The 72,089-nt window shown below is 41.5% G+C and overlaps 2 protein-coding genes across 4 annotated transcripts; both read left to right on the top strand.

Moving 5' to 3' along the window:
• Nucleotides 1–43,153: 43,153 nt before the first annotated feature.
• LOC110509584 (torsin-1A) lies at nt 43,154–53,900 on the top strand. 3 transcript variants are annotated; one of them, XR_005040395.1, is made up of 5 exons: nt 43,154–43,728; nt 47,823–48,088; nt 50,002–50,177; nt 50,857–51,006; nt 52,373–52,565. XR_005040395.1 is itself a non-coding variant. In XM_021590559.2 (5 exons), exons 1-5 carry the CDS (start codon nt 43,539–43,541, stop codon nt 52,615–52,617), a joined length of 1,005 nt encoding a protein of 334 aa, XP_021446234.2. In that variant the 5' UTR covers nt 43,348–43,538; the 3' UTR covers nt 52,618–53,900. The 3 variants fall into 3 exon arrangements, 2 of the variants coding, with proteins under 2 accessions (XP_021446234.2, XP_021446235.1); XM_021590559.2 differs by having other exon boundaries at nt 43,348–43,728; nt 50,879–51,006; nt 52,373–53,900; XM_021590560.2 differs by lacking the exon at nt 43,154–43,728 and adding an exon at nt 44,318–44,617 and having other exon boundaries at nt 50,879–51,006; nt 52,373–53,900.
• Nucleotides 53,901–58,440: 4,540 nt separating this feature from the next.
• On the top strand, nt 58,441–71,855 carry LOC110509585 (torsin-1A). Its single transcript, XM_036967236.1, has 6 exons — nt 58,441–58,457; nt 60,747–60,913; nt 67,101–67,366; nt 67,768–67,943; nt 68,363–68,490; nt 70,023–71,855. The coding sequence occupies exons 1-6, from the start codon at nt 58,441–58,443 to the stop codon at nt 70,265–70,267; spliced, it is 999 nt and encodes a 332-aa protein (XP_036823131.1). The 3' UTR covers nt 70,268–71,855.
• The last annotated feature ends 234 nt before the right edge of the window (nt 71,856–72,089 follow it).

The following is a 72,089-nucleotide window of genomic DNA, read 5'->3' as shown; positions in this document are numbered from 1 at the left end:
TGGAATTCCAGACTCCTTATTGCTAACTGTCAGGAGTTTAAGAAATATGTAATAGATTTAGAGATCAAACTTGATGTGATATGTGTTCAAGAAACATCTAGATTTTTTTATTCCAGGTTATTGTTCAATCAGATCTGATAGATCAGCTAAACAGGGTGGTGGGTGTGCTACGTTCATAAGGGAAAGTCTTGTATATCGTAATATAACTGTCCCATCTGAATATGAATGCTCAATTGTGGAAATCTACAGTGCAGGTAGTAATATTAAGTTACACCATTTTTTACCACCCTTGTCGTCAACTATCATTAGAGGTGTTTGATGAAATATCAGGAGAGTTGGGCTCTAGAGAGGTATGTGCAGCGACTTTAATGCACATAGTAGTTTATGGGGAAGCACACATACAGATGCTAATAGTACTATTGCGGAAGATATGATGGAAACAAGAGCATTTGTATGTCTTAACGGTGGATGTGGTACAAGAGTTGATGTTGTTAGAGGGGTTGCATCCTGCCTGGACCTCATAACGGCTTCTAACTCTATTGCATCTTTGTGTGAATGTAATGTAATGAATTATTCTACTGTTGGAAGTGATCATTTCCAGATTTGGTTTTACCATGAACTTAGATGTTACTATTCCAGATACGGTACCATTCAGATGGGGCTTTCATGAAGCAGACTGGGAGAGGTTTGGAGATCATTGCTTAAAGTCTATTGGACAGTTGTCTTTAGAGAGGCTGGTTGATGTATGTGCTGCCTCTGTGACCTCCGATTTTGAGTGCTGCGAATGTATATGTACCAATGAGTGAAGTGGGTGAGAAAAGGAAGGTGATTCCTTGGTGGACTGAAGAGTCGAGAAAGAAATAGGGCTTAAAGAGTGTTGCGTAGGACTCCTGAGAATCTAGTCGATTTCTTCTAGTATGCAGGGTCATTAAGTCTGTCAAGAGAAATGCACGAAGACAGTTCTGCTTTACAATAGGCAGGGGTACTGAGCTGATATATTTATGGTCTATGTTGAATAAAATGATTGGAAGAAGCAAGTCCACCCGAATTCCATTTATGGTTGTGGGTCAAAAAATGTCCGTAACTGATAAAGAAAAAGCTGACTTGTTAGGCATTTGCTAGGGTACATACTGTAGTTGGGTTACTTTGGATGAAGTATTTAAGCAACGCAGGTGTGAGATTTTAAATGATCATGTTAATGTGTAGAAGAAAAGAGATACTGTTGACTTTGGATGCTGTTTTTACCATACATGAGGTGCGTTCAGCCTTAAAAGGCTGTGGATATATAGTGAGGCTAACAAGCATTTGATGCACTGCCGATTTTGCAGGTTTTCCTACTTACAAAGCATGTAGAGGTCTGTAATTTTTATCATAGGTAGTACACTTCAACTGTGAGAGACGAAATCTAAAACCAAAATCCAGAAAATCACATTGTATGATTTTTAAGTAATTAATTTGCATTTTATTCCATGACATAAGTATTTGATACATCAGAAAAGCAGAACTTAATATTTGGTACAGAAACCTTAGTTTGCAATTACAGAGATCATATGTTTCCTGTAGTTCTTGACCAGGTTTGCACACATTGCAGCAGGGATTTTGGCCCACTCCTCCATACAGACCTTCTCCAGATCCTTCAGGTTTCGGGGCTGTCCCTGGGCAATACGGACTTTCAGCTCCCTCCAAAGATTTTCTATTGGGTTCAGGTCTAGGCCACTCCAGGACCTTGAGATGCTTCTTACGGAGCAACTCCTTAGTTGCCCTGTCTGTGTGTTTCGGGTCATTGTCATGCTGGAAGACACTGCCACGACCCATCTTCAATGCTCTTACTGAGGAAAGGAGGTTGTTGGCCAAGATCTCGCGATACATGGCCCCATCCATCCTCCCCTCAATACGATGCAGTCGTCCTGTCTCCTTTGCAGAAAAGCATCCCCAAAGAATGATGTTTCCACCTCCATGCTTCACGGTTGAGATGGTGTTCTTGGGGTTGTACTCATCCTTCTTCTTCCTCCAAACACGGCGAGTGGAGTTTAGACCAAAAAGCTCTATTTTTGTCTCCTCAGACCACATGACCTTCTCCCATTCCTCCCCTGGATCATCCAGATGGTCATTGGCAAACTACAGACGGGCCTGGACATGCGCTGGCTTGAGCAGGGGGACCTTGCATGCGCTGCAGGATTTTAATCCAAGACGGCGTAATGTGTTACTAATTGTTTTCTTTGAGACTGTGGTCCCAACTCTCTTCAGGTCATTGACCAGGTCCTGCCATGTAGTTCTGGGCTGATCCCTCACCTTCCTAATGATCATTGATCCCCCACGAGGTGAGATCTTGCATGGAGCCCCAGACCAAGGGTGATTGACCGTCATCTTGAACTTCTTCCATTTTCTAATAATTGAGCCATCAGTTGTTGTCTTCTCACCAAGCTGCTTGCCTATTGTCCTGTAGCCCATCCCAGCCTTGTGCAGGTCTACAATTTTATCACTGATGTCCTTACACAGCTCTATGGTCTTGGCCACTGCGGAGAGGTTGGAGTCTGTTTGATTGAGTGTGTGGACAGGTGTATTTTATACAGGTAACGAGTTCAAACAGGTGCAGTTAATACAGGTAATGAGTGGAGAACAGGAGGGCTTCTTAAAGAAAAACTAACAGGTCTGTGAGAGACAGAATTTTTACTGGTTGGTAGGTGATCAAATACTTATGTCATGCAATAAAATGCAAATGAATTACTTAAAAATCATACAATGTGATTTTCTGGATTTTTGTTTTAGATTCCGTCTCTCACAGTTGAAGTGTACCTATGATAAAAATGACAGACCTCTACATGCTTTGTAAGTAGGAAAACCTGGGATTATTCTCCTGGTATTATTTAATACAATTTGGAGTGAGGGTGTTATACCTTCTGATTGGAAACGTGCAGAAATATTACCTTTTGTAAAGCCTGGTAAGGACCCTTCATGTGCTGATATTTATAGAACAATAGCACTGACCTCTAACTTGTGTAAACTGATGGAAAAGATGATAGTCAGTAGATTGTCATATTTCCTGGAACATAGAGGTTTATTGAGTCAATGTCAAAGTGGATTCCGTAAAGGTAGATCTACTTTGGATGCATTAGTAAAGGTGAGCAATGAATTTGAAAAAACTCTGGTCATGAAAGAAGTAATGGCTACTGTCTTTTTTTTACATTGAAAAGGTTTATGACACTATGTGGAGAAAAGGCCTACTGAATAAGATGGAAAGAATTGGTATTGGTGATATAACTGGGCTATGGCCTGTAACCGCTCTTTTCAAGTAAAAATAGGAGCATTTTTTTATGCCTATGGAGTTGACAATGGTATTCCTCAAGGCAGTGCTATCAGTCCTATTTTCTTCAACATTATGATTAACAATGTGTTTTCGAATGTAGGTAGAGGTATTGGGGCTTCCCTATATACTGATGTGGCTATTTGGAGGGGAAGGAATGTTTCTCATGTGATCAAATCTATTCAACAAGCTATAGTGGATGTTGAAAGATGGTTGATTGACTGGGGTTTTAAATTGTCAGTGGCGAAGTCTTTTATGTTCTTCTTGAATATGAAAGTTTCAGATAATATACAGTTGTTTCTGTATGGACAGCCTATAAGGATGGTTTCTAAGTACAAATATTTGGATCTATTGTTCAATGAGTGATATAAATGGAAAGATAATGTCAATGTTGAAACAAAGTGTAAGAAGGTGATGAATCTTATGCGCTCGGTCTCTGGTTATGAATGGGGTGCTGACAGACAATCGTTGATTGATATTTATAGAGCTCTGATCAGGACGACAATTGATTACTGGTGTATAGTTTATGGAACAGCGCTAAAGATTTTGCTTCAGAAGCTGGACAAAATCCAGTGTATAGCTTTAAGGATATTTATTGGTGCATTTAAATCAACATCTGTATGTGCCTTACTAGTGTAGGCAGGTGAGATGGCTTTGGATATACAGCATCAAAAATGGTCATTAGCTTATTGGCTTATATTGAGTGGCTGAGGTTGTGCATCCCATTGCTACTGTCCAAGATGATGGTTGGGAACATACTAGTAGACAAGGTAGTGGTTTTGGTTGGACAGTTGAAAAGCTTTTTTATTTAACTAGACAAGTCAGTTAAGAACAAATCTTATTTACAATGACGGCCTACCCCGGCCAAACCCTAACCCGGACGACACTGGGCCAATTATGCACCGCCCTTTGGGACTCCCAATCACGGCTGGGATGTGATACAGCTTGCTCATGAGAGTGGTTTGAGGGACTTAGAGGTTGGCCCTCCTGTTGTGATAGGGGATGTTCTTCCATAGTTACCGTAATTGCTGGACAATTAAGCGCACCTGAATATAAACCGCACCCACTGAATTATTAAAAAATATGTATTTTGTACATAAATAATCCGCACATGTCTATAAGCCGCAGGTGCCTACCGGTACATTGAAACAAATTAACTTTACACAGCCTTTAAACGAAACACGGCTTGTAACAAAAATAAATATGCTTTAACGAAACACGGCTTGTAACAAAAATTAAAACAGTAGCCTACCAAGAAAGTCATTTGTCACTATCTTCCTCCTCCTGTGCACTGAAACCACTGAAGTCATCTCCTTCGGTGTCGGAGTTGAATAGCCTCAGAATTGCTTCATCCGATGTTGGATCGTTTTCATTGTAGCTCTCGTCACTTTCATCCGGAGGCAAATACCCCGCTGAGCTCATGCTGCCCCTTCAACAAGCAGCAGTCCAGCCTTTCGAAACCCGTTGATGATAGTGGATTTTTTGACAATGCTCCACGCTGTCAGGATCCACTGGCAGACTTGACCATAAGTTGCTCTTCGCATGCGGCCCGTTTTAGTGAAGGATTTCTCCCCACTTGTCATCCAAGCCTCCCACTGAACACGGAGCGCCACCTTAAATGCACGATTTACACTGATGTCGAGTGGCTGCAAATACTTTGGGCCATCTGCTTTTCTTCCCTCTGAAAGGTTTGTTGTCTTTTTGCACTGAGTCAGTTCCTCACGCTGCTGTTTACAAAGTCTTATAATCGACTCATTAAGGCCAAGCTCCCATGCAGCAGCTCTATTTCTTTTTCCAACAGCCAGATCGATCGCCTTCAACTTGAAAGCTGCATCATATGCATTTCTCCGTGTCTTTGCCATGATGAGGGTGACAAAATTACTACCGTAATCAGAATGATGGGAAGTTTGAGCGCGCTCGATTTACGTCACATTATGTGACGGTGCTCAGTTTTTTGGCTGCATGAATCTTGTGAAAGCGGGAAAAATCCATAAATTAGCTGCGTCATTGTATAAACCGCGAGGTTCAAAATGTGGGAATAAAGTAGCGGTTTATAGTCCAGCAATTACGGTACTCCCAGATCCTGTTGTTGATCTAACCTTGGTAGAGAAGAGGAAAGATTGGTCAGAAGTCAGTGATATAGGGAAACTGGTTGACAATTACATTGGTAGAAGTTTCTAGACTTTTTTTAACCTCTTTTCACAGATGGATCCAAGGACCCAGATAGTGGGCGCACAGGAGCAGGCGTTTACATTCCTGAATTTGATGTGCAGATATGTAGAAGATTAAGAGATTAACTTTCGGTATACTCAGTTGAACTGTTGGCGATAATAGTTGCCCTCCAGTGTGTGGAGGATATGGGGGAGGGTATGCTAGTAGGGCTCTTTTGTATTTTCTCAAAAGTACTGATTTAGGAAGGAGGATTTAAAAATGTTGTATACACACTACAGCAGGTGGCGGCATACACGGACCGCCATTATATCATAGAAGAAGCTCAAACCACAGAGTTGTGGCTCACTCAGGTGGTGTTGTCTGTATTCTTTGATACCATTTTGTGTCTAATTTTACTTAACCTAGTCTGCAATCAAGTTTGTTTAGGTAAATATACACAGCCAGCTAGCTCGTAAACACTGTCAAAGATGCGACAGTTTTCTGCCGGGGTTTCTGTTGTTGAACATCACTGCGACGATTGAACCCATCAGTACCAGCATAGCGGTTGGTATGTGTTTTACTATTTTCACGAATGTTGTATACCAGAGTGGATCTCCTAAAAACAGCAGGTAATATGAACATTTAGTATCGGTGTGGTAAGGTTTATTTTGGGGGGTATTTCCTAGATGTATTAATGGCGTTGCAGCTTTAGTTTCTTTTAACATATCCTCGTTTGTAGTAAGTAAATGTATTGTGGTCCTTCCTTAGCTACTTGCATCTCTCTGGCTCAGCAGGAACACCTCTGGCCCTTAACATTGTGTGCTTTTGAATATAATTAGCTGTTTTAACTTTGAAATGACGAATGACATCCATGTGACAAACCATGGTCTAACGTAGCCGATGTTGAATGCGATCCCTTTTCTGGCTGTGGGGTAATGAGTGACAACCAGCAAAATGGGCTATATCGTAAAAATTCATAAATAAAATGTCTTCATTTCAGGTTAGTTATAGGGTTATCGGTGTGGAAATGGTATAAATAGGTGGGATTTAGCCATTTGTGGCTGTTTATTTATTATGCCATGCTCAAATGCTAGTAGGAACTAGTGAACTCGGAAATGCCCGACTTGTCTCATTGAAGCTGCACGCATATAACTAAACAAGTTAGCAATTCAAATAATCAGAATTTCTTAGTTACGACTAGTATTTATTTTATTTTATTTTATTTATTATTTATTTATTATTATTTTATTATTCATAATACAAAAATCAACATTGCTACATCAAACATGTCTAGCAAACCAAATACAAGTATTAACAATGCTCAAACATACAAAAAATATAAATAAAATACAAAAAAAGAAACAATTTAAGTGCAATTATATTCACTCTGAAAATATCTTATTATAATGATTCATGAAGATGTTATTCTTTTTGTTATTCACTAGGGTTAGTGTTTTAATAAGATAATTCAATTCAATCAGAAAAATTTGTAATTTTGGTATAGAATTTTGGAATTTTTGTTTGTGTATAAAGTATTTGGCAACAAGAATAAAAAAAATTAACAATAATTTCAGTGGTTTTGTTATCATTGCAATAGTAACATATTATATATTTTATGTTAAAATTATAGGCAGTGTTCATAATGGTAAATAAGTACTTTGCAAGGTTTTCCCAAAATTCGGACACAAATTTACGTTCAAAGAACAAGTGAGTCAGATTCTCACCTTTTTTTCCACAGAAAACGCAGATATCATCAATAGCCACAAATGTGGACATCATAGAATTACATGGATATATCTTCTGCAAAATGTTGAAGTGCACTTCCTTAACTTTGTTATACAGTATTTGTAAGTTCTTAACCATGCATTTTTCCAGACAATGTCAGGAATAAGCATGTTCCAGAAAAACGTTCCTCTCTGTCATGTACTGTCATGTTGTCTTGTCTCTGTCCTTTCCCTTCACCCTGTCTCCCTCTGCTGGTCGTGTTAGGTTACCTTTTCTCCCCCGCTTTCCCCCAGCTGTCCCTTGTCTCCTCTAACTACCCATTCACCCCGTTCCCCACCTGTTCCCTTTTTCCCTCTGATTAGGTCCCTATATCTCTCTCTGTTTCTGCTCCTGTCCTTGTCGGATTCTTGTTTGTTTGTGTCATTCATGCCTGAACCAGACTGCCGTCATGTTTTCTGTAACCTTGTCCTGTCCTGTCGGAATCTGCCGGTCCATCTGAGCCTACCTATGTTTGGTAATTAAAGAAGCTCTGTTTAAGTTGATTCGCTTTTGGGTCCTCATTCACGCACCGTAACAGAAGAATCCGACCAAGAATGGACCCAGCGACTTCGGATCCTCTCCACTCAGCCGTCGAGATCCAGGGAGCGATGCTAGGCAGACACAAGCAGGAATTGTCTGCTGCTCGACATGCCGTTGAGACCCTGGCCACCCAAGTCTCCAACCTCACAGAACAGGTTCACCATCTCCGCCTCGATCCACCGGCCACTTCCAGGGCTTTCGAATCTCCGGAGCCCAGAATCAATAACCCGCCGTGTTACTCTGGGGAGCCCACTGAATGCCGCTCGTTCCTCACCCAGTGTGATATTGTGTTTTCTCTCCAGCCCAACACTTACTCCAGGAGCACTGCTCGTGTCGCCTACGTCATATCTCTCCTTATTGGACGGGCTCGTGAGTGGGGCACGGCAATCTGGGAGGCAAGGGCTGAGTGTACTAACCAGTATCAAGACTTTAAGGAGGAGATGATACGGGTTTTTGATCGATCTGTTTTTGGGGAGGAGGCTTCCAGGGCCCTGTCTTCCCTATGTCAAGGCAATCGATCCATAACAGACTACTCTATTGAGTTTCGCACTCTTGCTGTCTCCAGTGGCTGGAACGAGCCGGCCTTGCTCGCTCGTCTTCTGGAGGGTTTCCGCGCAGAGGTAAAGGATGAGATTCTCTCCCGGGAGGTTCCTTCCAGCGTGGATTCCTTGATTGAACTCGCTATTCGCATTGAGCGACGGGTTGATCTTCGTCACCGAGCTCGTGGAAAGGAGCTCGCGCTCTCCGTCGCCTCCCTCTCCGCATCACTACCATCTTCCTCTGCCGGCTCGGGTGCTGAGCCCATGCAGCTGGGAGGTATCCGCATCTCGACTAAGGAGAGGGAACGGAGAATCACCAACCGCCTCTGTCTCTATTGCGGTTCCGCTGGTCATTTTGTCACTTCATGTCCAGTAAAAGGCCAGAGCTCGTCAGTAAGCGGAGGGCTACTGGTGAGCGCTACTACTCCTGTCTCTCCTTCAAGATCCTGCACTACCTTGTCGGTCCATCTACGCTGGACCGGTTCGTCAGCTTCCTGCAGTGCCTTAATAGACTCTGGGGCGGAGGGCTGTTTTATGGACGAGACCTGGGCTCGGGAACATGACATTCCTCTCAGACAGTTAAAGGAGCCCACGGCCTTGTTCGCCCTGGATGGTAGTCCTCTCCCCAGGATTCAGCGTGAGACGCTACCTTTAACCCTCACTGTTTCTGGTAATCATAGTGAAACCATTTCTTTTTTAATTTTTCGTTCACCTTTTACACCTGTTGTTTTGGGCCATCCCTGGCTAGTTTGTCATAATCCTTCCATTAATTGGTCTAGTAATTCTATCCTCTCCTGGAACGTCTCTTGTCATGTGAAATGTTTAATGTCTGCTATCCCTCCTGTTTCCTCTGTCTCTTCTTCACAGGAGGAGCCTGGTGATTTGACAGGGGTGCCGGAGGAATATCACGATCTGCGCACGGTGTTCAGTCGGTCCAGGGCCACCTCTCTTCCTCCACACCGGTCGTATGATTGTAGTATTGATCTCCTTCCGGGAACCACCCCCCCCCCGGGGTAGACTATACTCTCTGTCGGCTCCCGAACGTAAGGCTCTCGAAGATTATTTGTCTGTAGCTCTTGACGCCGGTACCATAGTCCCCTCCTCCTCTCCCGCCGGAGCGGGGTTTTTTTTTGTCAAGAAGAAGGACGGGTCTCTGCGCCCCTGCATAGATTATCGAGGGCTGAATGACATAACAGTGAAGAATCGTTATCCGCTTCCTCTTATGTCTTCAGCCTTCGAGATCCTGCAGGGAGCCAGGTTTTTCACTAAGTTGGACCTTCGTAACGCTTACCATCTCGTGCGCATCAGGGAGGGGGACGAGTGGAAGACGGCGTTTAACACTCCGTTAGGGCACTTTGAATACCGGGTTCTTCCTTTCGGCCTCGCTAACGCTCCAGCTGTCTTTCAGGCATTAGTCAATGATGTCCTGAGAGACATGCTGAACATCTTTGTTTTCGTTTACCTTGACGATATCCTGATTTTTTCACCGTCACTCCAGATTCATGTTCAGCACGTTCGACGTGTCCTCCAGCGCCTTTTAGAGAATTGTCTTTTTGTGAAGGCTGAGAAGTGCACTTTTCATGCCTCCTCCGTCACATTTCTCGGTTCTGTTATTTCCGCTGAAGGCATTAAGATGGATCCCGCTAAGGTCCAAGCTGTCATTGATTGGCCCGTCCCTAAGTCACGCGTCGAGCTGCAGCGCTTTCTCGGCTTCGCGAACTTCTATCGTCGTTTCATCCGTAATTTCGGTCAGGTGGCAGCTCCTCTCACAGCCCTTACTTCTGTCAAGACGTGCTTTAAGTGGTCCGTTTCCGCCCAGGGAGCTTTTGATCTCCTCAAGAATCATTTTACATCCGCTCCTATCCTTGTTACACCTGACGTCTCTAGACAGTTCGTTGTCGAGGTTGACGCGTCAGAGGTGGGAGTGGGAGCCATCCTTTCTCAGCGCTCCCTCTCTGACGACAAGGTCCACCCATGCGCGTATTTTTCTCATCGCCTGTCGCCGTCGGAACGTAACTATGATGTGGGTAACCGCGAACTGCTCGCCATCCGGTTAGCCCTAGGCGAATGGCGACAGTGGTTGGAGGGGGCGACCGTTCCTTTTGTCGTTTGGACTGACCATAGGAACCTTGAGTACATCCGTTCTGCCAAACGACTTAATGCGCGTCAGGCGCGTTGGGCGCTGTTTTTCGCTCGTTTCGAGTTCGTGATTTCTTATCGTCCGGGCTCTAAGAACACCAAGCCTGATGCTTTGTCTCGTCTCTTCAGTTCTTCAGTAGCCTCCACTGACCCCGAGGGGATTCTCCCTGAGGGGCGTGTTGTCGGGTTGACTGTCTGGGGAATTGAGAGGCAGGTAAAGCAAGCACTCACTCAAACTCCGTCGCCGCGCGCTTGTCCTAGGAACCTTCTTTTCGTTCCCGTTCCTACTCGTCTGGCCGTTCTTCAGTGGGCTCACTCTGCCAAGTTAGCCGGCCACCCTGGCGTTCGGGGTACGCTTGCTTCCATTCGCCAGCGTTTCTGGTGGCCCACCCGGGAGCATGACACGCGTCGTTTCGTGGCTGCTTGTTCGGTCTGCGCGCAGACTAAGTCCGGTAACTCTCCTCCTGCCGGCCGTCTCAGGCCGCTTCCTATTCCCTCTCGACCGTGGTCTCACATCGCCTTAGATTTTGTCACCGGACTGCCTTCGTCAGCGGGGAAGACTGTTATTCTTACGGTTGTCGATAGGTTCTCTAAGGCGGCTCATTTCATTCCCCTTGCTAAGCTTCCTTCTGCTAAAGAGACGGCACAAATCATCATCGAGAATGTTTTCAGAATTCATGGCCTTCCGTCAGACGTCGTTTCGGACAGAGGTCCGCAATTCACGTCTCAATTTTGGAGGGAGTTTTGCCGTTTGATTGGGGCTTCCGTCAGTCTCTCTTCCGGCTTTCACCCCCAGTCTAACGGTCAAGCAGAACGGGCCAATCAGACTATTGGTCGCATCTTACGCAGTCTTTCTTGTCGCAACCCTGCGTCTTGGTCAGAACAGCTCCCCTGGGCAGAATACGCCCACAACTCGCTTCCTTCGTCTGCGACCGGGCTATCTCCTTTTCAGAGTAGCCTCGGGTACCAGCCTCCGTTGTTCTCATCTCAGTTCGCCGAGTCCAGCGTCCCCTCCGCTCAGGCTTTTGTCCAACGTTGCGAGCGCACCTGGAAGAGGGTCAGGTCTGCACTTTGCCGTTATAGGGCGCAGACTGTGAGAGCTGCTAATAAGCGTAGAACGAAGAGCCCTAGATATTGTCGCGGTCAGAGAGTTTGGCTCTCCACTCAGAACCTTCCCCTTAAGACGGCTTCTCGCAAGTTGACCCCGCGGTTCATTGGTCCATTCCGTATCTCTCAGGTCATTAATCCTGTCGCAGTGCGACTTCTTCTTCCGCGATATCTTCGTCGCGTCCACCCGGTTTTCCATGTCTCCTGTGTTAAGCCCGTTCTTCGCGCCCCCGCTCGTCTTCCCCCCCCCCCCCCCCCATCCTTGTCGAGGGCGCACCTATCTACAGGGTCCGTAAAATCTTGGACATGCGTCCTCGGGGCCGTGGTCATCAGTACCTAGTTGACTGGGAGGGGTACGGTCCTGAGGAGAGGAGTTGGGTTCCCTCTCGGGACGTGCTGGACCGTGCGCTGATTGATGATTTCCTCCGTTGCCGCCAGGTTTCCTCCTCGAGTGCGCCAGGAGGCGCTCGGTGAGTGGGGGGGTACTGTCATGTACTGTCATGTTGTCTTGTCTCTGTCCTTTCCCTTCACCCTGTCTCCCTCTGCTGGTCGTGTTAGGTTACCTTTTCTCCCCCGCTTTCCCCCAGCTGTCCCTTGTCTCCTCTAACTACCCATTCACCCCGTTCCCCACCTGTTCCCTTTTTCCCTCTGATTAGGTCCCTATATCTCTCTCTGTTTCTGCTCCTGTCCTTGTCGGATTCTTGTTTGTTTGTGTCATTCATGCCTGAACCAGACTGCCGTCATGTTTTCTGTAACCTTGTCCTGTCCTGTCGGAATCTGCCGGTCCATCTGAGCCTACCTATGTTTGGTAATTAAAGAAGCTCTGTTTAAGTTGATTCGCTTTTGGGTCCTCATTCACGCACCGTAACACTCTCGGTGTAAGTTGGTTTTGTGAATGAAGAATTTGTCTTATATATTTATTACAAAAAGATTTCTCAAGTAAGCCCACGCCTTCCAATCTGAGTTCTGGATAAACTTTGTGATCATTCCCAAAATGAAGATGACTTTTCATAAGTGTAGTTAGACCACTGGGAACGGCTTTGATCACAGAAATAAACACTCTGAAAGGTATTGGAAACTCTTTCAATGTTATAAATTGTTCATATGTGAGAATATTACCCTTGTTGTCGAAAATATCAAGGACAAAGTCAATATTCCTCTCATGCCAGCTGGGGTAGAACAATGACTTATTCCTTACAGTTATGTCTGAATTATTCCACAAAAGAGCTTTATGAGGGGAAAAATTGTGCAGGAAACATATTTTCCAGGCCAGTAAAGCTTGTTGGTGAAACCTAGCCAATTTAGCAGGTAATTTTTCAGGAATATAATGACATTTCAGTAAAAATGTAAGACCTCCCAATTTATTAAACACATTATTTGGAATGAAATGCCATATTGAATCAGTATCGAGCAACATTTTTTCAACCAGTTTATCTTGAAAGTGTTATTTATGTCAACAAAGTCCAACACTTCTAGACCGCCTTCAGCTCTTCGGTTAGAAAGGACATATTTTTTTTGTTTGTGAGACTTATTTTTCCAGATGAAGTCAAGAAAGGTCTTATTGATCTCTTTGCAAGTAGCTGGATTTACACATAATGATAATGGGGGGTACACAAAACGAGACAGTCCCTCTGCCTTGGACAGAAGTACTCTCCCAAGTATAGAAAGATCTCTTTGTAGCAAATTATTAAATATATTTTTAGTTCTCTTAATTTTAGGAGAGAAATTCAAATGTTGTCTGACTAAGTGGTTTTTTGACAGATGTATTCCTAAATATTTAACACAGTCCTTTACATGAATATTTTCAATTTCTTTATCATCAGAGTCAAATAAACATACGATTTCACATTTAGAAACATTCAGTTTTAATCCTGATGCAATAGAAAATGCAGTTATAGCATTAAGGGCATGGGTGACCTGGGCTTTGTCTCTTAAGAAAAGAGTAGTATCATCAGCCAGTTGGGAAATTTTAATTTCTTTGTTAAAAATGGTTAAGCCATACAAATTTGCATCATTCAGAATATCTAGAGATAGAAGTTCCACAACCAAAACTAATAAAAATGGCGAAATTGGGCATCCCTGTCGTACACTTCTGTTGATACTAAATCTTTTGGAAGTATTAAGGTTTAGTAGCACAGAACTATTTATATCTTTGTAAAACATGTGAATTACTTTAATAAAATGTTCACCAAATCCAAAAAGTTTAAGAGACCTAAAGAGAAATTCATGTTCAATTGTGTCAAAGGCTTTACAGAAGTCCAGAAATAGGTCAACCGCATCTGAGTCAATTGCATCTGAATAATCTATAAGGTCCAAGACTAAACGAATGTTAGAGCTTATGTGACGGCCCTTCATAAATCCTGTTTGAGTCTCATTTATAATGGTATCTATTCCTTTCTTTAATCTTTTGGCATAAAGCAGAGCAATCAATTTGTAATCAGTATTTAATAAAGTAATTGGTCTCCAATTGTCAATGAGAGAAGGGTCTTTATCAGGCTTCAGAATCAGTGAAATAAGGCCCTGTTTCATAGTGGAGACCATTTCCCCTTTTTTAATGCAATCTTGAAACATTGAAAATCGGGTCTTCTAGTAACTCCCAAAACTGTCTATAGAATTCAACTGACAGGCCATCAGGGCCAGGTGATTTCCCTTTTTTCATTGAATTCAGAGCCTCTCTAATTTCTCCAATTGACAGGGGTGAATCGCAAACTGAGTGGAAATCATCCTCAATTACAGGGACACAATTCTGAATGTGGCAAATGTAACTTTCACAACCATCTTCCTGAGATTGAGAGTTGTAAAGGTTTTCATAAAATGAATTGACAAATGATGATATTGTAATGGGATCTTTGCATAAAACATTGTTAATTTTGAGTGCAGTTATAGATTTTCTTTTGTAGTTTCTCTTTTCAAGTGCAAAAAAGTAACTCGTGTTTTTTTCCCGCTCTTCAATCCATTTGGCTCTTGACCTTGTAAGTCTGTTCTAATTCTAGTTGTAAAGACCTGAACACAGACTCCTCTTCTTCAGATAGAATATATTTCTTTAGAAAACTGTCAAGCTTGCTCATCATCTCCTTTTCTCTATTGTTCTTTAATTGCATCAGCTCTTTGGCGCGTTTAAGTATTTTCTAGCAAAAATATCTTTAGCTAATGATTTGATGTTTTCAATGAGATCAGTATCTTTAAGAAGTGTATTGTTTAATTTCCATTATCCCTGAGTTGCTTTTGATTTTTTAGTAGCTTGTAAATTCAGGGAAATCAAGTGATGATCAGGAAAGGGAGCCAACTGATAATCTACATCTATAACAAATTGTAACAAAAAAGGGGAAATTAGGAATAAATCTATTCTAGATTTACGTGACATAGTTTTGTTGGTCCAGGTATAACCCTTAGCATCCGGATTGAAATAACGGCAGGCATCCTCAACACACAGATCCTTGCATAATGTTATGATAATGTTACTATTTTGAAAGTTTTGACTCGTTCTAGGAGGAAACAATCAGCAGATGCATCAGGTGTTTCATTAAAATCCCCTGAAATAATTAGAAAAGCCTCAGAGTATTTGTTGTTTAAATCCTGTACTTTCCTGGTAAATTGGGTAAAAAGCGTCTTATTAGGAGCATGTGAGTTATGTCCGTATACATTACAGATGATGAAAATAGCATTGTCAAGTTTAACAGTTACTATGACCCATTTGCCCTCTTGTGAAGATGTGGATTCTAGAATGTCACCTTTAAACTTGTGAATAAGTGTCAAAACACCAGCAGAATTATTTGATCCATGACTAGTATGCAAACGAAGGATTATACCTGGTGACGACAATTTTGCTACAGATTCGTTTTTGCTGTGTTGGTGTCACATAATGAATACGTAGGAGGAAATAGCTGTTTTGCATTCTTTCTAACGTCTTTGCACTCCTAAATTACAAACTTGGTAGCTAACTACATGTTTATTTGAAGTGAAAATGAGAGCAACATACAAAACCTTTTTCGTATTTTATGTCTTGATATCGAATGTTTTTGTGAACGCGTTCAAACCAATCTCAACCACATTTGTCGGTTTGGGATTTACAGCAGTGGGGCGGAAAACCATAGCCATAGAGGGGTCCTCTCTCAGAATGGTTTTGGGCATCTATAGCTCATTTACTGCATTTCTACTATAAACCAAGAGTAGTATTTTCTTTTGAGCAATCTATTAATCATTTTTTTAAATGTGTATTTTTCCATATATAGACACACCCTATGTGTTTTAATAAAATCAGCTGTAAGTACTGAACTAGTCAGCTGCTTTTAGCACACTGTTTGATTAAACAAAAGAAGACACACAAATGACTCAAAGGGAGCCGGAGACCAAGATAGCCTAACCAGAAGAAAAAAAACCTGTTCCTGACCCGCCTTCTCCTGCTGACTTTCACAGATTCTGCTGTTATGCTCCTGAAGTTGCCGGTAATAGACTACACCAGCGGTCGGCAACCGTCTCCATTTGGAGTGCCAATTTATCTTACAATTTCTACCAATTTCCGTGCCAGTTATGATTTTCATATGCAATTTTGTGGAACAGGTTCATTTAATTTATTATAGTCTTTGTATCTCAAAATCATTGTCTGTGGTTAATTTACATTCTATCTAAATATAAATGGAAATTATACAAATCTAAAAGTTACTTTTATTGCCATTTGCCAACTATGTAATAATAACATACATAAAGCCAACACATACAAACATTACAGCCGGCAGGTAGAAAATAAAAATAAATATCCTATAAATCACATTGGCTACACATGGCCTGTCTGCAACGATTTTGAAACGTTGTATCAACTGTCAACTGTGTCGCCCCAAAACTCGTGCTAGTGTAGCCGATGTGAAATGGCTAGCTAGTTAGCGCTAGTGGCGTTTCAATCGGTGACGTCACTTGCTCTGAGACCTTGAAGTAGTGGTTCCGGCTTTTGTGGAGCGATGGGTAACGATGCTTCGAGGGTGACTGTTGACGTGTGCAGAGCGTCCCTGGTTTGTGCCCCGGTCGGGGCGAGGGGACGGGTGTAAAGTCTATACTGTTACACTAGCAAACTTGAGACATTGTATAAAATAGTCTAGGCCCTCGGTTTCCAGTGCCAGTGATCTCGGGACAGACACAGCTGTAGGCTTTTTGTGCAAAGGATAAGAAGTAATCAGATATTTTATGACATTTCCACCGGATCAGAACATTACATTTTTCGCTTTGGTTATCGAAAGGGAGAGCTGAAAATATTGTTCAAATACAGTGCCTTGCGAAAGTATTCGGCCCCCTTGAACTTTGCGACCTTTTGCCACATTTCAGGCTTCAAACATAAAGATATAAAACTGTATTTTTTTGTGAAGAATCAACAACAAGTGGGACACAATCATGAAGTGGAACGACATTTATTGGATATTTCAAACTTTTTTAACAAATCAAAAACTGAAAAATTGGGCATGCAAAATTATTCAGCCCCCTTAAGTTAATCCTTTGTAGCGCCACCTTTTGCTGCGATTACAGCTGTAAGTCGCTTGGGGTATGTCTCTATCAGTTTTGCACATCGAGAGACTGACATTTTTTCCCATTCCTCCTTGCAAAACAGCTCGAGCTCAGTGAGGTTGGATGGAGAGCATTTGTGAACAGCAGTTTTCAGTTCTTTCCACAGATTCTCGATTGGATTCAGGTCTGGACTTTGACTTGGCCATTCTAACACCTGGATATGTTTATTTTTGAACCATTCCATTGTAGATTTTGCTTTATGTTTTGGATCATTGTCTTGTAGGAAGACAAATCTCCGTCCCAGTCTCAGGTCTTTTGCAGACTCCATCAGGTTTTCTTCCAGAATGGTCCTGTATTTGGCTCCATCCATCTTCCCAACAATTTTAACCATCTTCCCTGTCCCTGCAGAAGAAAAGCATGCCCAAACAATGATGCTGCCACCACCATGTTTGACAGTGGGGATGGTGTGTTCAGCTGTGTTGCTTTTACGCCAAACATAACGTTTTGCATTGTTGCCAAAAAGTTCAATTTTGGTTTCATCTGACCAGAGCACCTTCTTCCACATGTTTGGTGTGTCTCCCAGGTGGCTTGTGGCAAACTTTAAACTACACTTTTTATGGATATCTTTAAGAAATGGCTTTCTTCTTGCCACTCTTCCATAAAGGCCAGATTTGTGCAATATACGACTGATTGTTGTCCTATGGACAGAGTCTCCCACCTCAGCTGTAGATCTCTGCAGTTCATCCAGAGTGATCATGGGCCTCTTGGCTGCATCTCTGATCAGTCTTCTCCTTGTATGAGCTGAAAGTTTAGAGGGACGGCCAGGTCTTGGTCTTTGCAGTGATCTGATACTCCTTCCATTTCAATATTATCGCTTGCACAGTGCTCCTTGGGATGTTTAAAGCTTGGGAAATCTTTTTGTATCCAAATCCAGCTTTAAACTTCTTCACAACAGTATCTCGGACCTGCCTGGTGTGTTCCTTGTTCTTCATGATGCTCTCTGCGCTTTTAACGGACCTCTGAGACTATCACAGTGCAGGTGCATTTATACGGAGACTTGATTACACACAGGTGGATTGTATTTATCATCATTAGTCATTTAGGTCAACATTGGATCATTCAGAGATCCTCACTGAACTTCTGGAGAGAGTTTGCTGCACTGAAAGTAAAGGGGCTGAATAATTTTGCACGCCCAATTTTTCAGTTTTTGATTTGTTAAAAAAGTTTGAAATATCCAATAAATGTCGTTCCACTTCATGATTGTGTCCCACTTGTTGTTGATTCTTCACAAAAAAATACAGTTTTATATCTTTATGTTTGAAGCCTGAAATGTGGCAAAAGGTCGCAAAGTTCAAGGGGGCCGAATAATTTCGCAAGGCACTGTACTTTGAGAAGCTATTGTCATTCACTATTGATTGTAAAAACAGACTTGGTTTACTTGCTGTTTTGAGGTGAAATAAAATGACTCATTTGCTCATTTGTTGGGCTGAGTTAAGACATCAGAAATACTATCAGACATCCCCAAATGGGCACATTTATAGCCCTACATTTGCGTGCAGGCCAGGTAGACTAGTCCTACTTCTATATGTGTAATTAGGTGCTTGTCCTTATTCAACATTGACAGGAGCGTTTCAAACAAAAAACAATTAATAAATTGACAACTCGTAAGTGTAATGAAATAAAACAAACTTGTTTCTCACAAGTGTAGCATAGGTTGTGAGTTCTGCAAAACACATGTCCACTCCGACAATAAGAACTAATGATAAATGACTAATACAAATATATTGAATGCATTAACAGAAATGACCATAAACAAACAAACATTGCAGATTAGAGTTGATGGGAATTAACGTTAAATGTTGGCTACTACTGGTAATGTAAACTCAGCAAGAAAAGAAATGTCCCTTTTTCAGGACCCTGTATTTCAAAGATAATTCGTAAAAATCCAAATAACTTCACAGATCTTCATTGTAAAGGGTTTAAACACTGTTTCACATGCTTGTTCAATGAACCATAAACAATTAATGAACATGCACCAGAGGAACGGTCGTTAAGACCCTAACAGCTTACAGACAGTAGGCAATTAAGGTCGCAGTTATGACAACTTAGGACACTAAAGAGGTCTTTCTACTGACTCTGAAAAACACCAAAAGAAAGATGCCAGGGTCCCTGTTCATTTGCGTGTACGTGCCTTAGGCATGCTGCAAGGAGGCATGAAGACTGCAGATGTGGCCAGGGCAATAAATTGCAATTTACGTACTGTGAGACGCCTAAGACAGCGCTACAGGGAGACATGTTTTGACAGCTGATCGTCCTCGCAGTGGCAGACCACTTGTAACAACACCTGCACCAGATCGGTACATCTGAACATCACACCTGCGGGACAGGTACAGGATGGCAACAACTGCCCGAGTTGCACCAGGAACGCACAATCCCTCCATCAGTGCTCAGACTGTCCGCGATAGGCTGAGAGAGGCTGGACTGAGGGCTTGTAGGCCTGTGGTAAGGCAGGTCCTCACCAGACATCACCGGCAACAATGTCGCCTATGGGCACAACAAACCTACCGTCGCTGGACCAGACAGGACTGGCAAAAAAGTGCTCTTTGACGAGTCACGTTTTTTTCTCAACAGGGGTGATGGTCGGATTCGCGTTTATTGTCGAAGGAATGAGTGTTACGCTGAGGCCTGCACTCTGGAGCGGGATCATTTTGGAGGTGGAGGGGGTGTCATAGCATCATTGGACTGAGCTTGTTGTCATTGCAGGCAATCTCAACGCTGTGCGTTACAGGGAAGACATCGTCCTCCCTCATGTGGTACCCTTCCTGCAGGCTCATCCTGACATGACCCTCCAGCATGACATTGCCACCCCAGCATGACAACATTTCTCGTTCTGCGCGTGACTTCCTGCAAGACAGGAATGTCCGTGTTCTGCCATGGCCAGCGAAGAGGCCGGATCTTAATCCTATTGAGCACGCCTGGGAACTCTTGGATCGGAGGGTGAGGGATATCTTTATCCATTCATCATCAATATTGTATTGAATACTGACCGTTCACAATGACGGTGTAGTCTGTTTAGTTGTTCATACCTTGTCTGTTTGAAAAGTAGGGAATTAGCTAGGGAAACTGACAGATCAATAACGTTACATTGCTAAACTGAAAATAGTCTAAAATCGTTTGGCCGCTGGTTTCATCGTTTAATTCAGGTCTAGTGTGATTGAGACGAAAATAAAATCAAAAGTTTGTGAGCTAGCCAGGTAAAGTTAGCCAACTTTTGGCTAGCTCTAATGGTACATCAACTGGCGAAAACTAGCCAAGTTAGTTTGAAACGGGACAAAAAGGCCACAAAACATTTCCATTCACACAACAGACTCTGTACCCAGAGGCTCGATATGAGCTGGCTGTGGTAGCTAGCTAACTACACTACCGTTCAAAAGTTTGGGGTCACTTAGAAATGTCCTTGTTTTTGAAAGAAAAGCACATTTTTGCCGTCCATTAAAATAACATCAAATTGATCAGAAATACAGTGTAGACATTGTTAATGTTGTAAATGACTATTGTAGCTGGAAATGGCTGATTTTTAATGGAAGGCGTACAGAGGCCCATTATCAGCATCCATCACTCATGTGTTCCAATGGCACGTTGTGTTAGCTAATCCAGGTTTATAATTTTTAAAAGTCTAACACAATGTGCCATTGGAACACAGGAGTGATGGTTGCTGATAATGGGCCTCTGTACGCCTATACCAAAAGTTCCCGGATGTCGTACTACATTGGCCAAAATAGGAAGTATACACGCATAGGATACTATTTCCATACTTTAGGGCTCATAATGCAATTCTTCAGGAAATGGGCATGGCTTTGTTTTCAGATTTGAAGATAATGGTGGAAAATATGCAGCTGAAGTTCAACAAGAGCAGATACAAATTTGTCGCTTTAACCAATTATGACAAATGTTAAGAAAATGTTAAACAATGTAATAAAGTAATGACTTTTCAAATAAGTTACCTTACATGTTATATTGGCTGACGATTTGTTAGCTACTCTGTCCTTACAAACCACATAGCATATCATTACAGCAATATGTACCTGTTAGCTAGGTACCTAACATTAGTTGGCTACTTATACATCAAACTTGCCAGTATATTAACTACAGGCTATCTAACTAACTACCAAACGTTTATTGACTTTATTGTTCCCGTCATTCTTAGCTAAATGGTATAGTCGTTTTGCGTTCTCAATGGACATTCAGGTGTTTTCATGAATTCGCTCTAGCTATCTACAGTCGTGGCCAAAAGTGTAAAAATGTATATTTGTGTCATTCTCAAAAGTCTGCTGCCTCAGTTTGTTTGATGGCAATTTACAAATACTCCAGAATGTTATCAAGAGTGGTCAGATGAATTGCAATTAATTGCAAAGTCCCTCTTTGTCATGCAAATGAACTGAATCCCCAACAAACATTTCCACCGCATTTCAGCCTTGCCAAAAAAGGACCAGATGACATCATGTCAGTGATTCTCTCATTAACACGGGTGTGAGTGTTGACGAGGACAAGGCTGGAGATCACTCTGTTATGCTGATTGAGCTCGAATAACAGACTGGAAGCTTCAAAAGGAGGGTGGTGCTTGGAATCATTTGTCTTCCTCTGTCAATCATGTTTAACTGCAAGGAAACACATGCCGTCATCATTGCTTTGCACAAAAAGGGCTTCACAGGCAAGGATATTGCTGCCAGTAAGATTGCACCTAAATCAACCATTTATTGGATCATCAAGACCTTCAAGGAGAGCGGTTCAATTGTTGTGAAGAAGGCTTCAGCGCGCCCAAGAAAGTCCAGCAAGCGCCAGGACCGTCTCCTAAAGTTGATTCAGCTGCAGGATCGGGGCACCACCAGTACAGAGCTTGCTCAGGAATGGCAGCAGGCAGGTGTGAGTGCATCTGCACGCACAGTGAGGCGAAGACTTTTGGAGGATGGCCTGGTGTCAAGAAGGGCAGCAGAGAAGCCACTTCTCTCCAGGAAAAACATCATATGATATTCTGCAAAAAATGACAGGGATTGGACTGCTGAGGACTGGGGTAAAGTCATTTTCTCTGATGAATCCCCTTTCTGATTGTTTGGGGCATCCGGAAAAAAGCTTGTCCGGAGAAGACAAGGTGAGCACTACCATCCGTCCTGTGTGATACCAACAGTAAAGCATCCTGAGACCATGTGTGGGGTTGCTTCTCAGCCAAGGGAGTGGGCTCACTCACAATTTTGCTTAAGAACACAACCACGAATAAAGAATGGTACCAACACATCCTCCGAGAGCAACTTCTCCCAACCATCCTGGAACAGTTTGGTGATGAACAATGCCTTTTCCAGCATGATGGAGCACCTTGCCATAAGGCAAAAGTGATAACTAAGTGGCTCGGGGAACAAAACATCGATATTTTGGGTCCATGGCCAGGAAACTCCCCAGACCTTAATCCCATTGAGAACTTGTGGCCAATCCTCAAGAAGCGGGTGGACAAACAAAACCCCACAAATTCTGACAAACGCCAAGCATTGATTATGCAAGAATGGGCTGCCATCAGTCAGGATGTGGCCCAGAAGTTAATTGACAGCATGCCAGGGCAGATTGCAGAGGTTTTGAAAAAGGGTCAACACTGCAAATATTGACTCTTTGCATCAACTTCATGTAATTGTCAATAAAAGCCTTTGACACTTATGAAATGCTTGTAATTATACTTCAGTATTCCATAGTAACATCTGACAAAAATATCTAAAGACACTGAAGCAGCAAACTTTGTGGAAATTAATATTTGTGCCATTCTCAAATCTTTTGGCCATGACTATACTCCGATTTCAGAGCACTCTGTACCAGAGCGCAGAATAATGAATTTGCGGTCAGAATTTACAAACGGACAATTTGACAACGCTCTGAATTTATGGGCACACTCTGGAACTCTAAATTTAATTGAAGAACACACCCAAAGTTGTAAAATTTCTAACTAGTAATTTATGCCAACTAGCTAGCAAAAGGTATTATAGCAACAACTTCCAGTAGACAAGCAAAGAGCTATTACACTCAACTGAAAGGATACCGTTCGTTTACAGTATACTAAAATGAACTAATAGTCTAGTGTGTATAATCATTGTAGTATACAGTATGTTAATATGGATATTCGAACACGGCTATAGCTATCTAAATCAGTCAAAAAAATATCCTGCACCCCCTGACAAAAATCGTTCCACCATCTGACTGTAGCCTACAGCGCAGTTTCTATATTAGCGGGTTAGGGTTGGATGCGGGCCTCAGATTTTTACGTTATCACGTGTCGTGACTATCATTGTGATGACATGCTGTTTTATCAAATCGATTACCTAACGTTTAATTATTACTTGATTTATATTAATCATGCAACAATTAACTCATTAGTAACCTGGGGCACCACGGGAAAAGTTTGTTTAATGAGTTACAATTTCCCGAATTAACTCAACAATATCAGAATGTCGATATCATATTGGTCATCAATTTAATCTCAAAATAAAATAAATAAAATCAATCATTAATTCTAATTTTACCTCGGTCTCATTTTGAACACAGTGGACTTCAAATCTGCACGAACCCTAACTTAAATGATAAATCAGCGATATCCAAATTGGCTTATTTATTTACTAACTAAATAATCACACAAATTCATAAACATACACACACAGCATAGTTATTGGTTACTAACACAATGCAATGATAGGTTCCTAGTGGACTAAACCGATATGACGGCTTGTTACACAATATGGAGGATTCAAAAGAGAGGGAAAGGGAGAGGCAAAGGAATTCAACTATCGGGACGTTTGTAAGCTATGCTCATGGGAATATGAATACTTTGCACCTGAACGACCGCTCATTCGACAAGAATTGCAGTGTATATATTTACGCCTATGTCTTTCTCTGTCATCCCTCTGTAGAACTCGGATGTTCTGTGGGAGGTTTTTGAAGGGATGTAAGACTCTGGTCGTGTATGTCTCTGGTTGTCCACCAGAGTTCGCAACGTCCTTTGTAGTTGTAGTAGGCTTTTGTTCTGGAAGTGTTAGTTAGAATGTACACTACAAAACTGTACCACGAGGTGTTCTCGTCTACGATTGAGTTACCTAGACTATTTTACCTATACAGTTGAAGTCGGAAGTTTACATACACCTTAGCCAAATACATTTAAACTCAGTTTTTCACAATTACTGACATTTAATCCTAGTACAAATGCCCTGTCTTAGGTCAGTTAGGATCACTACTTTATTTTAAGAATGTGAAATGTCAGAATAATAGTAGAGAATGATTTCAGCTTTTATTTCATTCATCACATTCCCAGTGGGTCAGAAATGTATATACACTCAATTAGTATTTGGAAGCATTACCTTTAAATTGTTTAACTTCCCACAATAAGTTGGGTGAATTTTGGCCCATTCCTCCTGACAGAGCTGGTGTCACTAAATCAGGTTTGTAGTTCTCCTTCCTCACACACGCCTTTTCAGTTCTGCCCACACATTTTCTATAGGATTTAGGTCAGGGCTTTGTGATGGCCACTCCAATACCTTGACTTTGTTGTTCTTAAGCTATGTTGCCATAACTTTTGAAGTATGCTTGGGGTCATTGTCCATTTGGAAGACCCATTTGCGACCAAGCTTTAACTTCCTGACTGATGTCTTGAGATGTTGCACATAATTTTCCTACCTCATGATGCCATCTATTTTGTGAAGTGCAGCAGTCCCTCCTGCAGCAAAGCACCCCCACAACATGATGCTGTCACACCCGTGCTTCACGGTTGGGATGGTGTTCTTCGGCTTGCAAGCCTCCCCCTTTTTCCTCCAAACATAACATGGTAATTATTGCCAAACAGTTCTATTTTTGTTTCATCCGACCAGGTGACATTTCTCCAAAAATTACAATCTTTGTGCAGTTGCAAACTATAGTCTGGCTTTTTTATGATGATTTTGGAGCAGTGGTTAATTCTTTGCTGAATGGCCTTTCAGGTTATGTTGTTATAGGACTAATTTTACTGTGGATATACAGTGGGGCAAAAAAGTATTTAGTCAGCCACCAATTGTGCAAGTTCTCCCACTTAAAAAGACGAGAGAGGCCTGTAATTTTCATCATAGGTACACTTCAACTATGACAGACAAAATGAGAAAAAAAATCCAGAAAATCACATTGTAGGATTTTTTTATGAATTTATTTGCAAATAATGGTGGAAAATAAGTATTTGGTCAATAACAAAAGTGTATCTCAATACTTTGTTATATACCCTGACAGAGGTCAAACGTTTTCTGCAAGTCTTCACAAGGTTTTCACATACTGTTGCTGGTATTTTGGCCCATTCCTCCATGCAGATCTCCTCTAGAGCAGTGATGTTTTGGGGCTGTTGCTGGGCAACACGGACTTTCAACTCCCTCCACATATTTTCTATGGGGTTGAGATCTGGAGACTGGCTAGGCCACTCCAGGACCTTGAAATGCTTCTTACGAACCCACTCCTTCGTTGCCCGGGCGGGGTGTTTGGGATCATTGTCACGCTGAAAGACCCAGCCACGTTTCATCTTCAATGCCCTTGCTGATGGAAGGAGGTTTTCACTCAAAATCTCACGATACATGGCCCCATTCATTCTTTCCTTTACATGGAACAATCGTCCTGGTCCCTTTGCAGAAAAACAGCCCCAAAGCATGATGTTTCCACCCCCATGCTTCACAGTAGGTATGGTGTTCTTTGGATGCAACTCAGCATTCTTTGTCCTCCAAACACGACGAGTTGAGTTTTTACCAAAAAGTTAGATTTTGGTTTCATCTGACCATATGACATTCTCCCAATCTTCTTCTGGATCATCCAAATGCTCTCTAGCAAACTTCAGACGGGCCTGGACATGTACTGGCTTAAGCAGGGGGACACGTCTGGCACTGCAGGATTTGAGTCCCTGGCGGCGTAGTGTGTTACTGATGGTAGGCTTTGTTACTTTGGTCCCAGCTCTCTGCAGGTCATTCACTAGGTCCCCCGTGTGGTTCTGGGATTTTTGCTCACCGTTCTTGTAATAATTTTGACCCCACGGGGTGAGATCTTGCTTGGAGCCCCAGATCGAGGGAGATTATCAGTGGTCTTGTATGTCTTCCATTTCCTAATAATTGCTCCCACAGTTGATTTCTTCAAACCAAGCTGCTTACCTATTGCATATTCAGTCTTCCCAGCCTGGTGCAGGTCTACAATTTTGTTTCTGGTGTCCTTTGACAGCTCTTTGGTCTTGTCAATAGTGGAGTTTGGAGTGTGACTGTTTGAGGTTGTGGACAGGTGTCTTTTATACTGATAACAAGTTCAAACAGGTGCCATTAATACAGGTAATGAGTGGAGGACAGAGGAGCCTCTTAAAGAAGAAGTTACAGGTCTGTGAGAGCCAGAAATCTTGCTTGTTTGTAGGTGACCAAATACTTATTTTCCACCATAATTTGCAAATAAATTCATAAAAAATCCTACAATGTGATTGTCTGGATTTTTTTTCTCATTTTGTCTGTCATAGTTGAAGTGTACCTATGATGAAAATTACAGGCCTCTCATCTTTTTAAGTGGGAAAACTTGCACAATTGGTGGCTGACTAAATAATTTTTTGCCCCACTGTAGATACGTTGGTACATTTTTCCTCCCGCATCTTCACAAGTTCCTTTTCTGTTTTTCTGTAATTGAATTGCACTTTTCGTACCAAAGTAGGTTCATCTCTAGGAGACAGAACACGTCTCCTTCCTGAGCAGTATGACTGCGTTGTGGTCCCATGGTGTTTATACTTGTTCATCTGTACAAACAATAGTACACGTGGTACCTTCAGGCATTTGGAAATTGCTCCCAAGGATGAACCAGACTTGTGGAGGTCTACAAATTTCTTCCTGAAGTCTTGGCTCATTTATTTTGATGTTCCCATGATATCAAGCAAAAAGGCACTGAGTCTGAAGGTAGGCCTTGAAATACATCCACAGGTACTCCTCCAATTGACTCAAATGATGTCAATTAGCCTATCAGAAGCTTCTAAAGCCATTAACTAATTTTCTGGAATTTTCCAAGCTGTTTAAAGGCACAGTCTACTTAGTGTTTGTAAACTTCTGACCCCCTGGAATTGTGATATAGTAAATTATAAGTTAAATAATCTGTCTGTCTTAACAATTGTTGGAAAAATTACTTGTCATGCACAAAGTAAAGTCCTAACCGACTCCAACCTAAGTGTATGTAAACTTCCGACATCAACTGTACAGCTGCAGACTGTGAATGTGTAGTCCCGTCTTTACCTTCGTATACTGGTCTTGTAGTTTTAACCATTACATGATGTCCGGTTTACACTGTCCGGCTGCTTGGTCTAATGTAAATTTTGTTAGGAGTACTTTATAAGCACTCTGGCAAAAAGGGCATTCCATCGTTTTGGCATAATGTCTGTGCTCATGTGGGCGTGGTTACTGACTTGGCAAAGTATATATGAAAAATAATGATCTAATTGGGAAGGCTAAAATCACATTTTATCTTCTCAGAAATTGTTTCATATTTAGTCATATACGTTTTACAACAGATGTAAATCTAACTGGAATGTGTACACCCTTAGAGATACCGTTACTTAGTTATACCCTCCTTAATGATATTGCAAAACAACAAAGGATATGACAGAATTATTGTTTGGGTCCCACCAACCATTCCAGACGTTTGGATATTAAAGCTAATGTTCCGATGTCCAATCTTTTGATGTTTGAAGTTTTGGTCTCCCAAAGTCAAAAATCCTTTGTATGTAGGGAGACTCCCTTTGGAGTCTCCCTACATACAAAGGATTTTTGACTTCTTGGCTCTACTGCAGTGCAAGAGGGAGAGAGTTTACGACCGGTCGTTAAAGTCATACAACCGGCCCCACTTCTTCCTCTCTGGTGGGAGGGGGTCTGCCATCTTTAATCCTCACCCATGAGGGAAAGTCAGGTGGTTGTGGATGGGTTATTAGCAATTGCGGATGCGAAATAACAAACAGCTAACTCGTGCACCGCTAGCCTACATAGCAGCTGTGCCCTACATGTGTAACTAATCACGTTATTAAGATCACCACCATGATTTCTATACTAATTACAGGTGGTTTATTTGTAGCACATGTCCCATTTATTGACACTAATAATCGACTTCTGCCCTGTTATCAGGTTTGGAAGTGGCCCTAGATCAGAAGCTGTTTGGTCAATATGTTGCTTCCAGAGTCATCCAGAAAGCTGTAACGGGTTTCATGAACAATAAAAACCCTAAAAAGCCCCTGGTGCTCTCCCTTCACGGCTGTTCTGGCACAGGGAAGAACTTCATCAGCCAGTTGATAGCTGAAAACATCTACAAGGAGGGCATGGCCAGCAGTTTCGTCCATCAGTTTGAGTCTAAAGTGCACTTCACTTATCATAGTCAGATTGAGAACTACAAGGTGAAACAAGTATTTTGTTTAATTGAAATATAATCCCCAGTAACCATGGCAGGGAAATTCTCAATGGATAATTGGACTGTATGCATATTCTACAGTATATCAGTGGAATTCAAATCTTACCCTACAAGGTCTGGAGTGCTGTTGGTTTTCTGATCTACCTGGTAATTAATTGCACCCACATGGTGTCCCAGGTCTAAATCAGTCCCTGGTTAGATGGGAAGAAAGAAAAAAGCAGTGGAACTGGCTTCAAGGTCCATATTTGGATTTGAGGGTTCTATATGATAGGGGATGTACAGTATCAGTTAAAAGTTTGGACACACCTACTCATTCCTTGTTTTTTATTTCTACTATTTTCTACATTGTAGAATAACAGTGAAGACATCAAAACTATGAAATAACATATGGAATGATGTAGTAACCAAAAAGGTGTTAAACAAATCAAATAAACTTTGTTAAAAAGAACAGCTCAAACAAGCAAAGAGAAATGACAGTCCGTCATTACTTTAAGACATGAAGGTCAGTCAATACGGAACATTTCCAGAACTTTGAACGTTTCTTCAAGTGCAGTCGCAAAATACATCAAGTGCGATGACGAAACTGGCTGTTATGAGGACCGCCACAGGAAAGGAAGTTCCAGAGTTACTTCTTCTGCAAAGGATAATCATTAGAGTTACCAGCTTCATAAATTGCAGCCCAAATAAATGCTTCACAGAGTTCAAATAACAGACACATCTCATCATCAACTGTTCAGAGGAGACTGCGTGAATCAGGCCTTCATGGTCAAATTGCTGCAAAGAAACCACTACCAAAGGACAGCAATGAGAAGAAGAGACTTGCTTGAGCCAAGAAACACAAGCAGTGCGCGATGTCTTTGAGACGCAGAGTAGGTGAATGGATGATATCTGTATGTGTAGTTCCCACTGTGAAGCATGGAAGAGGAGGTGTGATGGTCTGGGAGTGCTTTGCTGGTGACACTGTTGTGATTTATTTTGAATTCAAGGCACACAACCAGCATGGCTACCACAGCATTCTGCAGTGATACGCCATCCCATCTGGTTTGTGCTTAGTTGGACAACCATTTTCTTTTTCAACAGGACAGTGACCCAACACACCTCCAGGCTGTGTTAGGGCTATTTGACCAAGAAGGAAAGTGATGGAGTGCGGCATCAGATGACCTGGCCTCCACAATTACCTGACCTTAACCCAATTGAGATGGTTTGGGATGAGTTGGACCGCAGAGTGCAGATACAGCAATCAACAAGTGCTCAGCATATGTAGGAAGCTGGTTGAGAGAATGCCTAGTGTGCAAAGCTGTCAGGGCAAATGGTAGCTACTTTCATAGAATCTCAAATATAAGATATACACTGCTCAAAAAAATAAAGGGAACACTTAAACAACACAATGTAATTCCAAGTCAATCACACTTCTGTGAAATCAAACTTTCCACTTAGGAAGCAACACTGATTGACAATACATTTCACATGCTGTTGTGCAAATGGAATAGACAACAGGTGGAAATTATAGGCAATTAGCAAGACACCTGCAGGTAACAGGTATTCATGTGGTGCGTATTCCTACACCACCCGGAGCAGCTCCTACATTTGTGAGACAATACAAAATTCTACTTGTGGCGGTACAAGAGATTATCGATTCCCTATTAGCTAAACAGATCATCAGGGAATGTAACACTATGTACAGTGCCCCCGTGTGGTCTGTTCTGAAACCAACAGGTAAGTGGCGTCTTACCGTCGACTATAAACAACTCAACAAGCTGGTTCCGTTGTCTCGTTGGCCAATGACACAGTTTGACCAAGATTTGCCTAAAGTGGCTAATGCAAAGTACTTCTCTAATGTCAATGTGGCGAATGGTTTCTGGAACATGACAGTTGACCCTCTGGAACAGAAGTTGGCCTTCTCTTTCTCGAACAAGCTCTTCACATTCAATCGTTCGGGTATGTGAACTCCCCCACAGAGTTCAACATCTTCCTACACAAGGTAAAGCCAGATGCAGACTACAGGGGCATGATAATCTATGTGGACAATGTTCTCATGAGGAGCGAGACTTGGTCACATCACCTCAATGAGATGGACCATGTTTATACCCAACTCAGGGTGACAGGGGCTAAGTTTGTTAATATGAAAAGACAATGATGCAGGACCAAGGTAAACTTCGTGGGACTTCTGGTGGGTGCTGAAGGCATCCTGCCACAATCTAGCAGAATCCAAGCGTTCCGCAACATCAAAATGTCAACAAACATTCATGAACTGCGTAGCTTCTTGGGAGTTTGTAATTACTCCCGTCAGTTCATCGAACATTATGCAAACTTGTCAAAGCCTTTGAACCCACCTTCTTCAGAAAAACCTGCTTTGTGAGGCACCCTGCCTGGTATACCCCAACAAACAAAGACAAGCCGTTCTGTTTGGAAGTCGGTTTCTCAGAGCACTGTCTTAGTGCTAGGTTGTGCCAAAAATACAACCAAGACAGACGTGGTTGCTTAGGTGAGCAAAACACTCAACCCTGCTGAACACAAGTACTCAGACTGCGAAAAAGCGCTGCTGTCGACAGTCTGGCGTTCAAACACTTCACCAGTTATGTCGGCGGACAAAATGTGATAATTGAAACTTGTCACCAGCCAGTGACTTTTCTGAAAAGCCAACGAATCCGTGAGGGAACTCGACACAACAGCAGGATAGCGGCTTGGCTCATGACACTGCAGGGCCATGAAGTGGTAGTTAACTGCTTTGGGCTCATTGGGACGCTAGCGTCCCACCTCGACAACATCGCGCCAAATTCAAATGACAAAAATAGTAATAATAAACATTCATGAAAATACAAGTGTTATACAACGGTTAAAAGATTAACTTCTTGTTAATCAGGCCGCTTTGTCAGATTTCAAAAAGGCTTTATGGCGAAAGCATACCATGCGATTATCTGAGAACAGCACCATGCATACAAAAGCATACAAACATTTTCCAACCAATCAAAGGCATCACGAAAGTCAGAAATAGTGATAAAATAAATCACTTACCTTTGAAGATCTTTCTCTGTTGGCAATCCGAAGTGTCCCAGCTATACAATAAATTGTCATTTTGTTCGATAAAGTCCCTCTTTATATCCCAAAAACTCAGTTTTGTTGGCACGTTTTGTTCAGTAATCCACTGGCTCAAAGGCAGTCAAAACATGCAGACGAATACATCCTTATAGTACCGGTAAACTTCGTCGAAACGTGTCAAATGATGTTTACAATTAATCCTCAGGTTGTCAATTATCTAAATAATTTATAAAATCTAAACCGGACAATGGCGTATTCGATAGAAAGGAAAAAGAACGAAGAGCACGCACGCAAACCAGTACTGCATGATTTCATAGACCACTTACCAAAAGGTCTTATTCTTTGTCATTTTTGAAACCATGTCTAAAGACTGTTGACATCTAGTGGAAGCCATAGGAACTGCAATCTGGGCCGTAAACCCTTATAGAGTCAATAGGCTTTCAATGGAAAAATAAAAAAAATCCCATTTCCTGGATGGATTTTAATCGGGTTTTCGCCTGCCATATCAGTTCTGTTATACTCAAAGACAATGTTTTAACAGTTTTAGAACTGTTTTCAGAGTGCTTTCCAATCAATGCTTCCAATTATATGCATATCCTAGCTTCTGGGCCTGAGTAACAGGCAGTTTACTTTGGGCACATCAGTCATCCGAAATTCTGAATACTGCCCCCTAGCCCAAAAAGGTTAACTACTCAAACACGAAAAACCTGCCTTTTGGTAGTGCTTTGGCGGTGTGTCAACGCTGTGGTGAGGACGACACTGACTGTGCACCAACCCCGTCTGCCATGGCTTCGCAGATTGCCTTCGAACCATTACTACTTTGAGGAGAACGTGTGTCTTAGCATCCCGCAGTATTTGTGATTATACCCTGATGAAGATAGCTTGGCTGTCGAAACATTGGTAATTACATTTTTACATTTTGCATCTGAGCTCCTAGAGTGTGCGGCTCTCCTTTATTATCAAGTTTTCTACTCCGCTAGCCATCACCTCGCCTAAATAGGTGTGCGTTTCTTTTTCTTCTAGATTGTTCTGTTACCTAGTAAACAGCACCCTACCGACCAAAAAAAGCTCTAAAACAATGCCGAATTATAATTATTTTCCTGACACTGGTCATCGACTCATACAAGATTACTTTGAGTATAGCCAAAGGGATCATGATAATATCATTGTTTTGCAGTCCCTTTTTGACATGCCAGGAGGTAATTCTGACCTCTCGAAAGAACTGTTACATTTATCTAAGCGCCAGACGAGAAGACATCTACATATAGTCACTCTTAGTGATTATGTGCCTCAAGGCATTATTCCACAGGGACTCAGGTGGCAAAAATAACCATCATTGGGACAGCGCACAGATGATTTCTGGGAGCGCTGGTGTGCCATCTTGAACAAATGCTCTATTGATTTAATGACATTAATTGTTGACCAGTTGAAAAAGGATTTTATTGAAATGGATAACACGATTAAAGACAAACGCACAGCTCTACAAATAGCTGTTAATGATGATGGCATATTCAATGAACTGATGAAAACTAATCAAGTGCTCCAGGACAAGTTGTCTACAGAAATAAAGGAACTTAAAATCAAGAAATTCAACCAAGACAAAAAAGACAAGGAGACAAAGGAGGTCCTGCTCCTCCTCTCCATGGCAGACGCAGGAGGGATGCCGCTTACTTTGATCCACCCCTGTCTGACCAACACTCTACAACCAGCACCTCATCGGCTTCCAGTGGCAGTTTTTTATTCAACGAGAGACTGGGCCAATGGAAAGGCGTAGGTGGCTGCAGGCTCGCGCATGACAATCAGAGGCAGAGGGGACCGCTCACACGGTCCCAGAACCCACGGGACTGAGTGTATTTAATTTACCAAGCAAGATATTGATCCCTGCCCATGTCTCCTTGCTTAATAAAGGGTTATATTTTGTGCATACAACCCAGTGCAACGATTTTGATGTTAAGGTAGACATGTTTACGTTTTTTAGAAACATCCGTTTAAGGGAATACTTTAGCTCCCCTAATCCTGATATTTCTATTGAACCAGTAGGTTACTCACCTGCACATACTCCGACTCCTTTTAGAAGCAAGAGTTATTTTGTACCTCCAGCCAATCGCAATCATCGAGATATATTGCAGGCTTGTTGAAACAGATATTGCTCATCTCCTTAAGAACAAACAGGAGTCCAAATCTTTCCATAATTTACCTTAGGATGAAAAACAAGCTTTGCTTGATTTACAATCCGATACGTCAGTCATTACTCGCCCTGCTGATAAGGGTGGGTCGGTTGTACTCATGGATAGGACAGCTTTTGTAAATGAGTGTCATAGACAACACCTTTTACAAGAAACTCAGAAGTGACCCCACTTCCCAATTTCATAATACTATCTTTACTGTCCTAGACGGGTATTTAAGTTCTGGTCAGATAACTGAAAAAGAACAGAACGTTTTGGCTATTCAACACCCTAAAATTGCCACTTTCTATACTTTGCTGAAATTACACAAGAATGTTACAAAACCTCCAGGGTGCCCTATTGTAGCGGGCATTGATGCAGCCCCTCTATCGACTTTTGTTGACTTTTTAATTAGACCACTCGCAGAACAGCTCCCCTCCTTTGTAAAGGACACCAGCAGTATGATCTCTATCATTGAATCTCTTCATCCTCTCCCTGAGAATACTTTGTTAGTTACTTTTGATGTTGAGTCGTTATACACAAATATTCCACGCGAGGGCGGTATGGAAGCTATGGAACATTTTCTTCTGCAACATGACCCTAATGAACTACCTTCCAGTGCCTGCATTATAACATTGGCTGAAATAGTACTCCCACATAACTATTTCATGTTTCTAAAGGATTTCTTAATTCAGACGAAGGGTACTGCTATGGGATCCCCCATGGCTCCTCACTATGCTAATTTGTATGTGGGTTACATGGAGAAACATTCTATTTTTAATCCTCTCAAAAATGTTTTCTTGCCTAACATCATTATTTGGAAACGGAATATTAATGATATTTTTGTTCTATGGAGGGGTGATGCAAAACAGCTCCAGGCATTCCATGCTTTTCTTAACTCCTGTTCTGAACAATAGAGATTTACTATGCAATCTGATACACGTCAAATCAGTTTTCTTGATCTTCTGATCTTGTGTGAAAACAATATTCTATACACTGATCTTTACAGGAAACCTACTGATCGTAACAGTTTGTTGAGGGCTGACAGTTGTCACCCACTTCCCTTGAAAAATAGTTTTCCTTACAGCCAATTCTGTCGAATAAAAAGAATTTGCAAAAAACAATCAGATTTAGACAGAAATATGGCTGAGACGCAAAGAAAATTCAAGGAGAGGGGGTACAAAAATGATCAGATTAAAATTGCCATTGAGAAAATTCAAAACAAAACGAGACATGATCTTTTTCAAGGTCAGTCTCACAAAAAGACGGATTCTTGCGTTCTAACTACCCTCTATTCAAAGTGTTCTGAACAAATTAAGGGAATCGTTCACAAACATTGGCACATTCTAAGATCCGATGACAGTCTCGGTAATGTGTTTTCGGACCTTCCCTTGCTCGTATTCTCGCGGGGCAGAAATCTCAGAGACAAATTGGTACACTCTGATTTACCACCCCAAGATATCCCTGCACAATGTCTATTTGCGCCCCTACTGGATGGAAATTACGTGTAATTAAGTGTAATGGTTGTGCTCAATGCAATGACACTTGTAGATCCTTCAAACACCCACAAACAGGGAAATTGATCCCTAATCAAAGGTGTTATTACGTGCTCTAATAATGCGTTTTTGAAGGATGGAGTTCCTTTGGCTGATCCTAATACTCTGCACCCTGGTCAAAACCAACCCAGCCGATGTAATCACGAGCGGACCCCTGACGAGAATCGTTCTCCGTGATGATCCAGAACTCCTTATAACCAACTGCAGAGTACACACGCAGGGGGTGTATATCCGCCTAGATGCAGAGAACGTCTACCGCCAACACATTCCACCAGCGGCACATTTGAGTTGGGCCGGGGCTGACTGGACCACCCAGGCAGTTAAGTACGCTCAGCTAGACACTGCTCATATGTTGGCCCAACTCCAAAAGTTCAGTCACCCAGTCAGAATTATCAGAGGACAGGCGAGAAAAACGATTCGTCGGGGTGCTACTCTTGATAGGTGCAGCCGTACGGTCCCTATTTGCTCTAGGTACCACTGCTGTCAATGCAGTCAGTCTAGCCACAGTCAAGAGAAATGTTAGGGAGATTACTGAAGAGATGCCATTAATCCAGCAACAGAAGAAAAGCACAGGCACTCAGGTTGCAGCATGTGGGAAAGTCTCTCCGGGATACTATTCTGCTGGTAAACACACGCTACTCTCTTGAACAAAACCCTCCTGTCTGTAGGAAAGCTAGTAGAGGTCATGAACCATGACTATTCCCATGTTCAATTGGTTCCATTGTTATTGGATAATTGTCTCTGTGAAGTTAGCTCTTCTATGGACCTCTTGGCTATGAATAGTATCTCCTCATATCTAGTGCCCCTTTCAGTGGTGCACGACATACCACAACCACAATAAGGCCATTACAGTCACATTTGGCCTATAGTCTGGGTTCGGCAATCCCAATACACATTGATGTTGATTGTAATGAAGTGAGATTTTTACTGTCGCTGCCGGTTGTTGAACTGGAGAATATCTGTAGATTGAAAATGGTTCTAAATGTAGGATTTTGGCGCGACAGTACCCATGTAAAAATTGCCACACCCCCAGTCATAGCTTATCAGGAACACAATCCGGATTTCTATCTCACCCATAACCTGTTAATGTGTACTCTAACCAAAGACGTCCACTAGCTCTGTCCTAGCAAACCATTCGTCAGGGATAACACTGAGCGTCTTTGTGGTCTCAAGCCTATCACCAGCGAAGAACGCTGTAGAGCCAAATTAACAGCAAGGGATGGTGTCACCATCACACAAGTTGAGGTGGTAGGGAATCGATGGCTGGTAAACACCCCGTTCACGTCCGCCACTATGACTTACAAACGCCATGACTCAACCACCCAACTGAACCTCCCCAACCAGACTGTTTTTGTTAAGGTCCCACAGGGGGCGATTATCCACATAGACGACCTAGCTTTATACCAACTTCCTGACGACAGGATAGACACAGATAATGAAATGCCTGATGCTTTCGCTAATCGTTCCCTTGAATTACCAATAACCATTCAAAACCAAATTCAGTACGAGGGACCGATGAGTGTAGATCTTAGCGTACTGGATGAGGCACTTTTATGGATGAGGCACCCAACTGAATATAAACCAAAATACTGGTCGGTCACCCGCTCTTGGACGGTGCCGGACAGTATCCTGATGGTGACCATGATCCTTGGTCTTTTTTGTCATTAGTGTGTGCACCTACTATGTACACAGGCACACACGTGCAATGGAAGGCCTAATGAGGTCTTATACTAAGTGGGACGGAAGCGATCACGATTTTCGGAAAGTTGGCAATAGATCCTGAAACCCCATCAGGGGGTCCAGCCACAGCAGCCCCAGCCTCCTGTCCCGAATTCACTAGGTCAGCACCGTAGGTCCCCAATATAAACTTTGTCAGTCAGGGTGCCATTTTTCCAAGTGCCTTTATTAACCCACCTTCGAGTAGGATCGTCTAAGACATGACGTTAGAGACAATAGCATGATAGAGTCATTTATTATATAGAACATAGTCCAAATTAGATGATAAAGGTGTGGTAGCTATCTTTTGTTTGTTTTTAATTTTTGTTTCATTTTCTTTGACACTTTCTTTGACACTTTGACACTTTGACAAGTGATAGAGCCATAAACAAGTTCCCCATACAACCACCAGTTAGTGCCACAACGCCGCTCATTTGGGGAAGAAATGTAATGATATATTGCCAGAGTGTTGTGCGTTATTAACGTCTACCCAAGTCACTGCCTAGACCCACTAGCCAGGACAACCGGACGACGGGACGGAACACAGAAACCACAGCCGGTCCTCCCCTGTCAATTCTGGTGGTGGTCTGCAGCTTGCAGAAATCCTATGGAATGTGTTGGAAGAAAGTGGGGAGTCGGTGAGAGTCACAAGAAGTGGTCTTATTTTTTTGTGTGTCTGAGGAGCCGAAGAAGCATGTTTTAAGACTCAAAAATATATCGGAGTGGAATGTTTCCCGCATGAATATTCGCAACAGGGCAGCTATCAAGGGGGTTATTTCTGGGGAGGCAAAAGAAATAAAGACAGAACTGAAGACATCGATGGAGTGGTTGGTATATGTCGATTGGCCTGTATGGTGGACAGAGAAAAGATGTTCACTTCACCCATGCAACTGTTCTTTGAAGAGTCTCTCTCTTCTCATATAAAGTTAGGATTCATGAGGTGCCCTGTAAGAGCTGTTGTGCACAAGCCCCTTCAGTGTCACTGTGGGGACGATGTCATCAATGCACTTTTTGATCAAGCCAGTGACTGATGTGAAGTACTCCTCAATGCCATCGGAAGAATCCCAGAACATATTCCAGTCTGTGCTAGCAAAACAGTCCTGTAGCTTAGCATCGTTCTTTAAAAGTAATTTAAATAAGCATTCCCCTTTCAAAAAATGTGGAACTAAGAACAGATATAGCCCTGACTCCCTTCGACCAGCACAAAAACATCCTGTGGCGGACTGCACTAGCATCGAATAGTCCCCGCGACATGCAACTTTTCAGGGAAGTCAGGAACCAATACACGCAGTCAGTCAGGAAAGCTAAGACTAATTTTTTCAAACAGAAATTTGCATCCTGTAGCTCCAAAAAGTTTTGGAACACTGTAAAGTCCATGGAGAATAAGAGCACCTCCTCCCAGCTGTCCACAGCACTTAGGCTAGGTAACACTGTCACCACCGATAAATCCACGATAAGCATTTATCTGTGACTGGCCATGCCTTCCTCTTGGCTACCCCAACCCCGGCCAACAGCTCCGCTCCCCCCCACAGCTACTTGCCCAAGTCTCCCCAGCTTCTCCTTCACCCAAATCCAGATAGCAGATGTTCTGAAAGAGCTGGACCCGTACAAATCAGCTGTGCTAGACAATCCGGACCCTCTCTTTCTAAAATTGTCCGCCGCCATTGTTGCAACCCCTATTACCAGTCTGTTCAACCTCTCTATCGTATCTTCAAAATCCACAAAGATTGGAAAGCTGCCACGGTCATCCCCCTCTTCAAAGCGGGTGACACTCTAGACCCAAACTGTTATAGACCTATATCCGTTCTACCCTGCCTTTCTAACGTCTTCGAAAGCCAAGTTAATAAACAGATCACTGACCATTTCGATTCCCACTGTACCTTCTCCGCTGTGCAATCCGGTTTCCGAGCTGGTCATGGGTGCACCTCAGCCACGCTCAAGGTACTAAACAATATCATAACCGCCATCGATAAAAGACAGTACTGTGCAGCTGTCTTCATCGACCTGGCCAAGGCTTTCGACTCTGTCAATCACCGTATTCTTATCGGCAGACTCAACAGCCTTAGTTTCTCAAATGACTGCCTCGCCTGGTTCACCAACTACTTCTCAGATAGAGCTCAGTGTGTCAAATCGGAGTGCCTGTTGTCCGGACCTCTGACAGTCTCTATGGGGGTACAACAGGGTTCAATTCTCGGGCCGACTCTTTTCTCTGTATACATTAACGATGTCGCTCTTGCTGCAGGTGATTCCCTGATCAACCTCTACGCAGACGACACCATTCTGTATACATCTGGCCCTTCTTTGGACACTGTGTTAACTAACCTCCAAACAAGCTTCAATGCCATACAACACTCCTTCTGTGGCCTCCAACTGCTCTTAAACGCTAGTAAAACCAAATGCATGCTTTTCAACCATTCGCTGCCCACACCCGCCCGCCCGACTAGCATCACTACTCTGGACGGTTCTGGATAACTAAAAATACTTAGGTGTCTGGCTAGACCGTAAACTTTCCTTCCAGACTCATATTAAACATCTCCAATCTTAAATTAAATCTAGAATCGGCTTCCTATTTCGCAACAAAGCCTCCTTCACTCACGCCGCTAAACTTACCCTAGAAAAACTGACTATCCTACTGATCCTCGACTGCGGCGATAGCTTCCAATACTCTACTCAGCAAACTGGATGCAGTCTATCATAGTGCCATCCGTTTTGTCACCAAAGCCCCTTACACCACCCACCACTGCAACCTGTATGCTCTAGTTGGCTGGCCTTCGCTACATATTCGTCGCCAGACCCACTGGCTCCAGGTCATCTATAAGTCTATGCTAGGTAAAGCTCCGCCTTATCTCAGCTCACTGGTCACGATAACAACACCCACCCGTAGCAAGTGCTCCAGCAGGTATACAGTGGGGCAAAAAAGTATTTAGTCAGCCACCAATTGTGCAAGTTCTCCCACTTAAAAAGATGAGAGAGGCCTGTAATTTTCATCATAGGTACACACCTGCTTTTTCTTTCTTTTTACTATTTTCTACATTGTAGAATAATAGTAAAGACATCAAAAATATGAAATAACACATAAGGAATCAAGTAGTAACTAAAAAGGTGTTAAGCAAGTCAACATTTATTTTTGATTTTAGATTCTTCGAAGTAGTCACCCTTTACCTTGATGACGGCTTTGCACACTTGGTATTATCTCAAACATCTTCACCTGGAAAACTTTTCCTACAGTCTCAAGGAATTCCCACATAATTCCCACATAAGTGGGAAGCCTGGTGCAGGTCTACAATTTTGTTTCTGGTGTCCTTTGACAGCTCTTTGGCCATAGTGGAGTTTGGAGTGTGACTGTTTGAGGTTGTGGACAGGTGTCTTTTACACTGATAACAAGTTCAAACAGGTGCCATTAATACAGGTAACGAGTGGAGGACAGAGGAGCCTCTTAAAGAAGAAGTTACAGGTCTGTGAGAGCCAGAAATCTTGCTTGTTTGTAGGTGACCAAATACTTATTTTCCACCATAATTTGCAAATAAATTCATTAAAAATCCTACAATGTGATTTTCTGGATTTTTTTTTTCTCATTTTGTCTGTCATAGTTGAAGTGTACCTATGATGAAAATTACAGGCCTCTCATCTTTTTAAGTGGGAAAACTTGCACAATTGGTGGCTGACTAAATATTTTTTTGCCCCACTGTATCTCACTGGTCATTCCCAAAGCCAACACCTCCTTTGGCCGGCTTATTTGTGTGAATGTAATGAATTATTCTACTGTTGGAAGCGATCATTTCCAGATTTGGTGTACCATAAACTTTGATGTTACTATTCCAGATAGGGTACCATTCAGAAGATGGGGCTTTCATGAAGCAGACTGGGAAAAGTTTGGAGATCATTGCTTAAAGTTTATTGGACCATTGTCTTTAGAGAGGCCGGTTGATGTATGTGCTCCCTCTGTGACTTCTGATGTTGAGTGCTGTGAATCAATATGTACCAATAAGTGAAGTGGGTGAGAAAAGGAAGGTGGTTCCTTGGTGGACTGAAGAGTGCACTGCGGCTATTCAAGACGTGTTGCGTAGGAATATGACTCCTGAGAATCTAGTTGATTTCCAGAGGAAGACAGCTTTTACGTAGGGTCATTAAGTCTGTCAAGAGAAATGCATTTAGACAGTTCTGCTCTATAATTGGCAGGGGTACTGAGCTGTCAGATGTATGGTCTATATTGAATAAGATGACTGGAAGAAGCAAGTGATCTCGAATTCCAGTTTTGGTTGTGGATCAAAAAATGTCTGTAACTGATAAAGAAAAGGCTGACTTGTTGGGGAACACATTTGCTAGGGTACATAGTGGGGTTGCTTTGGATGAAGTATATAAGCAACGCAGGTGTGAGATTTTAAATGATCATGTTAATGTTAATGTTAATGTTAACAGAGATACTGTTGACTCTTCTTTAGATGCTGTCTTTACCATACATGTGATGGGTTTAAGGCTGTGGTTTGGAGTGAGGGGTTATACCTTCTGGTTGGAAACATGCCTGGTAAGGACCTTTCATGTGCTGATAGTTATAGACCAATATCACTGACCTCTAACTTGTGTAAACTGATGGAAAAGATGATAGTCCTATTTCCAGGAACATAGAGGTTTATTGAGTCAATATCAAAGTGGATTCCGTAAAGTAGATCTACTTTGGATGCATTAGTAAAGGTGAACAATGAAGTTGAAAAAACTGGTAATGAATTTTTATTTTATTTTATTTATTTTTATTTCACCTTTATTTAACCAGGTAGGCAAGTTGAGAACAAGTTCTCATTTACAATTGCGACCTGGCCAAGATAAAGCAAAGCAGTTCAACACATACAACAACACAGAGTTACACATGGAGTAAAACAAACATACAGTCAATAATGCAGTAGAAACAAGTCTATATACAATGTGAGCAAATGAGGTGAGATAAGGGAGGTAAAGGCAACAACAACAAAAAAGGCCATGGTGGCAGAGTAAATACAATATAGCAAGTAAAACACTGGAATGGTAGATTTGCAGTGGAAGAATGTGCAAAGTAGAAATAAAAATAAAAGAAGTAATGGCTGTCTTTTTTCTTCTTTTTTTTACATTGAAAAGGCTTATGACACTATGTGGAGAGAAGGCATACTGATTAAGATGGAAAGACTTGGTATTGGTGGGAGATTATATAACTGGGTGCCTTGATGCCTATGGAGTTGTCAATGAGCGACTGTTGTTCAATGAGCGATTTAAATGGAAAGATCATGTCATAAACAAAGTGTAAGAAGGTGGTGAATCTTATGCGCTCGGTCTCTGGTTATGGGGGTTCTGACAAACAATTGTTGATGGATATTTATAGAGCTCTGATCAGGACGACAAGTGATTACAGGTGTATAGTTTATAGTATAGCGCCGAAGATTTGACTTCAGGAGTTGGACAGAATCCAGTATATAGCTTTAAGGATCTGTATTGGTGCATTTAAATCAACACCTGTATGTGCCTTACTAGTGGAAGCAGGTGAGATACCTTTGGATATATGGCGTACACAATTGTCATTAGCTTATTGGGTTAAGTGAGGTTGAGCATCCCACTGCTACTGTTTTAGATGATTGTTGGGAATATACTAGTAGACAAGGTAGTGGTTTTGGTTGGAAAGCTTGCTCATGAGTGGTTTGAGGGAGTTGGAGGTTGGCCCTTCTGTGGTGATAGGGGATGTTCCTCCATGGTTACTCCCAGATCCTGTTGTTGATCTAACCGTGGTAGAGAAAAGGAAAGATTGGTCAGAAGTCAGTGATACAAGGAAACTGGTTGACAATTACATTGGCAGAAGTTCTTGTGCTTTTTTACCACTTTTCACAGATGGATCCAAAGACCCAGATAGTGGGCAGGTGTTTCCTGAATTTGATGTGCAGATACGTAGAAGACTAACAGATTAACTTTCAGTGTACTCATTTGAACTGTAGCCAATAATAGTTGCCCTCCAGTGGGTGTAGAACGTAGTATGCTCAGATTCTGTCTGTGTTGAATAGTTTATCATCAGGTAAATCTAATAGGTTTTGTAGATATTAATATTATTATGGAGAATTGAGAGAATGGGTGTATTAGTGAGATTCACTGGGTCCCAGCACATTCGGGTTTGGAAGGGAATAAAATGGAAGACCAATTAGCCAGTAGAGCTTTGAAACAAGATATAATTGGTATTAATTTCCCACTGGGTAGAGGTGAGGCCAAATGTAAAATCAGAGCCATTTTGACAGATGTGTGGCAGAAGAGATGGAACTCTGAGCCCAAGGGCTGTCATTTATATGCTGAGTTAGAAAGGGGGATTAGAAAGGGGGATTTAGACATGTTGTAAACCGTGATTGACCACACACTAAAGCACAGTAGGTGGCAGCATGCACCTTTAATGTTGGGTTGCGGACCGCCATTCTGTAATAGAAGAGGAAGAAGCTCAACTCAGAGTTGAGGCTCGCGCAGGCTATACTCTATAATACCATTTTGTATCTCATGTTATTTAACAGTCTGCAATCAAGTTTGTTTAGGTAAATATACACTGCTAGCTAGCTAGTAAACACTGTCAAAGATGCGACCGTTTTTTCTGTTGGGGTTTCTGTTGTCGAACGTCACTGCGACGGCGGCGATTGAGCCTATCAGTACCAGCATAGCGGTTGGTATGGCTGCGGCTCTCACCGGCTTCCTCGCAACCTACCAGAACGTGTTTTACTATTTTCACGAATGTTGTAGACCAGAGTGGATCTCCTTTAACAGAACAGGTACGTTGAACATTTAGTACCGGCGTGTTAACATTTATTTTGGGGGGCCTTTCCAATTAATGGCGTTGCAACTAGGTTTTTTGAACATACCCTCATTTGTAGTAAGTAAAGGTATTATGGTCCTAACTTGGCTACTTGCATTTCTTTGGCTCACTCAGAACACCTCTGTCCCTTAACATTGTAGGCTTTCTGAATATAATTTGCAGTTTTAACTTTAAAATTCTGAAATGCTGAATGACATCCATGTGGAAAACCATGGGAACGTAGCCGATGTTGAATGCGATCCCTTTTGTGGCTGTGGTAACGAGTGACAACCAGCAAAGTCAAAATGGGCTATATTGTAAAAATGTATGAACATAAAACGTAGGGTTGTGTTTAATATCCGATTGTAAGAACATAAATTGTATAAATATGCGGGGTTTAGTCATTTATTATGCTGCGTTCATTTGCTAGTCGGAACTAGGAAACTCGGAAATGCCCGATTTGTTGTTTTGTTGAACACTGCTCGTGAAAACGAATAGCAGTTAGTAAATCGGAAATATCCGAGTTTCATAGTTGCGACTAGTATTCCTGGTGACGACCATTTTGTTTCTGATGTGTTGGTGTCGCATAATGATTACGTAGGAGGAAATGGCTGACTTGGACTCAACGTCTTTTCGTTCCTAAATTATAAACTTGGTCGCTAAACGTTTATTTGAAGTTAAAATGAAAGCAACATACAAAGCCTATTTCGTATATTATGTATTGATATCGAGTGTTTTTGTCAATGCGTTCGAACCAATCTCAACCACATTTGTGGTCGGTTTGGGAGTTGCAGCAGTGGGGCGGAAAATTTACAATTATGTATATGAAAGTTGCGATTCAAAATGGATTGCTTTTAATTCAACAGGTATGTGTACAGCTAAATATTAAATGGTTGGTGTGTTAACGCTGTTTACTTAGGCCATTTGATCATGTAGACACAGTAAGTCCTTTTGCGTTTTAATCTTGCAATTGCTTATCTATCTCCACCAGTATACCGTTGGCCTACTTTAGAAAACGAGGGTTGACTTAAGGGTCGTTACATATTGGGTGGATGAAGTGCGGGTGGCTTGAGAAAACGATACCTTAAATCCATGAATGTAGCAGTCTTGTGCTGTTTATATTTACAGGCTACATAGAAGTTTGTCATTTATTTGAGGCCATTTGGCGTTGGTGCATAAACAGCGTTAAGGCCTAATTGTACCCGCGCCAAATTGCCTACATCCTAATCGCCAAATGGGAACGGGCAAAAAAATGGATCAACGTAGCCAATAAGAACTAGTAGGCTAGGCAGTAATCAGATTATGCAATAGTCATGTAAACACCTTACTCTGCTTATCTTAATAGTCGTAAAATCGAAATAAACACCTAGTTTTCTGAGCAATCTTTAGAATTATAAGGACATCTAAACGCCTTAACTGGCGTTCCAAATGTGTTTGATCTGCGCATGTATCCGCACCGTTAGCACAAGCCTACCAGTTTGGCACGAGTGAAGTGAGTAATTGTATATATATGTTTTCCTTTATTTAACTAGGCAAGTCAGTTAAGAACTAATTCTTATTTACAATGACGGCCAATCCCGGACAACGCTGGGCCAATTGTGCGCCGCCCTTATGGGACTCCCGATCGCGGCAGGCTTGTGTAACAGCCTGGCCAGTTATCTATATGCCTTTTAGAAGTAGTTCACATCAGGGGCGCAGAAGTGAGGGGGACATAACCTGGCAGGGGGTCCTCCCTCATTTTTTGGGGGGCATCTAAAGGTAATTCTACTATGGCTGTCCCTGACCAAGAGTTGTATTTTTTCCCCCCGACCAATCGATTAATCAACATTTCTACAACTTTTTTCATGATCAACTATATTTTCTGAACTAGTCAGATGCTTTAAGCACGCCATTTGATTAAAAAAACACACACAAATGACTCAAAGGGAGCCGGAGATCAATGTGCCAGTTTCTTACCATTTCTACCAATTTGCGTGCCAGTTGTGATTTCTAATGCACATTTTTGTGGAACAGTTGCATGTATAATAGTCTTTGTCTGAATCATTGTCTGTGGTTAATCTACATTCGATCTAATAAAAATTATACAAATCTAAAAGTTACTTTTATTGCCATTTGCCAACTATGTAATAATAACCTACATAAAGCCAACAACATTTCAGCCTTGCAGGTAGAAAATAAAAATAAATATCATATAAATTACATTGGCTAGGCATGGCCTGTCTGCAAGGATCTTGAGACATTGAATCAACTATCAACTGGGTCGCTCCAAAACTCCTGCTAGCAAATTTGAGACATTGTATAAAATATTCTGGGCCCTCAGTTTCCAGTGCTAGTGATCTCGGGACAGACACAGCTGTAGGCTTCTTGTGCAAGGGATAAGAAGTAATCAGGTGTTTTATAACGATTCCACCGGATCAGAGCATTACATTTTTTGTTTTGGTTATCGAAAGGGAGAGAGCTGGAAATATTGTAAAAATTCTTTGAGGGCCTATTGTCATTCAAAATTGATATTCAAACTTCTTTGTTTACTTGCTGTTTTAAGGTGAAGAAAAATTACTTTGAGAAGCTCCACAGCTCATTAGTGGGGTTAAGACAATCTGAGATACTATCAGATATCCCCAAATGGGCACGTTACAAACAAATGGGCGCGTTACAAACAGACGGACCCGTTACAAAAGACGATTAATAAATTGACAAAATTGATTTCTGATTTTTCTGTATTTATCATGTACCCCAATTTCAGATGTCCATGTAAACAGGATCATTAGGGAAATCCTTCTTGCAAATCATGTAAACTTTTCAATCAAACTATTATATTAATCTAACTATCCACAATAATCACATTATTGTATGTATGTGTATGTACAATTGTCTGAGTTTAATTCAATAAGAGAAAAGTTGTTAAATAACAAGGGAGGGTCTGAAAAGTAGTGTTTGCTAAAGATTTGAATTGGTAAAAGAGGATGATAGATTGCTATTTTATGTGTTATGATTGTGAGGCACTATACACATTTGACAGTCACAAGACAGGGACTTCAAATAGGCCTATGCACGTCAAGGGAACTGTAGTCTAGGCTACTGTTCAGATGGGTAGAATGGAAACTGAAATATGGACACTTAAATGTGTAACCTCTCACATAGCCTTAAAAGTAACTCCTGCAGAATTTAAGCATTTATTGCAGTAAAATGATACACCAAATGTAGGCACAATTTTGACTCGGGAACAGGAGTGGAAAAATATGATTTCTTTCATTCAGCATCTTGAGAGAATGCGTTAGCACCTTCACAGACGGTATCTATATTTATCAGCATCAGAAAGCTAAAAGTATTTCAACCACATAAAAGATGCATCCAAGCCAAACTGAAATCTTATCAGAAACATATTGGGTCATTTTCACAGCTTTCTATTTCCTTATAACCGGTCAAACTGAAATTTTAAACATAGTCTTCCACGTTTAATTTTTTTGTTATTGCATTTTCTTCCCGATCCCTAAACATATTTGCTCCAAGAAAGAAGCAGAGATGACCGAGAACTTTACTGCTGTCAACTAAATTAATGCATTAATTCTGTCGATTTATGACCTCACTGGTGAGCAAGGGTTTGTTTAGTCTTTCAGTGCAACATATAATGACAGAAGAGAAGAAGCTGCAAGTATCTAATTATAGGCCCAGAGGTTGACTAACAAATCACCTACCAAAATGTTGGAAATCATAAGCAGAAACAGCCTATCTAAATCAGGCAAAAAAATATCCTTCAACCCCTGACAAAAACCGTTCCACCATCTGACTAGCCTATTTTCTATATTAGCAGGTTAGGGTCAAGTGCGGGCCTCAGATTTTCAATTTCACATATAGTCGGGTGGTGGTGGAAGGGTAATTTGCAATTGCGGGTGGGTGCGAGTGGACAAGCAGCTGCCCCTTGCACCACTAGCCTACTTAGCAGTTGTGTCCTAAATGCGTAACTAATCACGTTAAGATAACCACCTATGATTAGTATAGAAATAATGGTGGTGTATTCGTAGCACATCCCATTCATTGACACTTGATAATCAACTCCTGCCCTGTCATCAGGTTTGGAAGTGGCCCTAGATCGGAAGCTGTTTGGTCAACATGTTGCCTCCAGAGTCATCCAGAAAGCTGTAACGGGATTCATGAACAATAAAAATCCTAAAAAGCCCCTGGTGCTCTCTCTACATGGCTGGACTGGCACAGGGAAGAACTTTGTCAGCCAGTTGATAGCTGAAAACCTCTACAAGGAGGGCATGGCCAGCAGTTTCATCCATCAGTTTGTTTCTACAGCTCACTTCCCTCATCTGAGTCAGATTGAGAACTATAAGGTAAAGCAAGTATTTTGTTATATTGAAATGTAATCCCCAGTAACCGTGGCAGGGAAATTCTCAATGGAGAATTAGGCTGTAAAAAAATAAAAAAACACTCTTATGCATATTCTATATCAGTGGTATTCAAATCTTACCCTACGAGGTCTGGAATACTACTGTTTTTCTGTTCTACCTGATAATGAATTGCACCCACCTGGTGTCCCAGGTCTAAATCGGTGCCTGGTTAGATGGGAAGAATGAAGGAGGGTTCTTAGATGGGAAGAATGAAGGAGGGTTCTATATGATACAGGATGTACAGTATTCAAAAGTTTGGCTACCTACTCATTCAAGGGTTTACTTTATTTTTTACTATTTTCTACGTTGTAAAATAATAGTGAAGACATAACTATGAAATAACACATGGAATCATGTAGTAACCAAGAAAGTGTTAAGAAAATCCAAATATATTTTAGGTTCTTCAAAGTAGCCACCATTTTCATTTGACAGCTTTGCACACTTGGCATTCTCTCAACCAGCTTCACCTGAAATGATTTTCCAATAGTCTTGAAGGAGTTCCCACACATCCTGAGCACTTGTTAGCTGTTTTTTCTTCACTCTGCGGTCCAACTCATCCCAAACCATCTCATTTGGGTTGAGGTCGGATTATTGTGGAGGCCAGGTCATCTAATGCATAATTTCATCACTCTCCTTGGTCAAATAGCCCTCACTGACAGTGTCACCAGAAAAGCACCACCACACCACCACCTCCATGCTTCACGGTGGGATACGCACATGCGGAGATCATCCGTTCACCTACTGTGTCTCACAAAGACACGGCGGTTGGACTCAGCAGAGCAAAGGACAGATTTCCACCGGCCTAATGTCTATTGCTCGTGTTTCTTGGACCAAGCAAGTCTCTTCTTATTGTTGGTGTTCTTTAGTAGTGGTTTCTTTGCAGCAAATCGACCATGAAGGCCTGATTCACGCAGTCTCCTCTGAACATTTATTTGGGCTGCAATTTCTGAGGCTGTTAACTATAATGAAATTATCCTCTGCAGCAGAGGTAACTCTGGGTTTTCCTGTCCTGTGGCAGTCTTAATGAAAGCCAGTTTCATCATAGCGCTTGATGGTTTTTGCAACCGCACTTGAAGAAACTTTCAAAGTTCTTGACGTTTTCCGGATTTACTGACCTTCATGTCTTAAAGTAATGATGGACTGTTTCTCTTTTCTTATTTCACCTGTTCTTGCCATAATATGGACTTAGCCCAATTTGGTAAAATACCATCTTCTGTATGCCACCCCTACCATGTCACAACACAACTGATTGGATCAAACATATTAAGAAGGAAAGACATTTACTTGTAACAAGGCACACCTGTTAATTGAAATGCATTCCAGGTGACTGCTGGGGCGGCAGGGTAGCCTAGTGGTTAGAGCTAGTAACCGAAAGGTTGCAAGTTCAAATCCCCGAGCTGACAAGGTACAAATCTGTTGTTCTGCCCCTGAACAAGGCAGTTAACCCACTGTTCCTAGGCCGTCATTGAAAATAAGAATTTGTTCTTAACTGACTTGCCTAGTTAAATAAAGGTAAAATAAAAATAAATTAAAAAAGGCTGGTTGTGAGAATTCCAAGAGTGTGCAAAGCTGTCATCAAGGCTACTTTGAAGATTCTCAAATATATTTAGACACTTTTTTTGGTTACTGCATGATTCCATATGTGTTCATTCATAGTTTTGATATCTTCACTAGTATTCTACAATGTAGGAAATAGTAAAAATAAAGAAGAGCCTTGAATGAGTAGGTGTGAACAAACTTTTGACTGGTACTGCATATCTGCGTTTAAAAAAATATATATCTTACAGCATATCCGCAAAATATATCTTCACTGCTGTAGATAAGTCTGTGTTTTTACTGCTGTGACCATCCCTCAGTCCCAGCTGCAGCAGTGGGTCAAAGGCAACGTCACCAACTGCCCACGTTCCATGTTCATCTTTGACGAGATGGACAAGATGCACCCTGGCCTGATCGACTGTATAAAGCCCTACTTGGATTACTACGAAAATCTGGACGGGGTCTCCTACCGGCAAGCCATCTTCATCTTCCTCAGGTAGGGCAGACAGAATAGCAGTGTGTGATTTTTAAGAATTCATGTAGTGTTTTTGGATACTTTTGTATTTTTTTAAACTGGATTTACAGTCCAAATATATTAGACATCCATGATCCTATCTTTCACTCAACTTAACGACTCGTTGTAGCAACCATGCTTTTACTTACCTAAGCGTCAGCTGTGAATCAGATACGGCTCCCAAAACTAAAGTTCAGTTACTTCAGCTTTTTCTATTTAGCAAATAAAATCACCACACATGAACCTAATGCATTTATAAACTACCCCATGTCTGGACCAGTGAGGAAGAAAAAGATCGTTGGACCCAGCTTAAAGTGGCAATATGCAACTTTTATGGGCGACCTGACCAAATTCACATAGAAATGTGAGTTATAGACCTATAATTCTACTTGAAAGCATGTCTAAGAAGCGGTAGATCTGTTAAGTGATTACTTTCTATGCTTCCAATTCACAAGTTTTGTTTTTGTTTCTTACTTTCAGTTTTGTACACCAGCTTCGAACAGCTGAAACGACAATATTATTAGTTGTAGAAAATATATTTCACAGTGGTTTAGATGGTACAATGATTGTGACAATATAAGCTAGTATAGTGTAAACCAACTGAAATTAGGCAAACTATTAGTTTTAGCAACCAGGAAATGGTAACTTTAATATCTACTAGTTTGTTTTGCTCATCTCCATAGCAACGCTGGAGGAGAGCACATCACGCAGGTGGCCCTGGACTTCTGGAAAGAAGGTCGAGACCGAGAGGAGATACAATTGCAACACTTAGAACCAGCTCTCTCCCTGTCCGTGTTCAACAACAAGAAGAGTAAGCCACCTCTTTGCTGTCCTTCTTTAGGGCTGAAGCCTAACTTATGCACTTTGGTAACTCTATTCATACTGTTCTTTTACATTGAAAGCAGAGACACAGAGCTACAAAATTGTATATCATACACTGCATTTGAGGAACAATGGGAAAGTAACTATGCTTTGAAATTTGATAAACTTGTAACCTCACTTTTGAGAAAATGGCCTTGGAATGTTTTGGTACATACTGGAGAGTTCTTTGTCTACAACCATTCAGCATTGTTCACACCCTCTTAAGCTTTAGCTTCACCAATCTCTTTAAGGTTTGATCTGAGCATTCAGTCCTAACAGTGGTCAAACATCCAAGCTAACTGGCTAACAGTTGTGGCAGTGACATTTTATTAAAATGGGCACTTGCATAGTGGAGTATTTTGTTTGGACATGTAGCTAGCTAGCTAAACAATTAACTATAATCCCAACTCATGACGTTACTACCCTGAATGAATCTGCAGGCAGCTAACCAACCAGGTTCAATGTTAGCTATCTAACATTGGGCAATAACTAACCAAGCAAATGGCTCTGAAATACAAAATAATGAGATCATACATGTTAGCTAGCGAGCCAGCCAGCTAGCTAACAGTACACTTTAACTTGAAATGAAAACGACTTTGTCAAAATTAGAAACGTGCAATGTCTGAATATGTAGCTAGCTGGTCTATCTTACCTTTATACATCATGGTTGGACACTTCTCCCTGTCACGGATGCCATGGTTGCCCTTAGTTCGAAGATGTAATCCGGAGACCGGTGTTTTCTGCATCTCCTTAGCTATCATAATCTAATGATTTCAAAACTCTGTCCTCCAGAGTGGAGAGCAACACAATCATGGCTAGCGGGAAGGTTGCTGCTTTTTCTGTGGCTAAACCAACTAGGCTCGTAATTTAACAATTGTATTCATATTTACAGATGGCATAACATTTTTATTAAGGCACATGAAAGTTCACATGTTCCAGAAGGCATTTCTGCCAAAAAATAAATAAATAAATATATTACTTTCAAATGGCTCTCATGTGAAGTAGTGACCCGCGACATACGCCTAGTTTCCTGAAACAGATCACATGTTTCTCTAAGGTCAGGATTTTCTACTTTGTTACTACAGCTGGGGTTTGAAGACTGGGGATGTTATTGGTGACTTTTCCTACCTTCAATACAAAGATGACCTGTGATGTCTATATTCTGTCCATCTGCCTTTCTTGCCCCTGCCCATTTTGACTTTCCTTGCCCCCTAGGCACTTGTGTACATCTGAGAGGATTGGGTAAGCAATTGGTGGTAGCTTCTTCTTGCCCATCTTATGACTGTGTCCCCCCCTCCCTCCCTTTCCCTGTGTAGGTGGGTTGTGGCACACCAGTCTCATAGACAAGAACCTAGTTGACTTCTTTGTCCCCTTCCTGCCTCTGGAGTACAGACACGTGCTGCTGTGTGGCATGGCAGAGATGTCCGCCAAGGGCCTGAAGCCTGACCAGGACGTGGTTGACCAGATGGCCAGAGACTTGGTCTATTTCCCCAAGAGTGAGAAGATCTTCTCCGGCAAGGGCTGCAAGACCATCGGTGGCAAGCTAGATTACTACACGTAGTGCGTGTTTGAGATCGCCTACGTTGCTGCCGGCGGCTGCGGACTGACTGATCTAATCATAATGAGTAGTAATTAGGATGGTTTGTAGGTCTGATCAGTTTGTTTGCAGTTGTTGACCGCAATGTAGACGATCTCAGAGGGAACAGCTACTTCGTCTGTCTACCATCTACTCTACTGTGTGCACTTTCTTAATGAGAACATCTCCGCCAGTCGGAGTGAGGAAGTCAGTGACTGAACTCAGAGGATGAGGTCTCCCAACTTCAACACAACCATGTGGAGGACATAATTGGTCTCTTTCTGATGTCATTTCTCCCTGAAGATGGACTACTGAGATAGAGGAGGGCAAATTTTAAAAGGAGAGAGAAAAAACACTGAGGGGAAACGCAATTTTTAACCAATCAAGGTGCTTGATCCTGACATATTCTGTGAATGAATATCTCCAAATAATGATTTCCTTTTTCATGGAATTCTGCTGCACATGAACTATGGCAAGTGAAAATGAGTTGTGTATTAGAAACAAATGTGGTTTTAAAGTTACAATCTCTAAATCCATTTTTTCAGCCAAATGGCAGCCCTGACACATGGTTTGTTTTCAATCTGAGGGGTGCTGGGGCCGGACAAATGTCACCACTCTCCAAACGACAGATGGATTCAAGGACTCGCAGTCTGAGATCAATGTGATGATTATATTCTTCAAGAAACAATGGGTACATATTGTTACTCAAAATAAGAATTGGACGGCTGTAACTATTTCCGCTTGCCCCTTTAATCGTCATTGAAAATGTAGCAACTAAAATATTGTGTATTTGTGGTTCACTGGATACCCATTAATTGTTTATTTTATTTCTGTTGTTAGTACCCAGTTTACCAATACCTAAACATAGAACAATCTGCCTTAAAACTTGCAGAAATTTTGCCTACTCATTCACCAGAAGCATTGTGTACATTTCAAAATCTGCTGTAAGTTTATCTTTGTGGGTATACAAGTATTTCGTTCAGTTCACCAATTTTATGACACATTTTTCAAGGTTGATCCAGATTTGTCCTAAATCATTTAATTGAGTAGTCCAACATTCCATCTTGAATAAATGTCTGCAATGAAGTAAATCCAATTGTAATTTGTTTTAATTTAACTTAACCACAATGAAACAATTGTAGATTATGTATAACTGTATACCATGCCTTAGTTGGCATACTGTTTGTTCCCTGTCTAAACAATGCACAAAATAATTACAGGAAAGAATGTTCACAATTTTTCATTAAAATGTTTTTACATGGGAAAAATAGGTTTCGTTTGAGTAAATTAAATATCAAACTGTTTTGAAGGTAATGTAAGAACTACTACGTTTAAGTCAGGACATCAAAGGAGGCATATTTGTACATTTTACACTCAAAGCATTCTAGCTTGCTCATTTAAGCCTTTTTGGGTGTTATATTCATGCGAGACCATAATTTAGCTGTGATTTTAGTCAATAGACAGGTTGTAGGCTTATCTGATCTTGTCCAGAAGTGAAATATCTTTAATCTCTTCTCACCTCTCCGGATCCTGGCCTGCTGGGAGGTCAGCTCCACACTCTTTACCCCTTCTCTCTTCTGCCTCCTGGTGGTATTGAACAGATTGAGGGCCTTCATGACGTTGGTCATCACAAACAGCAGTAGCACTACGACCAGTCTGATGGTGAAAGCTGTCAAGGTTGGTGCAATAGAAACACAAAATGGGGGGATTGATCATCAGCAAATGTGATCTAGGATCAGTTTAGCTTTTTTGACCATGTTGAATAAGATTACATGGACAGTGGGGATCTAATCTTAGATTAGCAGTCTCCTACTTTTAGACACTAAGAAAACAGCCCCAAATCTAAGCATCTGTGGAAATCTGTCAATATTGACAAAGTCAAAAAGTTAGTTCCATGTTCAGTTTACCTGTGACAATGAGGGAGTGGAACTCAGAAGTTATGACAGAAAAATTAATTTTTATGAACACAGGTGTAGTTCCTTTGGTGGAAGTAATCTGTAGCAGGGAAGAGGAAGGCAGCAGAGTGATTGACAGCTGGCTGAGTCTAGGGTCTTGTGGAGCCAGTGAAAGTGAGAAGGAAGGAGCCTCCTGGGTACTGTGGTGAAGTAGAGCAGGTGAAGCTGTCGCCCCATAACACCTCTGTCTCCTGGAGACCCCTCCCATTGGGGCAGTCAGAGATATTAGGCTGGAGAAGGAGATCTGAGCAGATCACCTCAACAGGATGGTATTTAACCTAAATCAATTCAAATAAACTATCCTTTCTATTGAAAAAATACATTGAGCGATCACATTTAAAAGGTATCATCAGTATCTCTTCTGGAACAGAGTGGTTTAGCATTGAAACAGGAAAGCCACAGCCCAGTTGTCTACATACTACTTCTGCAACACCCATTTCTTGAAAGAAGCCTCTCTAGCCTTTAGCTCAGAGCGGATGTATTGCCTGTAATGCATGATTTATGGTTGGGATATGTACAGTGCATTCGGAAAGTATTCAGACCCCTTGACTTTTTCAACATTTTGTTACATTACAGCCTTATTCTAAAATTTATTAAATTAAAGATTGATGAGTACAATCTACACAATACCCCACAATGACAAAGCGCAAACAGGTTTTTAGAAATTTGAACAAATCTATTAATATTAAAAAACAGATACCTTATTTACCTAAGTATTCAGACCCTTTGCTGTGAGACACGCAATTGAACTCGGGTGCATTCTGTTTCCATTGCTCATCCTTGAGATGTTTCTGTAACTTGATTGGAGTCCACCTGATGTAAATTCAATTGACTGGACATGATTTGGAAAGGCACACATCTGTCTGTATAAGGTCCCACAGTTGACAATTCATGTCAGAGCAAAAACCAAGCCAGGAGGTCGAAGGAATTGTCCGTAGAGCTCCAAGACTGTGTCGGATTGTGTCGGGCACAGATCTGGGGAAGGGTACCAGAAAATGTCTGCAGCATTAAAGGTCCCATCATTCTTAAATGGAAGACATTTGGAACCACCAAGACTCTTCCTAGAGCTGGCAGTCTGGTAAAACTGAGCAATTGGGGGAGAAGGGCCTTGGTCAGGGAAGTGACCAAGAACCCAATGAGCTCCTGAGTTCATCTGAGGAGATGGGAGAACCTTCCAGAAGGACAACCATCTCTGCAGCACTCCACCAATCAGGCATTTATGGTAGTGGCCAGACGGAAGCCACTCCTCAGTAAAAGGCACAAGAAAGCCTGTTTGGAATTTAACAAAAGGCACCTAAAGGACTCAGACCATGAGAAACTATTTTCTCTGATCTGATGAAACCAAGATTGAATTTTCTTGGACCTAAATACCAAGCGTCTGGAAGAAACCTGGCACCAATACGGTTAAGCATTGTGGTGGCAGCATCATGCTGTGGGAATGTTTTTCAGCAGCAGGGACTAGGAGACTAGTCAGGATTGAGGGAAAGATGAACGGAGCAAATTACAGAGAGATCTTGGATGAAAACCTGCTTCAGAACACTCAGGACCTCGGACTGTGGCGAAGGTTCACCTTTCAACAGGACAACGACCCTAAGCACACAGCCAAGACAACACAGGAGTGGCTTCGGGACAAGTCTCTGTATGTCATTGAGTGGCCCAGCCAGGACCCAGACTTGAATCTGATCGAACATCTCTGGAGAGACCTGAAAATAGCTGTGCTGCGATGCTCCCCATCCAACCTGACAGAGCTTGAGAGGATCTGCAGAGAAGAATGGGAGAAACTCCCCAAGTACAGGTTTGCCAAGCTTTTTGCGTCATACCCAAGTAGACTCGAGGCTGCAATTGCCGCCAAAGGTGCTTCAGCAAAGTACTGAGTAAAGGGTCTGAGTACTTATGTAAATGACATATTTCAGTTTTTAATTTAATATTTGCAAAAATGTCAAGAACACAACTTGTTTTTGCTTTGTCATTATGGAAATTATGAAAAAAAGAATTCAATACATTCTATATTAAGACTAATCTAACAAAATGTGGAAAAGGTCAAGGGGTCTGAATACTTTCCGAATGCACTGTATGTACGGTCACAATAAAGAAGTGGTCAGATGAGGTGGGTGCTAACCTACAGGACTGTTTTGCTAGCACATACTGGACTATGTTCCGGGACCCATCCTATGTCACTGAAGAGTCACCGGCTTCATCAATAAGTGCATCGACAACGTCGTCCCCACAGTGACCAACCAGAAGCCATGGATTACAGGCAACATCTGCACTGAGCTAAAGGCTAGAGCTGCCTCTTTCAAAGTGTGAGACACTTACCGGGACACTTACAACAAATCCCACTACGCCCTCCAACAAACCATCAAATAGGCAAAGTGACAATACAGGACTATCACAGATTAAAATCAAATCAGATTACAAAGGGAAACCCAGTTACACGACAGAGTTTACCAGATGAGCGAAATGACTTCTATGCTCGCTTTGAGGCAAGCAACACTAAACCATGCTTGAGAGCAGCAGCTGTTGATCACGCTCTCTGTAGCCGATGTGAGTAAGACCTTTAAACAGATAATGCATGTCATTACAACAAGATGCCCAGCGCTTCATGCCCACTCTCTCCTCACCCGCATCCTACACCACACTTGTCTGTCACTTGTATGTAGCTTGCCCGCTCCATCGCAAGCTGTTCTATCCATTGTTAATTTAATGTTGAGCTAAACAAAAACAATTTTAAAGTAGATTTAAAAAGGAACAAAATAAACCATTACTTATTTTGGGTTCAAACCAGTACAGAACTTTATTTTGCTGGTCAAACAGCGGAACGGAATGATAAAAAGGGCAGGTACAGGTAACCGCGTACTTGGAGTGTATCTGAAAGTGGGCGTTGCAAAATAACTGGGTGGATCAACAGGGATGGGTGAAACATCAGTGCTTCATTATTAAACAGCCATAACCGGGTGCACCGCGGTCAGCTTAATGTTTACATAGCAGGTTAAGAGAACTAACATAGGAGAGAATTAACTTGGCAGGTTAAGAGAACTAATGTAGCAGGAGATTAGGAGAATGAGTTTAAGATTAGGAAAGGGGTTATAGGTTAGGTTTAGCTAAAATGCTATGGTTGTCAACAATGGCCTCATCGTGCAGCCCAATCATCCACGCAAAACGATCATGAGTGGAAAAAAATCTGCCCAATTAGCTGATTTGCGTTCCATACACCCACTTCTGTTGACACAACCACTTTCAGACACACTCCATGTATGCAGTTACCTCAGAGTTTCTAAACCCAGAAGCGCAACATCGCAAATATTCCCAGGAACGCTTGCGAAACAGACCAAACAGACTAAGCCAGGGTTTGAGAGGTCATTGAGAGAAGTGAAGAATTCTTCCTTAGTTAATTTTCTCAAAATCTGAAGGCTCAACCTAGATTCGAGCCAATGTCTTCAGTAGTTCAACATGTTATTACTCCAACCTTGTGAAAGTGACAAGCTAACATGTTTTCATTTTTGTCAAAAACAACTTTATAACGAAGAGGTGCCTTTGATTTGATGGCCTGCAAATGTGCAGTTCGGTGCAAGACCCGATTTATGTGTTTATATACATGAGCTTAGCTAGCCAATGTCTCCATGACATCGCCTACAAGTGTGATCTGGGATTTCTATTGGAGAAGCATTCTTTTTATTTTAAAAAACTTTTTACCCCTTTTTCTCCACCATTTCGTGATATCCAATTGGTATACTGACTCGGGAGAGGCGAAGGTTGAGAGCCATGTGTCCTCCGAAACACGACCCTGCTTGGCAGAGTGATGAATCACACTTCACGATCTGGCGGTCCAACAGACGAATCTGAGTTTACAGAAATGGTTTGTCGAGATCGGTGTGGAAAAAGTTGACTTGCCTACACAGAGCCTTGACCTCAACCCCATCGAGCACCTTTGGGATGAAATGGAACGCCGACTGTGAGCCAGGCCTAATCGCTCAACATCAGTGCCGACCTCACTAATGCTCTTGTGGCTGAGGGGAAGCAAGTCCCAGAAGAGTGGAGGCTGTTATAGCAGCAAAGGGGGGGGACCAACTCCATTTTAATGCCCATGATTTTGGAATTAAATGTTCGACGAGCAGGTGTCCACATACCTTTGGTCATGTAGTGTAGTTTGTGCCTTTAGATTTCGAGAGAATGAACAATTAAGGAAGATTTTTTCACTTCTTTCATTGACTTCTCAAACCCCGGCCTGGTCTGTTTGGTCTCTTTCGCAAGTGTTCCTTAAAATCTTGTGATGTTGCGCCTTTGGGTTTAGAAACGCTGTGGTTTTAGCCTAGTCTTGCTAACACCAGCCTCTCTAGTTTGCTGTGTCTCTCTAGTTTGACATGAGTCATGAGTCAGCCATGCTAGTTTTAGCCCATCTTGTGGTGCTTTCAAAACAACAGGGAACTCTGGGAAAGGAGAAAATGGCAGTAGAAGATGTGAAGTTTGAATCAGATGGCGTGTCAAGTGGAGATGAGAGTGTGAAGAATTGGATTACATTGTCGAATACAAAAGGAAATAAGAGAAGTAAAGTGGTAGTGGAATGTAGTAAATTCAAACCTAGTTCTGATATTTTTTTGGTCAGAGTAAGGGTTTTGGATAGATGTTAACTGGGAGATCCGATTGAAGTCTCTGTAAAAATTGAGGATTAGGTGGCGTCGATGAAAATAACGACAAATGGGCTTATTTTGTTGTGTATCTGTGGAACGGAAAGAGCGCGCTATGTGCCAAAATAATATATCGGAATGGAATGTGTTGTGTGTGGATCTCGAAGCAGGGCACCTATCAAGATCAAGGGTGTTATCTTTTGGGGTGTCGCTAGAAGTTAAAGCAAATTATTATTTTGACTATAACAAATGTTCAGATTAAACATACTGTGCTATTTATCACAGACTACTTTCTCCTCTAATGCATCTTCACTGTCAGTTTCCTGGCCTCTCTCCTCCTCACCAGTGTCATAATCAAAGGTATGATCAAGAGCCTCACATACAGTATCTCGTTTGGTCATTGTGCTGCCATAGAATGAAAAGGCCTCAAAAAAGCTTTATGTACCAGAGCTGCGAGAAAAGTTATATATTTTATTGAAACAACATTGTGATTGTTTGTGAGAATGCCAACAGGTGTGGTTCCTGTGGGGGAAAGATTCTATAGGGTTCTAAGATTCTAAGGTTCCTGTAGGGTTTGCCATGATGGGGAGTGAGGTGTGTGTGTGTGTGCGCACACTCAAACACATGCATGTGGGGGTCTGGGAGAGGAAGTGTGTCCATCTGATGAATGTGCATGTGCATGTGCCTGAACTCAATGTTATACACTAATTGTAGTCTCACCCATTCATTTATTTTGACTGGGAACACCACTGTTGTACAAAAGTTAAATAAAACACCCAAAATGTAAAGAAAATCATCAAAATGTATTTTTTGTGTGTTCAGATGCCCTGTGTGGACAAAGTTATGGAACCTTATGACAATCAGATTAAATGAACTACATTTTTCAGCGAGAAAACTTGTAAATCAGTCCAATTTGACCGGAACACAGCAGGAGTGTTAAAATGTACTCAAGTAGTGGTGGAAAAAGCCTTCGTGCAGTGTGATAAATGCTAAATATTTGGTCATGTGTCAAGTGTATGACGGGAGGGGTATATATGCCAGCTGAGCCTAAATTCTGCAATTGTGGTGCACCCGAACTTCTGAAGTGTCCTGTTTGGGCGAAGGAGACTAACGTAGTAAGAATAAGGGCTGTCCAGCACGTCTCCTATGCAGAGGCAATGAGAAGAGTGGAATAAAGGAGTGAAGTTGAAGAAATAATGGTAGTAGGAATAGAGACACATAGAGAAACCAGATAATATTCCTTGTCAACAGAGGGATCCTGACATGTTGCATGTCAAGAAGGGGAACTTTGTAGCGTTTATCAACTGCACTGCGCAAACAGAGGGGAACTCATAGAAAATTGGCATCATTGTGAGTGCGGCTGAGCGTTATTTGGGACTCAAGGATTTGAGTGCCCTGTCCTTACAGGCACCTGAGCCTGTTTAGGGATCGCACAATGGAACGTTCTCGCAATGGAATATTTTTTGTTTCAATGCCCCATGCAGTAGGTGGCGTCAATACACCAATAGCTGTAGTTTGCCATAAAACTTTAAAGAAGAAGAAGGGGGGAAACGACGTCAAATCATGACGTCATTGAGCTTCAGGTCGGGAAGTCGGTGCTTCAGAAAGGTGCTTGTTCAAAACAACTGGGAACTAGGGAAAATACGAGGTCAAATCATGACGGCATTGAGCTTCAGGTTGGGAAGTCGGTGCTTCAGAAAGGTGCTTGTTCAAAACAACTGGGAACTAGGGAAAATACGAGGTCAAATCATGACGGCATTGATCTTCAGGTCGCAGCTCAAGAAAGAGTCCCGAATTCTAAGTTGGATGACCGTCCTCGACTAACCTGTACCCCTGTATATAGCCTCGTTATTGTTATTTCATTGTGTTGCTTTTTATTTAGTTTTTTTCTACTTTAATTAATTTAGTAAATGTTTTCTTAACTCTATTTTTTTAACTGAATTGTTGGTTAAGTGCTTGTAAGTAAGCATTTCACGGTTAAGTCTACACCTGTTGTATTCGGCGCATGTGACAAATATAATTTGATTTGATTCAAATAGATTTTTCTCAGCCTGAGTTTTTTTCCCCACGAGTTTCCAGTTATCTTGAACGTAATGAAGTCTCAAGTCGGAGATGTCCGAGTGTTTCTTGTGTTTTGCATGTTACCGTTTAATAAAAAAGAATCATCAAAAAAGGAAGTTGTTTGAACGCGACATTTGCTTTTACTGTCGCATAATGATTACGTAGGAGGAAAGATCGTAGCTGATTTGCACTCAGTCTTTCCACTCCTAAATGATAAGCTAGGTAGCTACATTTTCATTTTAAGAGAAAATGAGAGTAACATACATCTTGTATGTTTTGATATCGAGTGTACTTGTGAATGCGTTCGAACCAATCTCAACCACAATTGTCGGTGCGGGAGTAACATTAGGCCTAGCAGCAGTGGGGAAGAAAATGTACAATCATTTACATGAAAGTTGCGAGTCAAAATGGGTTGCTTTTAATTCAACAGGTATGTGTACAGCTAAACTATTAGATGGTTGAAGTGTTTGTTTACGTGGTTTACTTAGGCTATTTGATAATGTAGACACAGTCAACACAGTCAATCCCTTTGCGTTTTAGTCATCCAATTGCATATTGATCTCCACCAATATACCATTGGCCTACTTTAGTGGGTCATGAAATATTGTGTGGTTGACGGGCAGCTTAAAAAAAGAGAAAACAATACCTAAAATCTATAAATGTATCATTCTTGTGAAATGTACAGTACCAGTCAAAGGTTTGGACACCTACTGATTCAAGGGTTTTTCTTTATTTTACTATTTTCTCAATTGTAGAATAATAGTGAAGACGTCAAAACTATGAAATAACGCATATGGAATCATGTAGTAACTGAAAAAAGTGTTAAACAAATAAAAATGTATTTTATATTTGAGATTCTTCAAATAGCCACCCTTTGCCTTGATGACAGCTTTGCACCCTCTTGGCATTGTCTCAACCAGCTTCTTGAGGTAATCACCTAGAATGCATTTCATTTAACAGATATGCCTTGTTAAAAGTTCATTTGTAGAATTTCTTTCCTTGTGTTGTGTTGTGACAAGGTAGTGGTGGTATACAGAAGATAGCCCTATTTGGTAAAAGACCAAGTCCATATTATGGCAAGAACAGCTCAAATAAGCAAAGAGAAACGACAGTCCATCATTACTTTGACATTAAGTTCAGTCAATCCTTAAAATTTCAGTGCAGTCTAAAAAACCATCACTCACTATGATGAAACTGTCTCTCATAAGGACCGCCACAGGAAAGGAAGACCTAGTGTTACCTCTAATTCAGGTAATAGGTACATGTAGGTAGAGTTATTAAAGTGACTATGCATAGATAATAAAAGAGTAGCAGCAGTGTAAAAGAGGGGGAGCAATGTAAATAGTCTGGGTAGCCATTTGATTAGATGTTCAGGAGTCTTATGGCTTGGTGGTAGAAGCTGTTTAGAAGCCTCTTGGACCTAGATTTGGTGCGCCGGTACCGCTTGCTGTGCGGTAGCAGAGAGAACAGTATGACAAGGGTGGCTGGAGTCTGACATTTTTTAGGGCCTTCCTCTGACACCGCCTGATATAGAGGTCCAGGATGGCAGGAAGCTTGGCCCCAGTGATGTACTGGGCCGTACGTACTACCTTCTAGTGCCTTGCGGGCAGAGGCCGTGCAGTTGCCATACCAGGCAGTGATGCAACCATGCTCTCGATGGTGCAGCTGTAGAACCTTTTGAGGATCTGAGGACACATGCCAAATCTTTTCAGTCTCCTGAGGGGGAATAGGTTTGGTCCTGCCCTCTTTACGACTGTCTTGGTGTACTTGGACCATGTTAGTTTGTTGGTAATGTGGACACCAAGGAACTTGAAGCTCTCAACCTGCTCCACAGCCCCGTTGATGAGAATGGGGGTGTGCTCGGTCCTCCTTTTCCTGTAGTTCACTATCATCTTTGTCTTGATCATGTTGAGGGAGAGGTTGTTGTCCTGGCACCACACTGCCAAGTCTTTGACCTCCTCCCTATAGGCTGTTACATCATTGTCGGTGATCAGGCCTACCACTTGTGTCATCGGTAAACTTAATTATGGTGTTTGTTTTTTTTTAATTAGAGGGTGGATCAGCTTAATATTGCGGAAAGAATGTTGCTTCCAATGTAATTGTCTGCATCATTTTCAATCCCCCATATTTTTTGGGTAAATATATATATCCATACACACATGCACATATATACATACACATACCTATATAGACATACATACTTTTTTAAAGAATATACCTTTATTATTATTCCCCGCAAACCCTTCCGCCGATCCCCCAATTGAAGTAAACTAATAAACACTTCTGCTTCTACCTTCAATCCATACATCTTATACACATTCTACAGACACAGTCTACTTTACAATAGTTCTCTCTTGTTTGTTCTTAGTCCTTCCTCTATTTCTGATGTCCATCCAGTTTGAAGATTTCTATTTGTAACTGTGCTATTTCACAAAAGTTCCGAACCTATATACATTTTACAGATCTCGTATGTTTTACATTGTTTATCTTGCTATTAGTCCCACCCTTCAGCTCCATTCAACCCCTCCCATCTGTCTCTCAACATCATCCATTTAGGATTTCTACTTGCCATATATTTTTCAACTGTGCTGTGATGCTTCACAAAATAATTGAACCTTCCTATTCTCATAGCTTCTACAGATTGTAAATTAAAAATATATTTTTTTGCTAAAATAATTATTATATTATTGATCGATTGACTATCGCTTTTCAAATCACCCAGTATTGCTATCTGTAGTGTTAGTTCTAGGCAAATGTTGCAATTCTTCAGCCATTCCTGGACCTGTGACCAAAAATGAGCTACATATGGACAATACCAAAATAAATGATCTAATGACTCTGCCTCCTCACAGTAGAATCTGCAGAGCTGGGAAGATTGTATGTATAACATTCTATTAGTTGCAAGAATTTTGTATAGTAATTTATATTGAAAAATGTGAAGTTTTGAATCCGGCGTTGTTTTGCGTATCAATTCATAAACCATGTGCCATGGAATGGGTACATCCAAAATCTCTTCCCAACTATTTTGCAATTTATATGGCACAGCTGTCAGTTTTTTGGTCCTTAAATGAAATTGGTATATGTTTTTATTTATCACACTTTTCTTTAACCATTTATGTTCTTTAATACAGGGCCGACATACAAGTTCCATACTTTTCCCCTTCTACTTGCCTCTTCCATTTTCGTGGTAATGCTGCAATTAATTGGTTGTAATTTTGGGTAGAGCAGACATTTCCATATGTCTGTGTTAGCTGCATGTGTGACATAACTCCACCAGTCCTATTTATGATATCATTCACTAAAATTTATTCGATAAATACATTTTTTTTTAAATCAATTAGTATATTTGAATTTAACCACAATATTTGTTGTACTATTTGTTCCGTCCTTTCAGGTGGATTAAACTGAAATTGCAACCAACTTTCTAAGGTTTGTTTAAAAAAATAAAGATATTTTGGAGATTATTTCCTTTTCAAACAACCGAAAGTGAGCAGGTGTAATCTGAATAAAGGGGAAAAGGCCCTTCCTGAATATAGGATGAGACATTCGTACCAATTGACTAGAGAACCAGTTGGGATTTAAGTATAACTGATGACTTTAGTGAGAGGTCTAATGCTTTAATATTTAATAATTTCTGCCTACCGAATTCATATTCGTTATATAAATAGGCCCTTTTAATTTTATCTGGTTTGCCGTTCCAAATAAAATGTGGATGTTATATGCCAGTTGGCAACTACAGTGGTAGTGGTAATGCACCTTAAAGTTGATTGCCAACTGCCATATAAAGTCCAAAGAAGAGGCCTGAAGGAGGAGAGATTACTAGAAACAAATATTTACCCTTTTATCTGTGGATTAATTGTCGGGGTACAGGACCTTGTGCATTTCAGGTAAAATAACAACCCAATGTTTATATCCCAGGACAAATTAGCTAGCAGCCGCTAGCTAAATTGCCATTTCATGTTTTAATGCTTGGCAAAATCAACATGCGCACGAGCGGTCTGGTCAGCATGTAACTGTACACGCGCCAAATAAGAGCTCCGAAGTGGAAGTGTATAAAACCCATAAAACCTAGTGGTCAAACAGGGAAATGGTTCCAATCATTTTTCTACAATTTCTTCCCCGTAAGGTATTTTAGAAATCTGAAAATAAGGACTGTGTTTCGTGTAGGCTTACCCTGGCGTGACGTTTGGATAACCATGTAAATCTTTCGGACAAGGTGACTTTTATCAATATATTTGGCTCTATTTACTCACAGATTCAAAAATGCTAATTAGCATCAAAGTACACAGGCAAAAAAATCCCTGCAAGCTCCTGCACATTATCTCTAGCTGACACCTTTGCTATCGGGTGTTGTGTCAATTTCAAACCCACACAAGGCAGTTAACAGAATTGTCTATTTAAAGAAATGTTGCCAATTTATTCATTACTACATTTAGCTAACATTAGATTGTTAATCCAGGGATTCTTACTTTGGCCTCGATTTGGCAGACTTGGCCATATCATCATGGCATTTGTAGTTCTTTATGATATCCACATTAGCAGCAAATTAGCATTTCATTTGGGAGGGGGGAGGGGGGTAATACAGGTGAATATTTTGATAAAAGTCACCTTGTCCTAGAGAGATTTACATGGTTATCAAAATGTCACGCCAGGGTAAGCCTTCACTGAAACACAGCCCTTATTTTACACCCTTATTCTACTATAGCCTACACGCCAATCGCCAAATGGGAACAGGCAGAAAAATCGATCCACTGAGGTAGGACAACGTCGAAGTTTAATTCACTTTGAGAAAAACTGCGAAATGGGGAGGGCCTGATAAGTAATATTTGGGAAATATTTGGTGAAGTGGTAGTGTTATCACCGGCTATGTTATGTGTGATGATTGTGAGGCGCTATACAAATTTGATAGTTACAAGAAAGGGACTTCAAATAGGCCTATGCACGTGAAGGGAACTGTAACCTAGGCTACTGTTCAGATGGGTTGAATGGAAACTGAAATCTGGACACTGACTAGTCTATAACCACTGACATAGCCTTAATAGTAACTCCTGCCGATTTAAGCATTGCTTGCAGTAAAATTATACACCAAATGTAGGCACAATTTTGACTCGGGAACAGGAGTGGAGAATTTTTTTTTATTTCAGCATCTTGAGAGAATGCGAATGCATAGTTAGCACCTCTACAGCCGGTATCTATCTTTATCAGCATCATAAGCTATTTAAACCACATAAAAGATGCATCCAAGCCCAACTGAAGTCGCATCAGGAACATTTTGGGTCATTTTCACAGCTAAACGTCTTTCCTTCACGAAATAGGCAGAGATGACAGAGAGAACTTTACCGATGTCAACTAGATTGAAGCATTAATTCTGGTGAGCAAGAGTTTATTCCTCCAATGCAACATATGACAGAAGAGAAGCTGCATGTATCTAATTGTAGGAGTTTACCAACAAATCGCCTACCAAAATGTCAGAAATTATAAGCAGAAACAAAGCCTAAATCAGTCCAAAAAAAAGATCCTTCCACCATCTCTGACAGTAGCCTACAGCGGATCTTCTATATTAACAGGTTAGGGTCGAGTGCTGGCCACAGATTTTCACTTTATCACATATAGTCTGACGGTTGCTGATCGGTTATTAGCAATTGCGAGCAGGTGGGGGTGAACAAACAGCTGACCCGCGCACCACTAGCCTACTCAGCAGCTGGGTCCTACATGCTTAACATGTTATGAATATAACCACCTGTTATTTGTATAGAAATAATGGTGGTGTATTCATAGCACGTCCCATTCATTAACACTTAATAATCAACTCCTTCCCTGTCATCAGGTTTGGATGTGGCCCTAGATCAGAAGCTGTTTGGTCAACATGTTGCTTCCAGAGTCATCCAGAAAGCTGTAACGGGTTTCATGAACAATAAAAACCCTAAAAAGTCCCTGGTGCTCTCTCTACATGGCTGGACTGGCACAGGGAAGAACTTAGTCAGCCAGTTGATAGCTGAAAACATCTACAAGGAGGGCATGGCCAGCAGTTTCGTCCATCAGTTTGTGTCTACAGCTCACTTCCCTCATCTGAGTCAGATTGAGAACTATAAGGTAAAACATGTATTTTGTAATATTGAAATACAATATACTACCTTGCAACCGTGGCAGGGAAATTCTCAATGGAGAATCAAAAATCACTATTATGCATATTCTATATTGGGGTATTCAAATCTTACCCAACAAGTTCCAGAGTACTGATGGTTTTCTGTTCTACCTGATTATTAATTGCACCCACCTGGTGTCCCAGGTCTAAATCAGTCCCTGGTTAAATGGGAAGAATGGAAAAAAGACATTTGAACTGGCTTCAAGGTCCAGATTTGAATTTGATGGTTCTATATGATACAGAATGTATAGCTGAAAATAATTTGTAAATGTATTTTGCGGCTATGCTGTAAAACTGTCTTCACTGCTGTAGATAAGTCTGTGTTTAAACTGTTGTGACCATCCCTCAGTCTCAGCTGCAGCAGTGGATCAAAGGCAACGTCACCAACTGCCCACGTTCCATGTTCATCTTTGACGAGATGGACAAGATGCATCCTGGCCTAATCGACTGTATAAAGCCCTACTTGGATTACTACGAATATCTGGACGGGGTCTCCTACCGCCAAGCCATCTTCATCTTCCTCAGGTAGGCCAGACAGACCAGCAGTGTGTGATAAGAATTCATGTGTTGTTTTTGGAGACTTTAGAATTTTTTTAAACTGGACTTACATTCAAATACAGTATAGTAGTCATCCATCATCCTATCTTTCCCACAACTTAGCTGAAAATCAGCTGTGAATCAGATACGGAACCACAAAATTAAAGTTGAGTTACTTCAGATTTTGCAAATAAAATCACCACGCGGACCACCTATTGGGGAACCCTGACCTAGGCCCGACATGACCCTAATGCATTTATAAACTACCCAATATCCGGACCAGTGAAAATTCTGTTCTCGCTAGTAGATTTTTGGCCAACAGGTCCGACCGGGCCAGTGAGTAGAAGAAAACCCCCCACTTTGGACCACTTTTAATATCTACTAGTTTGTTTTGCTCATCTCCATAGCAACGCTGGAGGAGAGTACATCACGCAGGTGGCTCTGGACTTCTGGAAAGCAGGTAGAGACCGAGAGGAGATCAAGCTGCAACACTTAGAACCAGCTCTCACCCTGTCCGTGTTCAACAGCAAGCAGAGTAAGCCACCTCTTTGCCGTCCTTTAGGGCTGTAGCCGAACTTATGCATTTTGGTAATCCTTTTCCATATTTAACAAATCATATACTCTATGTTCAAAAGTTTGTAGACACCCCTTAAAATTAGTGGATTTGGACATTTCAGCCACACCCGTTGCTGACCGGTGTATACAATCGAGCACACAGCCATGCATTCTCCACAGACAAACATTGACAGGAACATGGCCTTTAATGAAGAGCTCAGTGACTTTCAACCTGGCACCGTCATAGAATGCCACCTTTTCAACAAGTCAGTTTGTCAAATTTCTGCCCTGCAAGAGATGCCCTGTTCAACTGTAAGTGCTGTTATTGTGAAGTGGAAATGCTTAGGCGCAAGAACTGCTCAGCCGCGAAGTGGTAGGCCACACAGGCTCACAGAACGGGACCGCTGAAGTGCGTAGCCCGTAAAAATAGTTTGTTCTCGGTTGCAACCCTCACTACCGAGTTCCAAACTGCCTCTGGAGCAACGTCAGCACAAGAACACTTCGTCGGAAGCTTCATGAAATGGGTTTCCATGGACAAGCAGCCACACACAAGCCTAGGATCACCATGCGCAATGCCAAGTGTCGGCTGGAGTGGTGTAAAGCTCACCACCATTGGACACTGGAGCAGTGGAAACACGTTCTCTGGAGTGATGAATCACGCTTCAACATCTGGCAGTGCGACGGACGAATCTGGGTTTGGCGGATGCCAGGAGAAAGCTACCTGGCCGAATGCATAGTGGCAACTGTAAAGTTTTGTGGAGGAGGAATAATTGTCTGGGGCTGTTTTTCATGGTTCTGGCTAGGCCCCTTAGTTCCACTAAAGGGAAATCTTAACGTCCCAACTTTGTGGGAACAGTTTGGGGAAGGCCCTTTCCTGTTTCAGCATGACAATGTCCCTGTGCACAAAGCGATGTCCATACAGAAATGGTTTGTCGAGATTGGTGTGGAAGAACTTGACTGGGCTGCACAGAGCCCTGACCTCAACTCCATCGAACACATTTGGGAAGAATTGGAACACCGGTTGCGAGCCAGGCCTAATCTCCCAACATCAGTGCCTGACCTCACTAATGTACATGGCTGACTGGAAGCAAGTCCCCGCTGCAAGGTTCCAACATCTAGGTGAAAGCCTTCCCAGAAGAGTGGAGGCTCTTATAGCAGCAAAGGGGGGATCAAATCCATATTAATATATGTTTGACGAGCAGGTGTCCACATACTTTTGGTCATGTAGTGTATGTTTCTCTTAGGTTAGGATTTTTCCCTTTTGTTACTAAGCCTGGGGTTAGAAGACTTGGGATGTTATTGGAGACTTTTCAGTCCTTCAGTACAAAGATGACCTGTGTTGTATCTCTCTATTCTGTCCATCTGCCTTTCTTGCCCCTGCCTTTCTTGCCCCTGCCTATCTTATGACTATCCTTACCCCCGAGGCACTTGTGTACATCTGAGAGGAATTGGTGGTAGCGTCTTCTTGCCCATCTTATGACTGTGTCCCCCCCTCCCTCCCTTTCTGTGTAGGTGGGTTGTGGCACACCAGTCTGATAGACAAGAACCTAGTTGACTTCTTCATCCCTTTCCTGCCTCTGGAGTACAGACATGTGCTGCTGTGTGGCATGGCAGAGATGTCCGCCAAGGGCCTGGAGCCCGACCAGGACGTGGTTGACCAGATGGCCAGAGAATTGGTCTATTTCCCCAAGAGCGATAAGATCTTCTCCGTCAATGGCTGCAAGACCATCGGAGGCAAGCTAGATTACTACACGTAGTGCGTGTTTGAGATCGCCTACGTTGCTGCCGGCGGTTGCAGACTGACCAATCTAATCATAATGAGTAGTAATTTAGGATGAAAGGTGGTTTGTCGGTCTGATCAGTCTGTCTGCAGTTGCTGACTGTAATGTAGACGATCTCAGAGGGAACAGCTACTGTATCTATCTACCTCCTACTCTACTGTGAGCTCTTTCTTAATGAGAACATCTCCGCAAGTCGGGGTGAGGAAGTCAGTGACTGAACCCAGAAAGGGAATGATGACCTGCCCCTCAGGTCTCCCAATGTCAACACAACCATGTGGAGGACATCAACGGTCTCTCTCTGATGGCACTCCCTGAAGATGAACCAATGGACTACTGAGAGAGAGGAGATTGAATGGAAGGAGATAAAAATAAAAAATCACACAGGGAAGTGTTTAAAGTTATAATTTTTATCCAATCAATGTGCTTGATCCTAATTTATATATTCTGTAAATGAGAATCTCCAAAAACAATATATTTTTTTCAGGGAATTCTGCTGCACATGAACTCAGTGGCAATTGAAAACTAGTTGTATATTAGAAACAAATGTGGTTTAAAGCTACAATCTATAATAACTTGTGAAATCAAACGGCAGCCCTGCCACTTGGTTTGCTGTTAATCTTAGGTGTAACCACTCTCTCCAAATGAGAGGGTGCTATGGATGCAAGAGCTCACACAGTCCACATGAGATCAACGTGATAGTTAAATTCTTCAAGAATCAATGTGTAAATATTGTTAATTGAAATAAGAATTGAACAGCTGTAACTTGCAGATTGCACCTTTTTTTAATTGTTATTAAAAATGAAATATTGTGCATTTGTGGTGCACTGGATACCCATAAAATGTGTATTTTATATCTGTCGTCAATACAGACATGGAAATATCCACCTTAAAACCTAAAACCTTAAAAAATCTATTTTGCCTTTGTTTTTTATCCTTACTCATTCACCAGAAGCATTGTGTACATTTCAACATCTGTTGTCAGTTTAGCTTTGTGGGTATACAAGTATTTAGTGTGCAGTCCACACATTTTTTCATTTTTCACTTATTTCAAGATTGATCCAGATTTGTCCTAAATCATTTAATTGAGTAGCCCAACAGCTCTGTGTCTGTACATTTAATGTATTTAAAACAAATATATATATATATATATATATATATATATATATATATATATATATAGCTTAATTACAATGAAATATTTTTTTTTTTGTACAATTGTATACTGTGCCTTACAGTTGGCATGCAGTTACTGTTCTTGATCTAAACAATGCACAAGAAAGTATTACAGGAAGGAAGGTTCACTATTTTTCAGTCAAATGTTTTTATGTAGTGAAAATGTGTTTTTGTTTTACTTTTGTTTGAGTACATGCAGTGGTGTAAAGTACTTAAGTAAAAATACTTTAGAGTACTACCTAAGAAGTTTTCTTTGGTATCTGTTCTTTACTATTTGTATTTTTGTCATTTTTTACTTCACTACATTCCTAATGAAAATTATGTCTGAGTATTGGAATCTGCCCCTGGCAATCAGTACATTTTTCAAACAAGAAAATGATGCCATCTGCTTTGCTTAATATAAGGAATTTGAAATTATTTTGACTCTTGATACTTACGTATATTTAGAACCAAATAATTGTAGACTTTTACTCAAGTAGTATTTTACTGGATGACTTTCACTTTTACTTGAGTAACTTTCTATTAAGGTATCTATACTTTTAGTCAAGTATGACAAATGGGTACTTTTTTTTTTTTCCCCCACCGATTGATTACATGACATATCAAAAAGGTTAAAGGAAATGTA

Source organism: Oncorhynchus mykiss, chromosome Y (assembly GCF_013265735.2).
Source record: "Oncorhynchus mykiss isolate Arlee chromosome Y, USDA_OmykA_1.1, whole genome shotgun sequence".
NCBI lineage: Eukaryota > Metazoa > Chordata > Actinopteri > Salmoniformes > Salmonidae > Oncorhynchus > Oncorhynchus mykiss.
Note: the sequence above shows the minus strand (reverse complement) of the source record. Positions and strands in the feature narration are given on the sequence as shown.

What these genes read in the sequence shown, in the direction of transcription:
- LOC110509584 (XM_021590559.2), top strand. Translation starts at nt 43,539, where the DNA reads ATGCGACCGTTTTTTCTGTTGGGGTTTCTGTTGTCGAACGTCACTGCG. An exon ending in GATCTCCTTTAACAGAACAG is followed by an intron (nt 43,729 to 47,822) that starts GTACGTTGAACA and finishes CCCTGTCATCAG; the next exon opens with GTTTGGAAGTGGCCCTAGAT. An exon ending in GTCAGATTGAGAACTATAAG is followed by an intron (nt 48,089 to 50,001) that starts GTAAAGCAAGTA and finishes ACCATCCCTCAG; the next exon opens with TCCCAGCTGCAGCAGTGGGT.
- LOC110509585 (XM_036967236.1), top strand. An exon ending in GAAGTCGGTGCTTCAGAAAG is followed by an intron (nt 60,914 to 67,100) that starts GTGCTTGTTCAA and finishes CCCTGTCATCAG; the next exon opens with GTTTGGATGTGGCCCTAGAT. An exon ending in GCCATCTTCATCTTCCTCAG is followed by an intron (nt 67,944 to 68,362) that starts GTAGGCCAGACA and finishes TCATCTCCATAG; the next exon opens with CAACGCTGGAGGAGAGTACA.